Source organism: Schistocerca cancellata, chromosome 6 (genome assembly GCF_023864275.1).
Source record: "Schistocerca cancellata isolate TAMUIC-IGC-003103 chromosome 6, iqSchCanc2.1, whole genome shotgun sequence".
Taxonomy (NCBI): Eukaryota; Metazoa; Arthropoda; class Insecta; order Orthoptera; family Acrididae; genus Schistocerca; species Schistocerca cancellata.
Window position 1 is genome coordinate 163,367,513 of NC_064631.1, and position 72,089 is coordinate 163,439,601.

At 40.1% G+C, this 72,089-nt stretch overlaps 1 protein-coding gene across 1 annotated transcript; it reads right to left on the minus strand.

Moving 5' to 3' along the window:
* Nucleotides 1–13,375: 13,375 nt before the first annotated feature.
* On the minus strand, nucleotides 13,376–48,278 carry LOC126191358 (store-operated calcium entry regulator STIMATE-like). Its single transcript, XM_049932202.1, has 5 exons — nucleotides 47,947–48,278; nucleotides 19,288–19,432; nucleotides 15,182–15,303; nucleotides 14,904–15,100; nucleotides 13,376–14,799 (listed from the first exon to the last, which is right to left on the minus strand). Exons 1-5 carry the CDS (start codon nucleotides 48,068–48,070, stop codon nucleotides 14,575–14,577), a joined length of 813 nt encoding a protein of 270 aa, XP_049788159.1. The 5' UTR covers nucleotides 48,071–48,278; the 3' UTR covers nucleotides 13,376–14,574.
* Nucleotides 48,279–72,089: the final 23,811 nt, after the last annotated feature.

Below are 72,089 nucleotides of genomic sequence, written 5' to 3' on the forward strand. Positions count from 1 at the left end.
AACCCGCCAAGGTCGCTGATGTTCCACTTGTCGCAGCCATCGTGGATTTTCCGTTGCCTAATAGTGCAAAATTTGCCAGTTTACGTTACCGCGAATGACGCTTCGTCGCTAAATAGAACGCGTGCTAACAAATCTGTCATCGTCCCGTAATTTCTCTTGTGTCAGTGGCAGAACTGTACACGACGTTCAAATGATATGTTCACAAAGGTACATGTATCACATTGGAACAACCGAAATAAAATGTTCAAACGTACCTACGTTCTGTATTTTAATTTTAAAAAATCTACCTGTTACCGGCTGTTAGTCTAAAATTGTGAGCTATGTTTGTGACTATTACAACGCCATCTATCACAAAGCGAAAAAGTGGTCCAACTAAAACATTCATATTTCTTTACGTACTACACGAATATGTAATAAAAAATGGGGGTTCCTATTTTTAAAAAAACGCAGTTGATATCCGTTTGACCTATGGCAGCGCCATCTAGCGGGCCAACCATAGCGCCATCTCATTTCCCCCTTCAAGCTAGACGAGTTTCGTTCTTTGTAGTTTTTTCGTTTGATGCTTATTTCGTGAGATATTTGGCCCGGTCACTATCAATGGACCACTCTGTATAAGTTTTCCTCGAAAACTACTTTCAGACCGAAATGGCACAGCCACATCTCCTGCTGCAGCAACAGATGCTTATGGGCCAGATACATCAGACAGGCTAGAAATATTTTAGACAGGTTTCCGACTTCTTGTCTAAAACATTTATAAATTTAATTTCAGTTTATGATAAGGTACTTTTCAAATAGAAACTGAAGAGCACTTCTATATGTACTTTACAGTTACAACTAAATCTTTCCCTCTGGTAATTACTTTCCTTAAAACAGCGACTTTTTTTCGTCATTTATTGGCGGGAGATCTCCACTACCTCTTCAAATGAACAGAATGACATTCTCGGGATACTGGAATATTTAGCACTGTAATTTCTTAAATCATTACAAAGCGAGTCACATAACCCGTTAATGTCACACTATCAGCAATGAAGGGATGTGCCCAAAACTTTTTTTCTGCATTCCCTTTTTATTTCAAACTTGCACACAAAACATGTAGCTCTTCTACTGAGCGGAGACTGAAGGCATTCCTCTGGCGTCTCTGCTGGCGTTTCGTGCTGCCAGACCTGAGCGCTGCCAGCAGACCTACCGTGGTGTCATAGTGTGGTAGGGCCCTTAGCGCACACGTTCTGCAGAGAATACAACAAAGCGATACGTGCGGCTCTTGCAGCACGCTCTAGTAAACGCACTCCATATCGCAGGCGTTTCGCGTGACTCATTATTTGATTAATAGTCTGCGCAAGCAGGGTGGAACTCGTGGCTGGGACGTATTCACTACTTCGGTCTTTGGTAATACACACATCAAAAAAAAGTTTCGCATCACCTCGGTTCCGGAACCAGTACAGAAAATTGGAATAGAGATCAAAAGAAACATCATTTTCGCCCTTTTCATAGCTCATGAAAACCACACAATTCATGTTGTACCACCATACAGCGAGACCTTCAGATGTGGTGGTCCAGATTGCTGTACACACTGGTACCTCTAATACCCAGCAGCACGTCCTCTTTCATTGATGCATACCTGTATCCGTTGTGGTATACTATCCACAAGTTCATCAAGGCACTGTTGGTCCAGATTGTCCCATTCCTCAACGGCGATTCGGCATAGATCCCTCAGAGTGGTTCGTGGGTCACGTCATCCATAAACAGCCCTTTTCAATCTATCCCGGGCATTTTCGATAGGGTTCATATCTGGAGAACATGTTGGCCACTCTAGTTCAGTGATGTCGTTATCCTGAAGGAAGTCATTCACAAGATGTGCACGATGGGGCCGCGAATTGTTGTCAATGAAGACGAATGCCTCGCCAATTTGCTGCCGACATTTTTGCACTATTGGTTGGAGGATGGCATTCACATATCATACAGACATTACATCACCTTCCATGACCACCAGCGGCATAGGTAGGCCCCACATAATGCCCCCCAAAACAGTAGGGAACCTCCACCTTGCTGAACTCGCTGGACAGTGTTTCTAAGGGTTTCAGCCTGACTGGGTTGCCTCCAAATACGTCCTTGACGATTGTCTGGTTGAAGGCATCTACGACACAAGAGAACGTGATGCCAATCCTGAGCGGTCCATTCAGCATGTTGTTGGGCCCATCTGTGCTGCGCTGCATGGTGTCATGGTTGCAAAGATGGACCTCGTTATGGACGTCAGGAGTGAAGTTGCGCATCATGCAGCCTATTGCGCACAGTCTGAGTCGTAAATGACGTCATGTGGCTGCATGAAAAGCATTATTCAACACGGTGGCGTTGCTGTCATGGTTCCTCCGAGCTGTAATACATAGATAGCGGTCATCCACTGCAGTAGTAGCCCTTGGGCGGCCTGAGCGAGGCATGTCATTGACATTCCTGTCTCTCTGTATCTCCTCCATGTCCGAACAACATCGCTTTGGTTCACTCCGAGACACCTGGACACTTCCCTTGTTGAGAGCTCTTCCTGGCACAAAGTAACAATGCAGACGCGATCGAACCATGGTATTGACCGTCTAGGCATGGTTGAACTACAGACAACACGAGATGTGTACCTCCTGCCTGGTGGAATGACTGGAACTGATTGGCTGTCGGACCCCCTCCGTCTAATAGGCGCCGCTCATGCAATGTTTTTTACATCTTTAGGCGGGTTTAGTGACATCTCTGAACAGTCAAAGGGACTGTATCTGTGATACAAATCCACAGTCAATGTCTATCTTCAGGAGTTCTGGGGTGATGCAAAACTTTTTTTGATGTGTAGAGTTAACAGCGGCTTGCATTTCGGATGCATCTTTCCTACAATTTTTCCTCTATTTTTATTGCTATCGAAAAAGTGAATGTATATTGACATAAATTATTACGTGATAGGCCTCTATATTACAACGCCACTTATATAGTCAAGGAATTCGTAATATGATCGTAAAATATGACACGTTAAAGAACAAAACTCTACAGGCATAGGCACATTGATCATAGCAGCTCACTTTTCATTCTTCCCAAGCCATAACGTTCTTCCTTCCAAACCATGCCCCTCTTTTTACTGGGAAATGACACTTGAGTCAATACTGGAAAATGGTGAATTCTAATTTTGATCAGTATGGCTGTCTTTGTTCCAGTAAAAATGGAAATGAGCTTTTGGCGTCATTGGCTGGGAGGCCCCTTACGGGGCAGGTCCAGCCGCCTTGGTGCAGGTCTTATTACATTCGACGCCACATTGGGCAACCTGTGCACTTGGTTCCGGTTGATGTTTGTGATGTGGGAATCAAAGTCTATGCCAGTGCTCTATTTTTTTCGAAATTATTTAAGAATTTCCAGTTCTTTGAAATGCGTCGTTATTTTATATGAATGCTTTGAGGTATGAAATATAAAACAACTAAAATATGAGGTAAAAATAAGTCAACTTCTTGCCAATTCTGCTTTCCACAAAACCTTCTCTCTCCCTGCCCTCCCCTCCTTGTTTGTGGATACTAAGTATGGGAGTTTATTTCTTTCCTCTCCTTTTCATTTTTCAGCATTTGTTTGACAGAGAGTTGGCTCTCAAAACAGCAAAACTCCAAACCACAGTAAGACTGAAGCAACTACATCATCTGGCTTTTCCCTAAACCAACCATGACACAGTTCACTGTCTGGCAAGTGAATCAGAAATATCTGCTGTACTGGAAAAACAGCACAACTATTCCTATCATCAAGATGAATGAAATAGTACCATCAGGTCACAGACTCGGAAATGGTCATTGGTGTGACAGTTGTTTGCAGAATGTGCAAGACACTTGGTATCAGTGCTGACCACCATCAGATTGTAGCTACCTAATGCATGGAACAGTCTGTCTTTGAGGGCAAGCCAGGCAGATTTTCAATTACCATGTTAAGGTTTACATAGATGGTGTACTGTGAGTGTCTCAACTTTGGGAAAACTGCCACTGCAAGAGATGACTGTGACTGACTGGCAACAAGGAGTAGACGACATATGTCATCTACTACCACAGATTGTAACCGGGGGTAGATGAATCACAGTGAAGCAAATCATGTGTCAGTTCAACTCTGGACAACAGTAGTTGGTGAGGAGCCTTACTATTCACAACAAAATTCTCACTAAAGATACAAGACATCACTGCACCATAGGTGAATATCTGCCCACTGTGTGTAACTGAGCACAAACTCTAACTAAATTTATATAGAAAAACTGTCACTGGATGCTCAGAGCAAAAAAAAAGGTCACCTGGACTGAAAAATTGAGCGCACATTGTAGCATGCTGATGGTAGGGTATGAGTATATAGAAAACCACATGAGTTTATGTATCCCACTCATCAAAAGGAGACTGCTCTCTATATGCTCATGCTCAACTGGAACAGAAACTACACCACATTGGAAGGGGGCACTTCCGTCACCACAGCAAATGAAATAGTTCAGTATGTCATCTAACTGCAATGTTGTCACACCTTGTACTGGCTGTTGACATGATGGCAGAGTTCAGGATGGTCACTGTGTGTGATGTAAGCCCATTTAATAACTGCCATATCATCAGTGCATGATATAAGAATGTGTTCAATGTGCTTTTCATAGTAGTTTATCCACATTCCTATTTTCTTATTCAGTATTAGTTTTATTCCTACATTACCCCTAACAGTTTTGTATTTATAACCCTCTATTCACCTGACAAGAAGTCCTGCTCCTTCTACCACTGCACATTGCTGATTACCACTATGAATAGCTTCAACCTATCATTTTCCCTTTTTAAATTTTTGAACCTATTTATCTGATTAAGGTATATAACATTCCATGCTCCGACATGCAGAATGCCAGTTTTGTTTCGCCTGATGATGACACCCTCCAGAGTAGCCCCATTTGGAGATCCAAATGGTGGACCATTTTAGCTTCGAAATATTATACCCGAGAGGAGTCCATCATCATTTAACCAGACAGTAGAGCTGCATGCCTAGGGGAAAATAACAGCTGTAGTTTTCCCTTGCTTTCAGCCATTTGCAGTACCAGTGCAGCAAAGCCATGTTCACAAATACTGCAAGGTGAGGTCAAACCATGATCCAGACTGTAGCTCGTGCAACCAGTGAAAAGGCTGCTGCCCCTTTACAGGTGAATCTGGTCTCTTCACAGACACTCCTCCATTATGGTAGCATCTACGGTAGAGCTACCTCTATTGTTGAAGCATGCAAGACAGCTTTGCGATTTCTATGGTTCAGGGTGGGGAGGAACATTGCTGTAATGTTAATAAATGAATTACATAAATTATTAAATAGAGAATGTTAGTGCCTCATACAAGATCCACATGGTATGATTTTTTTTAACCTCAAATACAGGAAATCTTTTACAATACAGAAATTTTGGCAACCTGTTTAAGTGATTTCCATTAACAAGTTAAAGCAAATGCCAAGATGGTTCCAAATCCAGCTTTTGTTCTGTCTAATGAGTCCATTATTAACAGGATGTTAAACTTAACATTCCTTCCTATTTTGCATTAGCTCAGTTACAGCACTCTACGGGTGATATGCATCTTCAAAAATACAATGCACCACCCCCATCACTCTGAACAGTGTAATAATGGTTTGAGGAGCTTGTGTGGAACCCCAGATCACCTTACCTGTCATAATGAGGACATCTGGGACACAAAACAAGATGTGTGCAAACTAAACATAGCTACAGTCAATCTCTGTAAGTTATGGGTAGTAGTTGAGTGCTCATGGATCAGGATGGCTCCTCAACAGTTTTGGAGTCACATAGCATCCATGCCATGGTGTGTCACCACTGGTTTTTTATGCAGTATGTTACACCAGTGTTACAACAGATCACTGCAGACAACAAAATAGTATGTGACCAACTACAGGCTGCTAAGTAGATGTGTCTAGCTCAACTGCTTATGAGTGTATAGTGGAAGAATGCATTCTTCCATTACATGGACTGATACATATGAATATTGCAGTCACCATCATATCTACGTCATACAGTCCTAATTCTTAACGTACATTACACTCTATTATTATCACTGTTTCAACTGTAAAAGGGAGACCAACCATAATAGTTAAAATTTCTTCCATTCTACTTCAACAAGTTAATTTTATTTCATTATTTAACACATATTTGATTCGAAAAGATTAGGGCCTTCAGGCCCTCTCTAACATCTAACCAGACTTCCTCAGTCAGTAAACATTACAGTTTGTATGATATGTGAGCAATATATTAATTATACTGATAGCACAGGTAAAGCAGTAGTAGTAACAATAATGGCAATATAATGTAAGAAATGTCAGACTTATTAACATTAAGCAATTTCCTTGTTACATTCTTGCCAATGTGGGTAGTCACATCTAGCAGAACAGCAAAAATAAATGTGGAGAAGTTGGCTGGTCAGAGGAAGAGCATGAAATAGTAGGATAAGATTAGCAGTTGAGATGAAAAGAAGAAAACAGAAGCAGAAAGGGATGAGAAAAATAGAGAGGGGTGCCATGCCAATGATATGAGTTAACTTTTGATCTTCTCTTGAATGCAAAGTAGTTTTGCATAAGGTGCAAGTTACAGAGTGATTTGTTCCATAGTCATATGGCTGAAATGGAGGAGGAGTTGGAGAAAGATTGAGTGTTGTGCAAAGGTACAGCCAAGATGCTGGACATGTCTGATCTGGTATTGCAAGTGTAGAATGACAGGTATTTGATATGAGGAGAGGTATTGAGCACAAAAGTGACTAAGAAACTGATGATGAAAACAAAGCGAGTGAAAATCAAGCCACCTATCCAATCACATCCAAACTTGCTGAGTGTAGGGAGGACTTGTATGACTAATCATCAGTTTGTTCTCTGCAGCACATACTAAAATGCACAAAGCTATGGCATGAGTTATTTCCCATTTTAAATTGGAGGGATGTTTTGTCTACATTTGAAGAATTGTACACACATTCTTGACACATGTACAATGTTCACTATTACGGAACTTTGTAAGACACTTTCAAGTCAGTGTACAAATAATTACATATTATACATCTAAAGCTGATGACATATTAGTCTCACAGATAAATTAAGGAGGAAACCACATGTTTTAATGACTTCAATATCATGAGCAAGGAATGAACAGGTATACTAAAATATCGCTCTAAGAAGGTGGTGAAAAGTAAGGCTTGTAGTGTATTGTTTCACTGATGTGAATTGCCTTCAGAAACTTCCAAAATCTGCAGTAGCTAAAATTTCTAATGTCCAAGGGACATAACACAGCCATACTTGGCTTTCAGATGGTATATCACACCTGTGTCAAGAGTCACCCAAACTGTATGTGTCAATCATTGCAATAAAAAGCAAGTGGTACTTGCACTCACAGTGATCTGTAGATTACTAATTGAACTCAAATTCATTTACCAAACTGAGAGTTCAACAGTTTGAAGACATGTATCATACAGCTTTTTACGGCATTATACTGAACAGAAACTGGATGTGGTTACCATTAACTAAGGCAAGTACTCTCAATAGCAACTGCTATTAGAAAGTTGTAAAGACTGAAATAATTTCCTTATACCAGGTTTATGGAAATTAGTAAATATACAAGATGTATAGAATTTCAGACAGAACTAAACCCTGTGGCAATCCATTGTTAAGTTTGTGATATATGCTATGGGTAGGGTATGTTTGAATTTAGAAAAATCCATTACTCAGCATATCATCACAATTTATGTCTAGTGTTAATCAACTCATACTGATAAGTATAACTTCTTTAGGATAAAAGCAGCTACCTGAAAACTAACCAATACTTAAGCAGCTTTTGCACCTATGTCTTCAAGTAACTTCTTACTGACTTTAGAGGCCAGCTATGCACTGGCAAAGTTAAAAACTAATATAATATGAACATTAGTGTTAACTAGAATTTACATCCACAAGTACAAATATACTGATAAATTTTATAGGAGTGGCTAACGAGGTACTCTTTTACTTTCTTTCTGTATGTCTAGAGACTTCTGATTTCCCAGCTGACAAAACCTCTTTCTGCCTTTTTTATGTATCCACAGACCACCTACCTTGCAATAAGATATAATCCATTTTGTAGCACTTCATTTCCAAAAATGAGTGAGAAAGAACAGCTCCATCACCCCTTTGAAAAGCTATAGTTGAATAACAAAATCAGTCAACTGGTTAAATACATTACTTGTAAAGTGTCAGAGCAGCTAGTCACCTCACTGAACACTCCATTTCCAACTTCGTCACACGCAACATTGATAGCACATTTAATTAAGTGAACCATAATGTTGCAAATACAAGTGGAAAAGTTGCCTTGAATGCCTTAAGATAGTAAAAATGGTGCCAACTTGTATGGAGGAATGCACTACAGTCCTGACAGCTTAGCAATCAGGGCACCAAACACACCACTACTCTACTGCCTTCAGCACTGTTTAGCTACATTTTGCTAATGCTAGGGGATGTCGTCATTGGTTTAGACTCGTGAAGAGTCACTGTTAGTTCTTTGTGGTCTCCCCCATTCATGGTGGTAACTGATGCCAGATAGTGGTTACCTGGCTCAACAAACATTCGAAAGGAAAGTCTTTGATGCCACCATCATCCCCTTGGTCTCATTTCTGCTCAGTTTTTCACAGACCTTAGTTGAGTTATGTAGCCATCTGCAGTCGATTTTCACTGCTACCACTGCATCAACGTGTGTGTGTGTGTGTGTGTGTGTGTGTGTGTGTGTGTGTGTGTGTGTGTGTTTCACTCCTCTAACATTTTATTCAAGTTCAGGGCAGCATTTGCCCACAGCTAGGTGATAACATAAAAATAACAAACATGGTTCTGTTAGTTCACTGATATACTCTTTATTAAACTCTGTAATTAACTACTTCTGGTACTTGTTTATCAATGAAAAATCTCTTTTTATTGTGTTCAGTAATAACAGCAAGGAGGAGTTCCCACATTCTTTGCAAGACACAATCACTAAAAGTAAAATTACACGACACAAACCTCTCCTGTAACTAGGAAAAGAAAACTGCATTGCCTGTGCAAGGGATAAATTATTTAGTCACATTAATTGTGGGTGAATTAATTTCACTTGCACAGCTTCAACAGTACAACCAACTAATCAAATCGATTCCTTCTCCTCCTACCTCCACTCTACTACAATTTCACTTTAACAGTAAATTGTACATTTAATGGGAAGTGTACGTGATGTTATAAAAAGTTGTTATACATGTAGAAAGTTTAAGTTTTGCAACGAAGCAAACCAAGCATATAAAATGTGTGATATTCTGAGAGGGGCAAAGGGGAAAAAATTCCATCAGCATTTCAATTTTAACAACTTCCTTTCTATCTTATACTGTGACTATACAAAGCAATGGAATTTGGGATTTAAATAATTTCTTGTTGCTATTGCTAATAGTAATCTTAGTTTTCCCATCTTCCTCTGTGAGTGTACAGCCACAGCTAAGAGTACTTGTGATATCTTTTTACACTATGGCACTGTTTAACTAAATGCAGTCACTAGTAATTTTCCAACATACAATGTGCCAACAAACAGGTGATAAATTGGTGAGAATTTTGTGATGATAAATTTTCCGCAAGAGAACTGGTTGAGATAAATTCATTGCATTCAATCTTGTAAATTTGCAATCTGACAAATAACAACAAAATGGAAAAATACAAACAAAATAAACTATTTAAACTAATTTCCATGTATTTATTTCATGATCTGCTCGAAATGGGGAATGTGTACAAACAGACTTTACAAAGGCTCAGTAGTGTCACCTAACAGAAACCTAGAGGACAAATTTAAGGATTTAGAAGCATATTTCACTAGGGGAAAGATAGATACTGCCTACAGGAAAATTAGAGGCCTTTGGAGAAAGGAGAAGCAGTGGTGTGAATATCAAGAGCTCAGATGGAAAACTAGTCTTAAGTAAAGAAGGGAAAGCTGAAATGTGGGCGGAGTACACAGAGGGTCTATACATGTGAGACGAACTTGCAGGCAATATTATACAAATGGAAGAGGATGCATATGAAGATGAGATGGGAGACATGATACTGCAAGAAGAATCTGACCGAACACAGAAAGGCCTAAGTCAAAACAAAGTTCCTGGAGTACATAACATTACATCAGAACTACTGATAGTCTTGGGAGAGCCAGTCATGATAAAACTCTTCCATCTGGTGTGCAAGTTGTATGAGGCAGGCAAAATACCCTCAGACTTCAACTTTCAGTTTAATAAGTCATGATTTCAAAATACTGACACAAATTTTTTGCAGAAGAAGAATGAAAAATTGGTACAAGCTGGCCTCGGGGAAGATCAGTTTGGATTCTGGAGATATGTAGGAACACACATGGCAATACTGACCTTACAACTTCTCAGAAAACGGGTTATAGGAAGGCAAACCTACATTTATAGCATTTGTAGATTTCGAGAAAGCTTCTGACGATGTTGACGTAAACTCTCTTCAGAATTCTGAAGGTAACAGGGGTAAAATACAGGGAGTTAAAGGCTATTTAGAACTTGTACAGAAAGCAGATGGCAGCTATAAGAGTGGAGTGGCATGGCAAGGAAGGGAATGAGACAGGACTGTAGCCTGTGTCCATTGTTATTCAATCTCTACACTGAGGAGGGGGGGGGGGGGGGGGGAGAGGAGGAGAAGGAATTAAAGTTCAGGGAGAAGAAATAAAAACTATGATGTTTGCCAGAGACATTGTAAGTCTGTCCGAGACAACATTGAACACTAAAGAGTAGTTGAGTGGAGTGGGTAGTGTCTTGAAAGGTGAATATAAGATGAACATCAACAAAAGCAAAACAAAGATAAAGGAATGTAATCTAATTGAATCAGGTGAAGCCGAGGGAATTAGATTTGGAAACAAGATCTCAAAGTAATAGGAAATGAGATCTTAAAGTAATAGATGAGTCCTCTATTTGGGCAGTAAAATGATGGATGATGGCTGAAGTAGAGAAGATATAAAATGTAGACTCGCAATGGCAAGAAAAGCATTTCTGAAGAAGAGAAATTTGTTGACACTGGCTATAGAGTTAAATATTTGGAAGTCTTTTCGTAAGTATTTGTATGGAGTGTAACCATGTATGAAAGTGAAACATGGATGGCAAACAGTTTAGATAAGAAGAGAATAGAAGCTTTTGAAATGTGGTGCTACAGAAGAATGTTAAGGATTAGTGGGTGGATCACATAACTAATGAGGAGGTACTGAATAGAGTTGGGGAGAAAGGAAATTTGTGGCACAACCTGACTAGAAGAAGGGTTCAGTTGATAGGACACATTCTGAGACATCAAGGGATCACCAGCTTGGCATTGGAGGGAAGTGTGGGAGGGTAAAAATCTTAGAGGAGAACCAAGAGATGAATACAATGAGCAGATTCTGAAGGAAGGAAGTTGCAGTAGTCATTCAGAAATTAAAAGGCTTGCAGAGGATAGAGTAGAACAGACAGCTGCATCAAAGCAGTCTTCAGACTGAAGACCTCAATAACAGTGACAACAGAATAAGACATGAATAAAATATTTTGTTTTCAAGCCCCATCATACCTAATAAAAGTCTCAACTTTCTGGCACTTGCCCCCACTATCATTATCAGGCGTATGACTACTAACTGTATAGTGTCCCACTATACAGACAGTGAAGCAGCAGCTGCTCTGTTCCGGAGCGGGGGGGTCAAGACGACAAACTGTGCGGCTTCTAGCGGCTCCAGTTCGTTGTGGAATCATGTAACAACAGGTGGCACAAGAGCTGATGCCACATTTGAAAATGCCTTTTCCACCACTCTATAAGCATCAAGTTTCTCTCTCTGTTTTCAGTGTCCAAAGTCCTTCACCAAGCCTTTCAGAGTGGAATAACCCTAAACACAATTAAAATTATTGCAGTTTAATCTAATCATGGCCACATCATTTAATAATGGAATCGCCATATGAAGATAAATGAGAATGTTGACATTTCCTCTTGCGGAATTTTTATGAGTAATTATAAATTAAAACAGGCATTTGGGGGAAAAAAAGAGAGAGTGGGAGGGGGGGGGGGGAGAGAGAGAGAGAGAGAGAGAGAGAGAGAGAGAGAGAGAGAGAGAGAGAGAGAGAGAGGAAACAAAACTAGTATCGACGGGTCTCAAACCAGAGTCGCCTGGACGGGAGTCTCGCTCGCTTGTCATTCGGCTACTCACTCACTTGCCACAACAGTGAAACTTTTCTGTATATAAAGGGCTGCCCAAACTTTAACAGGCAATATTTCAAAAATGAGGCCGCATTGGCACCTACAATTTTTGGGTGTGATAGGTGCCTACCCACACTATAAGCAGGCGAAGTGGGAGCTCATAACTCTATGCACCTCCTAGAAGGTCCCCTCGTTAGTGAAATGCCAGAATCAATACATAGACTAATTTGACTGCTATTTAGTTATACCTACTTTCAGATACAACATTACAGGAATCTGATAATAGTGCATGAATCACTTTTTTTCCTTACTTTTACAACGGCACAAAGGGTGCGTGGAAATTATGTGCAATATTCTGTGCAATAATACTGCAGTCCATGTGTCATAGCAAGAACAAACACGATTTATGGAACATAGTACTTTATAGAGCAACAGATAAGAGATGGTGCTTAGCACGGAACACATTGACTGGACAACAGTAATACAGCGTAACGAATAGGTTGAGCACTCATTTGCAGTTGCTTAAATAATGCTGTTCCTTTGGTGCGCACCAACCCAGATGGCCTCTACAAGTGGACCTGTGAAGGTGCACACTCTGAAATTGCGTGCGTAATGAGCATGTATTGGCATAGTCACAAAAGGTATGTCATTGTAGTGGCGATGAATATAAAATCAACTAGCAAATGTGGGGAATTCTTACTCTATTCTGTTCATTACAAACTTAATACCCACAGGTGCACTATGTAAAGGTGGCCATGATACGGCTATCTTTAGCAGCAGATAATGTGCCTAATAACAGTGCACCATTTCAGTCTCCTTGTGTTTTATTTGCTGAAAAAGCATGCAACTGGTTTTTTACCTGTAATATCAAAGAATTCATTCAAAACCAGGAGTTAACATTGATTTTCATGCTACATTCCTTGCAATTTTCTCAAAATATTTCCGTCATGCAATAAACCACAGCAACTACAAAAATCATAGACAGTATTTATTTCTTTTCTGTCTACCGAAAAGAATTAACATGACACTAGAATATTATATTACACTGTCCATAAATAATTACTTGTTTAATTCAGACAGAAATAAAGATGACTTATGATCAAGGAGGTTTGTCAATTAAAATTAATGGTAAGTCAATAATAAAAGAAATTTTGGGAAAATTTTTCATGGAGAAATTACTTCACAAATATCTGTATTGGCATTGCTTCATTTATTTCCACGTAATATGTAATTTATTAAAATGATTCTTCTTGAATCACAGTTTCAACAGTATTCTCATCAGAACAAAATAACTTTCTCATCAAACACAAAATTTATAAATTTACTCTACAGCAAAATTTCCATGTACTCTTATTGCTCCACAGCTACTTTCATTTATGTCATTTTATGTTTGTTAAATATCATAACGAAATCATAAATGAAATGAATGACACCTGCAGTTAGTAAATTCATTGAGCAGACTACTCTCTACAAAACATGTCACATTTGTGCACACAAATGTGGTAGAGAATAAAACCTGCCTCAATGCATTGATACATGGACGGCTATAATATAGCACAGAATCAGTCAAATTTATCCATACTAGAATTACAGTATTACTCAGGCTTGATAAAATTTATCCAACAACAAATGTTGATCTTGAAAATAGACTGGACGGCCCACAAAAATTATTTTTATCTAGACATTTTTAGAAATCATAGAGGCAGCTGTGACAGTAGTAAACGATTCTGATGAGAGTATACACTTGCAAAATTGTAAAATTACACAATTTCAACACTCCAATAAAGCTACAAAGGAATACAGGAGGAACTTCTGTAGATAATTACACAAACTGAACATGATCTGAAATGCATTTCCAAAGACAATATATAAAAAACATATTGTATTTTGTTTGTAAATTGTACACAGATGAAACAAAGAAAAATGACTCACATACTCTGAGACTCTACACATTAGGCCTTCTCAAACAGGCCTATGTAAAATATCAATTAATGGTAATAAATAAGAAAATAAATAAGACTATAAAATGTACACAATTCATTTTCTGAGCCTGCGAAACTACAATGAACATATCACATATTATAAAGCACATATTTTATGAATCTCATAAGATCTTGCAGGACAGTATTGCTATATATTGTCATTACTACAAAACAGTTGAATGTACTGCAGACCTCATCCTCTAATGAAAGGAACATTGAAAAAATATACTGTTTAACTCATTAAAAGAGCCACCAATTTACAAAACTGGTTATTAGTATAGTTATTTGGTATAAAATATTCCATATGATTTGTCAGTCTAATACTCGCAACTCCTTCCAAAGAGAATGCGATTGTGGAATTCAGAGAATTAGTCTCATATTTTTGTTAGGAATTTCCAATCCAACACTAGGTGATTGTAGCATTTGGTAAACGTTGTTGGAGACATTCATTAGCTCCCAAGAGCTCTTCATCTGCAGACAGTAGAACATCAGATTCTGAATCATCTCGTTTTGCCCTTTTCAGTTTTCTGTATCTTATCTTGACCTTCTCAAGAAGACCCTTATCACTCTTGTAGCTTTTAAAATGAGTATGTCTCATAAGAAAATTGTCTGTGACCCAGAATATCAATGCCTGTAATGATGAGCATTTATGTACATAGTAAGTCACATGAAGCAATTTTATTAATTTCACTTGTTCATGTAATAAATACAAGAAAAAATTTGAAGAATACTTACGTTTACAAAAAAGGGAATGATAAATATAACTAAGGCCAGCTCCACCTTCGGATTTGTTATTGGTGAAAGTATGAAATCCCTTACACTGTTCCAGAAGCCAAACTGGATCAGCAAGGTAATACATGCCTTTACTATGATCATCAACAGGACATACAAGCAACACTGTGCTAACCAGGCATTAACTGATGGGGGTTTGCCTGCAAACAAAATGATGATGTTATAATGATGAAATCAGAGCTTAGAAGGTTAATCTTTAGACAAAGGATAAGTCAACTTACCATATTCACCAAAGTTAATAGCTTCCCACTTGTTTACTTTTGATAGATACTGTGACAGCCGAATGCCTATATAAATTATAAGCAGCCCAACAGAGGAGTCCAAGAGAAAATTAATTATGTACCTGAAATACAAACTCAGATTAATGCTGTCATCTTATATAGATACAATCTGTTACATTACCACTAAACAAAACTTGTATGACACTATAACTGGTAATCCTGAAAGACAAGAAGAGAATGAAAATGTGTTTAGCAAGAATGCTGAAGAGTACAAGGGCAGACTGCATAACAAATGAAGATTTACTGAACTGAGTTGTGGGAATAAGAGTTTCACAGCACAATTTGCCTAAAATATGAAATAGGTTGGTATCACACAAGCTAAGATATTATGGAATAATTAATATGCCAAGGGAAGGAAGTGGAAGGGTAAAAACTGGAGATGATAAAGGCTTGAATACAGCAGGCAGGTTCAAATAAATGTAGGTTGTATTAGATTTAAAGAGATTTAAAAAATCACAGTGCTGCATCAAACCAGTCATTGACTGAAGATGATAAAAAACAAAGCTGTTAACTAAAATTGGCAACTCATTTTCTAGTCTGAATAATATTAGAGTACTGAAGAACAAAAGAAAAAAATACTGACTTTTCAGAGAATGATCTTTTTATTTAAGTTCTTGATCTTATCACTAATATGGCACAACAACTACACCAAGCTTTGAAAGTCAAATGTACAAACTATCTATCAATAGCATTTGTTAAATAATCTGCTACAGTTGTCTTCATTTTAACAATTAGTAAACAGAAGATAGTTTTCTGTTTCTATAAACTACACTAGGCCTAAGATAATGCAGAATCAAAGGACTGAGATAATGTACCAATAGAAAAAGATTATTTTAAGGACATACATTTCCCTCTACAATACTGTGCACTTTACGTTTTCATTTGTGACTGCAGTTTAGGAATGCCTTTCATCTGTACCATGTTCATGAAAAATGTTGTCATGCCTGAATCCAATTGTCAATTCCTTAACTGTTGAAAAGACAGAATACATTCCTTATAAACTTTCAACCTTGAATAAGTTTCTATTACCAATATACAGACCAAAATACACCGGGCAGCGACATTAATGTGACCACCACATATGTTCGACGTCAATGTGCAATAACCGCTCGCAGGCACTAGCAGTGGAGGGTATATAAAGCCTGTAGGGCAGGAGGGATGCAGAAAACAGTGCATTTGTCATCATAATGGTAAACCAGAATGATTTAGCTGATGTCTAAAAGAACAATCAATAGCTTCCAAGTCAAGAGTGTAAGCAATTATGAAATTGCTAAGTTTTTAAAGTGTTTGTATGTCACTGTCATTAAAGTATACCGTGCAAGACAAAATGGCACTATCCATAACCGGCACTGGGGCAACTGTGATGCACCACAGTCCACAGATGACAGAGGTTAATGACAGCTGCAGAGACGTGTATGGGCCAACAGATGTTAAATGGTTGAGAAACTGACCACCCAGAGGAATCTGAGGGGCTACCATCAGTATCTCCTCAATGACCATTCGGTGAACATTGCTGCCTCTGCAGCAGGTGCCAGGTTCTTGACCCATGCTGATTGCTGTTCATCAGCAACAAAGACTGGAATTTGCTTGCCAATACCACAACTGACATCCACTAAGTGCTGACAGGTGGTCTTTTCAGATGAATCAAGCTTTTGCTCCAACGGACAGACGGCCTTTGGCATGTGCGGTGCGAAATGTCTGAAAGCAAACAATGAGGGAGCATTACGGTCCGGAGAATATTTTTGTGGCATTCCCTGGGTGACCTTGTTATCCTGAAAGGCACAACGGATCAACATGAGTATGCACCTATCCTTGCGGACCATGTCCACCCCCACATGTAGTCCATTTGTCCTTGGCACAATGTCATCTACCAGCAGGACAATGCAATTTGTCACACAGCTCACAGTATACATTGTGATTCAAAGAGCACAAGGATGTGTTTATTGTATTCCACTGGCCATCACATTCCCTAGATTTACATCCAATCAAGAATCTGTGAGACCACCTCAATCAGGCTTTTCTTGCCATGGATCCTCAGCCGAGAAAACCTAGTACAGCTGGCCATGGCACTGGAGCCAGCAACACTTCACATCACTGTCAGTACCTTCCAGAACCACACTGACACACTTCCTGCATGTCTCACAGAGATCTGTGCTGCAAAAGGTGGTTATTCGTGCTGCTGACAGGGGGTCACAATCTGTCTGGACAGTCTGATATCCAAAGTTTCCCACTGAAGAATCTTTAATTCTGGTCTTACTTTTGCATTAAAATCCCTCACTATTGTCTTTAGTGGAATTTGTCGTCATTTGTGTCATCAACTCTCTAGAAATCTTCAACTACTTCATCAAACTGTGTAAAAATTAGTGCACACACGTGAATAGTTTCCACACATTATCTTTGATTTATTTTTAAAACAAGTGTGATTTACCTCATATTCAGGTCCACAGTCTCAATTTCTTTAAGACGAAAACCACTTAGTCTACCACAGACTGTTTAATTTACTGGAAAAAACTGAACTTTATTTCAGTGTTTATTTTGCATCACTAGCCAGGCTTGAATAGGTGGCTGCAATGTGGTATGAAAAGTGTACACAAATAAGTACAAATTAAATCAGAACAAAATTACTGTAGTTTCACATGGAGAGCATTGTGTTCTCATAGTTCTTTTTATTGTATTTATATAAAAGGAGTTATGTATAAGAACAAATTCCTGTTCCTATAAAATATGAGTTAGTTTTAAACATTACAAGACTCCTCATGAAAATAATCTGCATCTGAAAATGACCACAGACTAAATTATGGTAGTAAAATGAAATAAACGTTAATGAAAAAGTTCAATTTGTTCCAATAAATTAAACAGCGTATGGCAGACAAAATGTTTTTGACCTTCAAAAAGGGTCTTATTAATCTGTCAGATTCCTTCCAAATCTTTAATCTTTGTAAATTATGTTGTTCAAAATTGAGCCTGTATTGAATTCCGTTGTTGCTCTGTTTCTCTGTAGCAAGACTTACTCCCTGATTACAGTTCTGAACAGTGTTTACATTTTTCACCACAAAATTGATAAATCCACTCCAGTCTCCAGTTTGTGTTATTTGATCTATTTCTGTCAATGCTCAACAGCAAGAACAGTTTTCTACACCTCCCACTGTCTTACCCACCTATTTTCACCGCCCCCTCCCTCCCACCTCTGTTACGTTCAATGCACTTAGCCTTTCACTCTTGTTAACTCACGCATGATGTTTAAGCAGTAATCTCTGTCGTGCATATTACAATTATGCTCTCAGGTTTTCAAGGCTCATCTGATGCAGCCCCCAACAATCAGTATTTCCTTCTCATCCCGTGCGGTAAGTCTCTCCCGACCAGTGGTACTGGGTGACTTTCCCGAAATCTACCCCTTTTCTTAAACTTCTCCAGTCCTTTCCCTTCATCCCTCTTCCTTCCCCTTCAACCCTTCTGCCTGAAGGAGCCACTGACTCTGAAAGCTTGCCTTATTTATTACAACCTTCTTGTGTGTGTGTGTGTGTGTGTGTGTGTGTGTGTGTGTGTGTGTTCTGACGCTGCTTGGTGTGTAAATTTTTTATCTATCCATTGTCTATCCAATTAATTTACAAATACACATTTCTCAGGGGACCTTAATATTTGTTATCTCCACCCACCACCAACTCTCCTCAATGTTGCTCACTGTTAATGAACAGCAGCTAAGAGACTCGAGCCAGAGCATAATACTGTACACGAATGCAGAAATTCACAGCCAAATACAAATCCTTTGTCCTATTGCTGTGCCATGAGCTGTTTCATTAGATCCATTGAGAACAAACTGAGCTGCTTATATGAGTTGGCTAAGTTGTTTCTTCACAACTCCGTTAGAAGTGTTAGTACTGAAAGGTACGTAAGAGAGATTGTGTGAAGTTTGGAAAGAAGGAGACAAGTACTTTCTCATGGACTGTTATTAAATCACTATAATTTAATAAAGCACATAAGCCAATAACAACTCATTGCTGTATATGAATATCCGAACATATATGCAATACTGATCCCTTACTTACCATGTGCAAGGATCACCATGGAATGTGCTTGCCAAATACACATTTGCAAGATGTATTACTAATGCTCCCATTCCTTGTTTAGAAGTATCATAGAACCAGATAAGCCATGGGCGTCTTTCATACCGTGGCTCACAAAACCGTTTCACTGTATAAACAGAAAAATAGTTTTAAGGATACAAGAAAACCCAACCACCAAAAAAGAAAATCCTCTTTTTTTTTCAAAAATTATGCTCTAAAAAGTTAAAACTAGCTAAATACCAATTAGTCTTATTTTAACAAGAAAATACATAATTTCTGTCACTACTGCTTACTAACAGTCATTGGACAAGAGTCATAGCACAAAGTTTAGTTTGAGTTCGTGAGTGACATGTAGGAAGGTGTTTCTTTGTCTCTCTTTTTCCAATTAGTAATAATATAAGAAATAACTGGGCCAACATCAGCTCAAACATTAATATTCAACTTTCAGGAGATACAACAAGGAAACTTAGCTTGCCAGGCAACAGAAAAATTCTAACAACTGTCACTCTTTGAAACCAAATCAAAGAAAAGTGATACTGTGTCTGAACTGGAAAGAACTTTGCAAATAAATGTTACATTATCACCTCCAAAATATAAACACAGAAATGACCACAATATGAAGTTGCCATTTACTTGATAAGTTACATCTGAACCTAACTTTCCACAATGCGATGCAGCAAGAAGTTTATCATTCTCAAACTGGCACTGTCATCATCTGTCCAGCTAGTTAACATATTGAAATTATCATCACGAGAATTTCAATGGGAACTGGAGCAACATTGGTGTGATAGCAGTTCACCTACTCTTAGTAGAGTTGAACATGTGAAAACAAAAAAACTACAAGTAACTGCAATTATTTTTCTGTAATCATTGTGGTGGTAGTGATGGCTTCTCCTGCTAGGTGCCTCCAAAGCATCACACTGTTGAATTATTTGACCAACCATCATTTGTGCTGAAATGTCAGTTAGGCCAGAGTGCTTCTCTTTTTCTTTTAAGTTATTTCATGTGTTTGGTGACTTGCCAGGTGCAGATGTGAAAGAACATATCAACACAAAACTTTTGTCAAAAATCATTACATGCAATCATTGGTTAAGACCCAAAAACTGGGACCAACTGACAATCAAGAGGGAGGCTGGTTTATCCCACAGCCAAAGAAAGTGAAAAAAAAATAAGAACCAACAACCTCTTCAATTTTCTGTTCAGTTCTTCTGTATATTATTGTAGTCAATTATTTACGAGGATGATATACCAGACTGAGTTATGGTCTTCGCATTTTTCTGCTCATGCTTTCTTATTCCACATTTCTGCCACCAGCAAACATGGTGACAAATCACAAGCACGAGTGTCCAGGCTTATTACTTGCTGAAATGCCATGAGAGATTTTGGCAATTATGATGGTCCCTTAATTACACATGGTCCACTCCCATTACATTAGGACAATGTTTATTGTTTACTATTCATGGAAATTTTTCAACCTCAGCCTGAAGCCTTCCTCATGGTCTTCCATATTGTGGTAAGTTCCATGAAAGAGTTTAGAGGGAGAGGTATTACTCCTATGATTAAACTTTGAGCTATTTAATCATTTGTCAATTTTTTGTCATCATGAGCTGAAAAATTAAAGTTCCTTGCTGTAGGTCAGTATTTTAATCTATAAACTGCTACCCCACTGATTCTGATAGCTGAGTCACACTCATATCACAAATGGAAAGGGTGCCCCTTAAGACTAAATATTATAAGGAAATAGGGTATAATAAAGGAAAAAACCAAGAGCCGAAGACTGATGACAAAAATCTGAAATGGAGACCCAACCACATGTAAAAAAACCCATATCCAACCATATCTATCACTAAACTCAATTTTCTGATAAGGAAATGAGTAATAGTATCTGCTTTCTTGTAGTAATTTAACACTTTGGTTTCAACAGTAGTGTAGTGGTGCCCACAGCTGGCTCTGTGATAAGGGTTGTGCCAGCAGTAACTTATACTACACAGTAAGTCTGGGTATTCAACAAGGTATCAAACCACTGTATCTGCTCCACACTGACACTTGGGCTAATCTTACTGTCAGAAGATATATTCATGTATGAACTGCACGAACTCAAATTTTGTGATTATTCACATTTGGTCAACTTGTGACCACGTGAAATAGACTATTTATGACAATCTCTTTTCTAGATTCCCAATACTACTACTTTCCTGCTCTGTTGCTATCTTCTTTCTTCTGTCCAAGACCCCCCCTCTCTTCTGTCTGTTATTCCCAACTCCAGTAGATATTTCTTAAATTCTACAAGTAATGAAATTCTGGTTTTGGATTTTTGTCAAAGATGATGATGATTTTTTGTGTCTCGTCATCCATTCTTTTTAAGTAGCAATAAAATTAATCCATCACTTTCTCATTGTATTTATCATATTTTTACACCTGTTTTTATCTCAAAAGGTTTTGATATTTCACCTAAAATTTTAAATTTGGAAGTTGTATTATTTGGTTAACGATTGCCAGTGTTTTACTGTCAGCTCCAAATTCTTCTAGGACATTGTATATGTATCTCTACTGACTAATATCATAGGGTTTTCAAAAATCAACAAAGGATGCATAAAGATTTTGGGCTCGAAGTTTCTTGTATCTGATTATTAGATTTAATACCTGCTCGACCCATGATCTTCCTCTCCTAAACTCTCATGGTATTCTCCTAATTGTTCCTCCATTGGATTTTCTAATATATTTTCCAAAACTTCAGACAGGATTTTGTGTTGGGTTAGGTTAGTGTTCAGAATGAGATTTTCACTCTGCAGCGGAGTGTGCGCTGATATGAAACTTCCTGGCAGATTAAAACTGTGTGCCCGACCGAGACTCGAACTCGGGACCTTTGCCTTTCGCGGGCAAGTGCTCTACCAACTGAGCTACCGAAGCACGACTCACGCCCGGTACTCACAGCTTTACTTCTGCCAGTACCTCGTCTCCTACCTTCCAAACTTTACAGAAGCTCTCCTGCGAACCTTGCAGAACCAGCACTCCTGAAAGAAAGGATATTGCGGAGACATGGCTTAGCCACAGCCTGGGGGATGTTTCCAGAATGAGATTTTCACTCTGCAGTGGAGTGTGCGCTGATATGAAACTTCCTGGCAGATTAAAACTGTGTGCCCGACCGAGACTCGAACTCGGGACCTTTGCCTTTCGCGGGCAAGTGCTCTACCAACTGAGCTACCGAAGCACGACTCACGCCCGGTACTCACAGCTTTACTTCTGCCAGTACCTCGTCTCCTACCTTCCAAACTTTACAGAAGCTCTCCTGCGAACCTTGCAGAACCAGCACTCCTGAAAGAAAGGATATTGCGGAGACATGGCTTAGCCACAGCCTGGGGGATGTTTCCAGAATGAGATTTTCACTCTGCAGCGGAGTGTGCGCTGATATGAAACTTCCTGGCAGATTAAAACTGTGTGCCCGACCGAGACTCGAACTCGGGACCTTTGCCTTTCGCGGGCAAGTGCTCTACCAACTGAGCTACCGAAGCACGACTCACGCCCGGTACTCACAGCTTTACTTCTGCCAGTACCTCGTCTCCTACCTTCCAAACTTTACAGAAGCTCTCCTGCGAACCTTGCAGAACTAGCACTCCTGAAAGAAGGTGCTGGACTCTTCCCTGTTCGCTCGCCGCTACTGGGGGAATCCTTGTTAGTTTCTTTTCCTCCGCTTAGTAATATGCTTAAATTCAGCGGGTAGTCTCGCCTGCTCTGAGGTCGTTGTAAAATCTGCCAGGAAGTTTCATATCAGCGCACACTCCGCTGCAGAGTGAAAATCTCATTCTGGAAACATCCCCCAGGCTGTGGCTAAGCCATGTCTCCGCAATATCCTTTCTTTCAGGAGTGCTAGTTCTGCAAGGTTCGCAGGAGAGCTTCTGTAAAGTTTGGAAGGTAGGAGACGAGGTACTGGCAGAAGTAAAGCTGTGAGTACCGGGCGTGAGTCGTGCTTCGGTAGCTCAGTTGGTAGAGCACTTGCCCGCGAAAGGCAAAGGTCCCGAGTTCGAGTCTCGGTCGGGCACACAGTTTTAATCTGCCAGGAAGTTTCATATCAGCGCACACTCCGCTGCAGAGTGAAAATCTCATTCTGGAAACATCCCCCAGGCTGTGGCTAAGCCATGTCTCCGCAATATCCTTTCTTTCAGGAGTGCTGGTTCTGCAAGGTTCGCAGGAGAGCTTCTGTAAAGTTTGGAAGGTAGGAGACGAGGTACTGGCAGAAGTAAAGCTGTGAGTACCGGGCGTGAGTCGTGCTTCGGTAGCTCAGTTGGTAGAGCACTTGCCCGCGAAAGGCAAAGGTCCCGAGTTCGAGTCTCGGTCGGGCACACAGTTTTAATCTGCCAGGAAGTTTCATATCAGCGCACACTCCGCTGCAGAGTGAAAATCTCATTCTGGAAACATCCCCCAGGCTGTGGCTAAGCCATGTCTCCGCAATATCCTTTCTTTCAGGAGTGCTGGTTCTGCAAGGTTCGCAGGAGAGCTTCTGTAAAGTTTGGAAGGTAGGAGACGAGGTACTGGCAGAAGTAAAGCTGTGAGTACCGGGCGTGAGTCGTGCTTCGGTAGCTCAGTTGGTAGAGCACTTGCCCGCGAAAGGCAAAGGTCCCGAGTTCGAGTCTCGGTCGGGCACACAGTTTTAATCTGCCAGGAAGTTTCATATCAGCGCACACTCCGCTGCAGAGTGAAAATCTCATTCTGGAAACATCCCCCAGGCTGTGGCTAAGCCATGTCTCCGCAATATCCTTTCTTTCAGGAGTGCTGGTTCTGCAAGGTTCGCAGGAGAGCTTCTGTAAAGTTTGGAAGGTAGGAGACGAGGTACTGGCAGAAGTAAAGCTGTTTTTTTTTTTTTTTTTTTTTTTTTTTTTTTTTTGTGGTTTTAGGGCGCACAACTTCAATGGTCATTAGCGCCCTGACTACTCTAAAAATGCACCGCGAGCCACAAGTTGACAACAACAACTAAAAGGAAAAACACAATAAAAGACAGACTGACAGGCATAGGATTAAAAAACTTCGTCAAATGTCCTTAGCAAGGTGTGTCAAATTGATAAAACAAAGAACACGAGCAGCTGCTCGTGGGTCATCCGCTAAAACGGCATCGAAAGTAATAGGCAGGTTAAGATCGAGGCGCAGTTGGTTAAGATCGGGACAGGACATTAAAATGTGTCTAACCGTCAGCAAGTGCCCACATGGGCAGAACGGCGCCGGCGCAGCCGTCAGCAGATGGCGATGGCTGAACCGGCAGTGTCCAATCCTTAACCTTGCTAAAACGACCTCCTCCCGCCGAGAAGGGCGTGAGGAGGACGTCCAAGCCACGGGAAGAGGTTTTAAGGCCCGAAGCTTGTTGTCGGTAAGTGCAGCCCAATCGGCGTGCCACAGCGACACAACGCGCCGACAAATGACCCTGCTAAGATCGGACGAAGGGACACAACAAGAAGCTGTCCGAGGCTGGAGGACCGCAGCCTTGGCCGCGGCATCTGCAGCTTCGTTCCCAGTGATACCGACATGGCCGGGAACCCACATAAAGCTAACCGGCGGACCGACGTCCACCAGCCGCTGAAGAGAGCGTTGGATCCGGTGTACGAAAGGGTGAACCGGGTACGGATCACTGAGGCTCTGGATGGCGCTCAGGGAATCTGAGCAGATGACATAAGCAGAATGTCGGTGGCGGCAGATGTAAAGAACAGCCTGGTAGAGGGCAAAGAGCTCAGCTGTGAAGACCGAACAATGGTCATGGAGCCGGTATTGGAAACTTTGTGCCCCGACTATAAAGGAACACCCAACCCCGTCATTGGTCTTAGAGCCATCTGTATAAATGAAAGTCATGGTGATGAACTTCGAACGAAGTTCCAAAAAACGGGAGTGGTAGACCGAACTGGGGGTGACCTCTTTTGGGAGCGAGCTGAGGTCAAGGTGAACGCGGACCTGAGCCTGGAGCCAAGGTGGCGTGTGGCTCTCGCCCACTCGAAAGGTTGCAGGGAGTGAAAAATGAAGGTGTTGAAGGAGGCGACGAAAGCGAACTCCAGGGGGTAGCAGGGCAGAGACATACAACCCGTATTGACGGTCGAGAGAGTCGTCAAAAAAGGAACGATAAGACGGATGGTCGGGCATGGACAGTAGCCGACAGGCATACCGACAAAGCAGTATATCGCGCCGGTAAGTGAGCGGCAATTCGCCAGCGTCAGCATGAAGACTCTCTATGGGACTGGTATAAAATGCTCCGATCGCAAGTCGTAAACCCCGATGTTGTATGGAGTTGAGGCGGCGTAAGATGGATGGCCGTGCAGAGGAGTATACAAAGCTCCCATAATCCAGCTTGGAGCGGACGATCGACCGATATAGACGAAGTAGGACGGTTCGATCCGCTCCCCACGACATACCACTGAGAACACGAAGGACATTTAAAGAACGGGTACAACGGGCGGCCAAATATGACACATGTGGAGACCAGCTAAGTTTCCTGTCAAAGGTAAGGCCTAAAAATTTGGTTGTCTCCACGATTGGGAGAGCAACGGGACCAAGTCGTAAGGACGGTGGGAGAAACTCTTTGTAGCGCCAGAAGTTAATACAGACCGTCTTCTCGGCAGAAAAACGGAAGCCATTGGCGACACTCCAGGAGTAAAGACGGTCAAGAGAACGCTGAAGACAGCGCTCCAGGACACGTGTACGCTGCGCGCTGCAATAGATGGTAAAATCGTCCACAAAAAGGGAGCCTGATACATCAGCTGGGAGGCAATCCATTATTGGATTGATCGCGATGGCGAACAGAGCGACGCTCAAAACTGAGCCCTGTGGCACCCCATTCTCCTGGCGAAAGGTGTCGGACAGGACAGAACCCACACGTACCCTGAACTGTCGATCCATTAAAAAGGAACGAATAAAAAGAGGGAGGCGACCGCGAAGGCCCCATGTATGCATGGTGCGGAGAATGCCCGCCCTCCAACAGGTGTCGTAAGCCTTCTCCAAATCAAAGAACACAGCCGCGGTCGGGCGCTTCCGCAAGAAGTTATTCATAATGAAGGTCGACAAGGTAACCAGATGGTCAACAGCAGAGCGGCGCCTACGAAATCCACATTGTACATTTGTAAGTAGGCGTCGAGACTCAAGCAGCCAAACCAATCGAGAGTTAACCATTCGCTCCATCACTTTACAGACACAGCTGGTAAGTGAGATAGGTCGATAACTGGAAGGCAAGTGCTTGTCCTTCCCCGGCTTAGGAATCGGGACAACAATAGACTCGCGCCAGCATGCGGGAACATGTCCCTCAATCCAGATGCGATTGTATGTACGAAGAAGAAAACCTTTACCCGCAGGAGAAAGGTTCTTCAGCATCTGAATATGAATAGAATCAGGCCCTGGAGCGGAGGACCGTGATCGGCCAAGTGCGGTTTCGAGTTCCCGCATGGTGAATGGGGCATTATAACTTTCACAATTCGAGGAGCAAAAGTCAGGTGGCCTAGCCTCCTCTGCCTGTTTGCGGGGGAGGAAGGCAGGGTGGTAATGAGCGGAGCTCGAAACCGCGGCGAAAAAGCGGCCGAAGGCATTGGAGACAGCCTCAGGGGCCACAAGGACTTCATTCGCGACCTTCAAGCCAGAAACTGGGGAGTGGACCTTAGTGCCAGATAGCCGGCGCAGGCTACCCCAGACAACAGAAGAAGGAGTAAAACTGTTGAAGGTGCTTGTGAAAGCAGCCCAGCTGGCTTTCTTGCTTTCGTTAATAATACGACGACACTGAGCACGTAATCGTTTATAATTAATACAATTCGCCACTGTAGGGTGGCGTTTAAAGGTGCGTAAAGCACGTCGACGAGCACGTAAAGCGTCTCTACATGCTGCAGTCCACCAGGGGACCGGTACGCGACGTGGAGAAGAAGTAGGGTGAGGGATGGAATATTCAGCAGCAGCGAGAATGACTTCCGTGAGGTGTGCGACCTGACGATCGCAGCTTGTGAAGGTTTGATCCTGAAAGGTCGCCCTGGAAGAAAAGAGCCCCCAGTCTGCCTTGGAGATGGTCCAACTAGAGGAGCACGGAGAGGGGGTATGCTGCAGGAGATGGATAACACACGGGAAGTGGTCGCTCGAATATGTATCAGCAAGTGCATACCACTCAAACCGGCGTGCAAGTTGGGGAGTACATATAGAGAGGTCTAAATGGGAATAGGTATGAGATGTGTCCGAAAGAAAAGTAGGGGCGCCAGTATTAAGGCAGACAAGATTGAGCTGGTTGAAAAGGTCTGCTAACAAGGAGCCCCTCGGGCAGGAGGCTGGAGAACCCCAAAGGGGATGGTGGGCATTGAAGTCTCCAGTTAACAAAAACGGTGCAGGTAGCTGAGCAATAAGTTGCATCATGTCTGCCCTGGTAACGGCAGATGACGATGGAGTGTAAACGGTACAAAAGGAAAACGTAAAGGTGGGGAGAGTAATGCGGATGGCAACTGCCTGCAGGCCGGTGTGCAACGTGATGGGATCGTAGTAAATATCATCCCGGACCAGCAACATAACCCCTCCATGAGCTGGGATACCTACCATAGGGGGTAGGTCAAAACGCACAGAGGTGTAGTGTGCCAAGGCAATGTGATCGCATGGGCGTAGCTTCGTTTCCTGGAGGGCTACGACGAGCGGACGATGCAAGCGGAGCAGCAACTTCAAGTCCTCTCGGTTGGAGCGAATGCTGCGAATATTCCAGTGAATAAGTGCCATCGTAAGAAAAGGAAGATGAGAGAAGGGGTCACCTCGAAGGCCGCTTAGGGCCTGGCTTCGAGCGAGCACTGCCGCCGCTATCAGTAGGCGGACAGTCATCGTCCATGGGGTCTATAGGGTCATCGGCCATCTCGGGAGGATGGCCGGGAGGGGGAGCTTCCTCCGCCGGTGAACGGCCAGATGTACGGCTACCGGCGGTGCGGCCAGGCGAAACGGATGACGGCCTGGGGCGGCAACCGCTGGGTGGCGCAGGAGAAGAGATGCGCCGTGGCGGGGAAGGAGAACTGTGCTTCCTATGCGCCTTTTTGGAAGGACGTTTGGTGGAAGTATCGGTCGAAGGCTGGGAGGTCGAGGGACGGAGGAAGTCTGCACGGGATGGTTCCTTCTTGAAGGACCGTGCATCTGACTTCGGTGTCTTCGACTTAGCAGAAGCTGAGGAAGTGGCTGGTGTCTGTGGTGTGATGGGAGGAAGAGGAGACGTCGACCGCGCGATCTTAGCACTGGCCGAACGGACGACCGTGGTGCTGAAGGTCAGATCGCATGTCTGGGTTGCGACCTCCCGGGTAGTCCGAGGAGAGGCGAGGACAGTACTATATTTCCCCGCTGGGAGCAGCGTGGGCTTCCTACTAGCCAATAGCTTGCGAGCAGCCGAGGTTGACACTTTCTCTTTGACACGAATTTCTTGGATGCAACGTTCGTCCTTATAGACAGGACAGTCGCGGGAGGATGCGGCATGGTCACCCTGACAGTTCACACAATGAGGAGACGGAGGTGGACAGTCACCCTCATGGGCATCCCTGCCACAAGTGACACATTTAGCCGCATTGGAACAAGACTGTCGAGTGTGATTGAAACGCTGACACTGGTAGCAGCGCGTAGGTGTCGGGACATAGGGGCGAACAGAAATAACCTCGTAGCCCGCCTTGATGCGCGATGGCAGCTTAACACTATCGAAGGTCAAGAAGAGTGTCCGGGTCGGTACAAGGTCGTTGTTGACCTTTTTCATGACCCGATGGACAGCCGTCACGCCCTGCTCAGCGAGGAAAGATTGAAGCTCCTCGTCAGTCAATCCGTCGAGGGAGCTAGTATACACTACACCACGAGACGAATTCAAAGTTCGGTGGGCCTCCACCCGGACAGGGAACGTGTACAGGAGGGTGGCCCGAAGCAGTTTTTGTGCCTGAAAGGCATTCTCAGTTTCTAGTAATAAGGTGCCGTTACGCAACCTGGTACAAGATTTGACAGATCCGGCTATGGCATCAACGCCCTTCTGAATAACAAAAGGGTTGACAGAGGAAAAATCCTTTCCGTCCTCAGTGCGAGAAACTACGAGGAACTGTGGGGCAGGCGGTAGTACTTTTGTCACTGTTGGCTGGTCACGTTTCCGTTTTTGGGTCGAAGTCGAAAGCGATGGAGTAGAATCCATTGCGGAGGAATCCCCCATGATTGCCAGCGTCTCCGATGGCGCGCTCCTTCCTTGTGGGGACCCTCTCAGAGGGCACTCCCGCCTTAGGTGAATGTTTACACCTCAGGTCACACCTCCCGAGAAACAGACGGAGGGACCAATCGGCATGGTCAGAAGGTATCAGCTCAGGCAATCACCCCTCCCCGGGCCTGGCCTTTACCAGGGGGTACGCGCGTGCCTTACATGTCTACCCAGGGCGGGGACTTACGCGTTACCCCGTCACCGGCTACGCGTGCGAACGCGTGGGTCGGCCTTCAGACACGCACAGGGAGGAAGGAAGAAGAGGAAAAAGAAGAGAGAGAGGGAGAAAGAGGACAGACTGTCTCAAACGCCGAGGCGGAGACCAGAGAGGGCAAGGAGAAGAAGGCAATGAGAAGGCAAGGAGAAGGCAAGGAGAAAAAGGCAATGAGAAGGCAAGGAGAAAAAGGCAATGAGAAGGCAAGGAGAAAAGGCAATGAGAAGGCAAGGAGAAAAAGGCAATGAGAACGCAAGGAGAAAAAGGCAATGAGAAGGCAAGGAGAAAAAGGCAATGAGAAGGCAAGGAGAAGTCAAGGGAAAGAGTAAGGAAGACAGTGAGGTGGAGAAGAGCAAAGAAAGGGACCAACAAAAGGAAGGAAGAAACGAGAAGTTTAAAACCAAAAAGACCACGATTATAGATCGTGAAGATCGTCCGTCTCCGGACGCAGGCGCTAACTACCCCCGTGTGGGGGATGGACTCCTTTTAGTCGCCTCTTACGACAGGCAGGAATACCTCGGGCCTATTCTAATCCCCGGACCCGCAGGGGGGAAGTAAAGCTGTGAGTACCGGGCGTGAGTCGTGCTTCGGTAGCTCAGTTGGTAGAGCACTTGCCCGCGAAAGGCAAAGGTCCCGAGTTCGAGTCTCGGTCGGGCACACAGTTTTAATCTGCCAGGAAGTTAGGTTAGTGTTGTTTAACGTCCCGTCGACAACGAGGTCATTAGAGACGGAGCGCTAGCTCGGGTGAGGGAAGGATGGGGAAGGAAATCGGCCGTGCCCTTTCAAAGGAACCATCCCGGCATTTGCCTGAAACGATTTAGGGAAATCACGGAAAACCTAAATCAGGATGGCTGGAGACGGGATTGAACCGTCGTCCTCCCGAATGCGAGTCCAGTGTGCTAACCACTGCGCCACCTCGCTCGGTAGGATTTTGTGTGTCACTGGGGCGGAGAGATATCTGTTGGTAACTGTTTACACTTGCTTGTTCCACTTTAGTCTAATGGCAGAATAACCAATATTCCCAATCTTATGGTATTGGTTCAGTCTCCCACATGTACTCAATTCCTTTATATAGCTGCTTCACAGTTACATTGTCCACATTTTTCTACAACAGCTTTATCTTTTCACAGAACTTTATTGTTTTTTGTTCTTTAACAATTTGTCACTTTTAATCCCTTTTACACAGAAGAAAGCACCTTAGATACATCCTTAAATTGGTTTCAGGAATTGGTAACATCAAAGGCTTTGCCTTAAAGACTGCCCTGGCTTGCCCATGCATCCCATAATTTCCAGAACGCCAATGTGATTTCATATCCAAAGCAAGTCATTGGGTGATGCTTATTCTGTACAGGTCACTTAAGAACGATTGGATGTCATGTATTAGGATGATATGGACACTACTGAGAAAGTCACTGCATACAAGAGATTCTCAGATGCCATGAATTATTATACTGATGAGAGCTTTTAGTACAAACATCAATTCTGCTGTATAAATGATAATTTCATTCAGTATAATGTGGTATTCAAAGGTACTATTATTTTTTCCTTCCCCTCTGGAGCAATCTGCATAGATCAGGCTGAACTGAGTAGATCCGAAAACGGATAAACCTGCTGCTGCATCAACGATAATGCTGTGTCAGAAATCAAATTATGCTGCAGGACAAAAGGATATGCCACAGTAGTAATTACGGTGTTAGGATAGCAGTGTGAGTGTCCTAGGTAAAAGAGATCGCTAATCAAACAGTGGCAAAATATTATATAGTTGGTCAACTTTATTTAAACAATTTCTATGTAAGTGGATGTCTGTGTTATGGAAGCAGGCTGAATAACAAGGATATTCTGGTACTCTACTTATTTTAATTTTATAATAAATTAGGAGTTGTTGGCACCATCTGTTCAAGGAAGACCTTTACAGGCCTTCGTAGAGAGATCCTGTTGCAAAACAGATTTCGCTGAATTTACAGAACATAACAAATCTAGACTGTGTGACCAAGCTGTAGGTGATACTTCCACAATCTAGATGGGTTGAGAATGATTATACACTATTATGAGAACAGTGCTATATTACAAATGCACAAATCAAAACCAGTGTCCAGTGCCGTAGACAGAGCTTGGACAAAAGGAACAAGGCATTATTGGTGAAGCTCTATTATCAAAACAACAGTAATGCTGCAGCTGCAATTCGAGAATATTGCCGGGTGAAAGGATTACAGATGGGTTCTCTTTCTCCACCTGCTGTGCGGAGTGTGATGAAGTAGTTTGAATCAACTGGAGAACTGGGTGTAGTTTCGGGAAGAGGCAGGTGACCAGTTGCAACACAGGTGGTTGATGAAATCACTGTTGCTATGGCAAACAACGCTGCATGCAATTCCCGATCGTGAGGCAGTGCGCGTGCTGTGTCATGACAGTTGAACATCACATGGTCAACTGTATGGAAGGTGCTTTGAACCATTCTCAAATGGCATCCGTACAAGATCCCTATCATACAGCAGCTTGCACCATATGATGTACAACGACGTGTTGACTTTCCTCTTCACTTTCTCGTAAGGACTGAAGTTGACAAGGGCTGGTCTTGGACTATCCTATGGACAGACAAAGCTCATTTTTCTTTGGCGGGTGAGGTGAACTCTGTGCTTGAAGTTCCTCTTTACGGGAACATGTCACCATATGGTGTGGCTTCACGGCTACAATCATCATAGGCCCATTCTTTTTTGAACAGGCTGGCACTCAAGGACCAAAGACGTGCAGCGTGACTAGCTAGGTTACTGTGATGTGCTTTGTCATCATGTTATACCCACCCCACAGAGGCACATTGATCTCAACAGTTTTCATGCAAGATGGGGCCCCACCGCACATCGCGAAGTTCACCTGCTTCTCCAAAACACATTTGGAAATGACTGAATTATGCTCCAACTGTTTTCAAATGCTTGGCCAGCATGATCACCTAAAATTGCATCCCTGTGACTGCTGGTTGTGGTGCTAGCTGAAGGATAAGGTTTACTCGGAAACATTCATTCACACATGTGCTGATCTGAAGCACAGCATATCAAGACAAGTAGCCAGCATACCTACAGACATGCTTCGTTCAGCTGTACAGAATGCAATCCTGCACTTTCAAGACTCTTCTCAACACTGATGGGTGCCATATTGAGCCTCTTTTGTAGTTGAACCAGTATGTAATGGTATGATGTACTGTAGCAGCACATTGGAAGTGTTTCAATTTAATTGAGTCTGTATTATTTCTCTTCCCCACGTCCTTGACATTAATGCTACCAAGTGTGGTACTCTTACAGTACTTAGTTTCCATTTTATAGTGTGTTGAATAGGGAAAGTTTAATTATAACTACCCAGTATTTGGTAAAGGCTTGGGGGCTGAACCGTTAACTCCTGTTATATGCAGCCAGTGCAGTTTACTATGACACACTGCTTCATGCACCAAACTGTATGATGTGGAGTGCTGTGTATGCCATAGAAACGGGTATTATGCCAGCCTGTGCGAAGAATGTGCTTGGCTCATGCATGGCAAACCGTGGGTTCCCCAAAAGCTTAGCCAGGCCAGAACAGCCTTAAAGTTTTCTTGTAAATAACACTTTAGTGAGACTGAGTTCTGGTTATAGTTTAAATATGTGGTTATAAATAATACATTAAAGGATGTTTTAAATGATACTTTCATTATGTAGAGTGTATATTGTAGCAATGTGAATAGTAGCAATGTAGTGTGTCAAATTTCGTAGAAAACAGTGGTATCTTGTTATCCGATATTCCACATATTTGGTAAAGTATGTACTTGGATATAGGATAATCTGGTGGTCTAAAGACCACTGTGGAATAGTTAGTGAATATCAGTTACCTCTCAGATTTAAGACAGACGTAAATAGTTGTGGTAAAGTGTAAATCATGTAACCGAAGTTTAATGGATTCCTTTTAGCACTCATCTGGATGGCCAACTTTTCTTTATTTAAGGTCAATTGCCAATTTTCGCACCATACAGATATCTTATCTAAATCTTTTCTCAATTTATTTTGATCTTCTGATAACTTTAAGAGGCAAGGGTTCAAGAGGCAACAGTCTCAGATGATTAGGATTTCCTGCCTTTACGTCATTAGAAACTGATCCAACACAGCAGTATGCGGAGGTACCACACTGATTTGAGTGGCTGTGATGTCATCAATTAAATCATCCAAGGTCCCTTGAGATACAGTGAACACGATAGCAGAAAATCTGCCTACATTACTCTCCACACTAGAAATTTGACATAATGGGATAATGAGTCAGACATTAAGAAAGATTATGGAGTATCAAAGCAGGTATACAAAGGGTACAGGAGGGTATCTGAAAAGCAGATGTGACCCTGTGAGTTATGTATTTACATTTTTGGTGAATTGGTGATTTCTTATGAGGTGATAGTATTACGATGATGTGCTAGGGCAATGATTACATTGTATTGTGGAGGATGATGAAGTATTATTTGTATTATTTAAGTCTTATGAAGATGAAGTTTTTGTTCGGGATTCTTAATCATGAAGATGTAATGGATTCATTGAGCCATAGTATAATAATTTTCTTACCAGTCAATACGTCTGAGACTGCAACCTTAGCAATGCTACCATAGGCTCCTTTCTTTTGTAAATAGTTTTCCTCATTTGTTATGTCATAGTGATAAGGCAACATTATAGTATGGGTAGAGATTAACACAAATGAGTTCCTGCCGGTCAAAAAGTATATACAGGGTGGTCCATTGATAGTGACCGGGCCAAATATCTCATGAAATAAGCATCAAACAAAAAAACTACAAAGAATGAAACTCGTCTAGCTTGAAGGCGGAAACCAGATGGCGCTATGGTTGGCCCGCTAGATGGTGCTGCCATAGGTCAAACGGATATCAACTGCGTTTTTCTAAATAGGAACCCCCATTTTTTATTACATATTTGTGTAGTATGTAAAGAAACATGAATGTTTTAGTTGGACCACTTATTTCGCTTTGTGACAGATGGTGCTGTAATAGCCACAAACGTATTAAGTTCGTGGTATCGCGTAACATTCTACCAGTGAGGATGGTATTTGCTTCGTGGTACATTACCCATGTTAAAATGGACCGTTTACCAATTGCGGAAAAGGTCGATATTGTGTTGATGTATGGCTATTGTGATCAAAATGCCCAACGGGTGTGTGCTGTGTATGCTGCTCGGTATCCTGGACGACGACATCCAAGTGTCAGGACTGTTCGCCGGATAGTTACATTATTTAAGGAAACAGGAAGTGGTCAGCCACATGTGAAAAGTCAACCACGACCTGCAATAAATGATGATGCCCAAGTAGGTGTTTTAGCTGCTGTCGCAGCTAATCCACACATCAGCAGCAAACAAATTGCGCGAGAATTGGGAATCTCGAAAGCGTCGGTATTGAGAATGTTACATCGATATCGACTGCACCCGTAGCATATTTATATGCACCAGGAATTGCTTGGCGATGACTTTGAATGTCGTGTACAGTTCTGCCACTGGGCACGAGAGAAATTACGGGACGATGACAGATTTTTATGCATGCGTTTTATTTAGCAACGAAGTGTCATTCACCAATAGCAGTTAACGTAAACCGGCATAATATATACTATTGGGCAACAGAAAACTCACAATGGCTGCGACAAGTGGAACATCAGCGACCTTGGCGGGTTAATGTATGGTGCGGCATTATGGGAGGAAAGATAATTGGCCCCCATTTTATCAATGGCAATCTAAATGGTGCAATGTATGCTGATTTCCTACGTAATGTTCTACCGATGTTACTACAAGATGTTACACTGCATGACAGAATGGCGATGTACTTCCAACATGATGGATGTCCGGCACATAGCTCATGTGCGGTTGAAGCGGTATTGAATAGCATATTTCATGACAGGTCGATTTGTCGTCGAAGCACCATACCATGGCCCGCACGTTCACCAGATCTGACGTCCCCGGATTTCTTTCTGTGGGGAAGTTGAAGGATATTTGCTATCGTGATCCACCGACAATGTCTGACAACATGCGTCAGCACATTGTCAATGCATGTGCGAACATTACGGAAGGCGAACTACTTGCTGTTGAGAGGAATGTCGTTACACATATTGCCAAATGCATTGAGGTTGACGGACATCATTTTGAGCATTTATTGCATTAATGTGGTATTTACAGGTAATCACGCTGCAACAGCATGTGTTCTCAGAAATGATAAGTTCACAAAGGTACATGTATCACATTGAAACAACCGACATAAAATGTTTAAACATACCTACATTCTGTATTTTAATTTAAAAAATCTACTTGTTACCAACTGTTCGTCTAAAATTGTAAGCCAAATGTTTGTGACTATTACAGCACCATATATCACAAAGTGAAATAAGTGGTCCAACTAAAACATTCATATTTATTTATGTACTACACAAATATGTAATAAAAAATGGGGGTTCCTATTTAGAAAAACGCAGCTGATATCCGTTTGACCTATGGCAGCACCATCTAGCGGGCCAACCATAGCGCCATCTGGTTTCCGCCTTCAAGCTAGACGAGTTTCATTCTTTGTAGTTTTTTTGTTTGATGCTTATTTCATGAGATATTTGGCCCGGTCACTATCAATGGACCACCCTGTATATACTTTTTGACCGGCAGGAACTCATTTGTGTTAATCTCTACCCATACTATAATGTTGCCTTATCACTATGACGTAACTAATGAGGGAAAACTATTTACAAAAGAAAGGAGCCTGGGGCAGCATTGCTAAGGTCACAGTCTCAGACTCCTCACTGGCAGAATGTTACGTGATACCACGTACTTATACGTTTGTGACTATTACAGCGCCATCTATCACAAAGCGAAAAAAGTGGTCCGACTAAAACATTCATGTTTCTTTACGTACTACACGAATATGTAATAAAAAATGGGGTTCCTGTTTAGAAAAATGCAGTTGATATCCATTTGACCTATGGCAGCGCCATCTAGCAGGCCAACCATAGCGCCATCTGGTTTCCCGCTTCAAGCTAGGCAAGTTTCGTTCTTTGTAGTTTTTTCGTTTGGCACTTATTTCGTGAGATATTTGGCCCGGTCACGATCAATGGACCACCCTGTACATAAGAGGTGTGCGATATGAGAATGTGTGAGATGTGAATTGTATCATGTGATGGGTTTATAGAGAGGCTCTGTGTCATTAATACTAATGAATTTGGGGACAAAAGTTAGCTGCATTAACATGCAAATATTAATAAGGAGACTAGTGAGTTTATCCTAACAGGATGCATCCTTGGTCCTCATTCCCTCTGATGCGGATCCCACACTGCACAGCAATACTCCAGAATAGGGTGGACAACCGTGGTGTAAGCAGTCTCTTTAGTAGACCTGTAGCACCTGTAAGTGTTCTGCCAATGAATCATAGTCTTTGGTTTGTTCTACCCACAACATTATCTATGTGATCGTTGCAGTTTAGGTTATTTGTAATTGTAATCCCTAAGTATTTAGTTGAATATACAGCCTTAAGATTTGTGTGACTTGTCACGTAATCAAAATTTAGTGGATTTCTTTTAAGTACTCATGTGAAGAACTTCACACTTTTCTTTACTCAGGGTCAACTGCCACTTTTCGCACCATACAGATATCTAAATCATTTTGCAATTCGTTTTGGTCATTTGATGACTTTACAAGACAGTACATGACAGCATCATCAGCAAACAATCTAACAGGGCTACTCAGATTGTCTCCTATTTCGTTAATATAGATCAGGAACAATAGAGGGTCTATAACACTGCCTTGGGGAACACCAGATATTACTTCTGTTTTACTCTATGACTTTCCGTCTCTAACTACGAACTGTGACCTTTGTGAAAGGAAATCACAAATCCAGTTGCACAACTGAAGCAATATTCCATAGGCACGAAGTTTGATTAGAAGATGCTTGTGAGGAAGTGTCGAAAGCCTTCTGGAATCAATTTGACATTCCCTATCGATAGCACTCATTACTTCACGAGTATAAAGAGCTAGTTGTGTTTCACGATAACAATGTTTTCTGAAGGTGAAGTAAATATTCCTGAATTCCAATCGAGAACAACTGCCAAGATGAGAAACATAGAAGTAGATATCCTCGGTGTAGCAAAGCAGCTTGAATCACTTAATAAAGGCAAGGCCTCCAGTCCAAATTGTATACCAGTCAGGTTCCTTTCAGAATATGCTAATGCAATAGCTCCATATTTAGCAATTATATACAATTGCTCTCTCACAGAAAGTTCTGTACCTGAAGGCTGGAAAATTGATCAAGTCACACCAAAACCCAAAAAGGTATGACTGTAAGCAGCTAAAGTTCTGGATTTCATTGTCATTTCATTCTTCAAGAGCTGCAAGATCAACAATGGTATCTGTTCTTTCGGACATGTCCGAAAGAACACATATCGTCTTCATATATTTACTGTGAGCGTCCAATGGCAGCATTCTGCATGCATTATAATCTACATCCTTTGATGTGTGGGGGAGTAGAAGCAGTTAACATGATAGGTGGTTCCTTCTGCAGCCCATAGGGAGGAAGTGGTTCTGGATAGTAAGACAACTCACCAACAACTGTTTAACAGCATTGAACAAAAGAGCGATTTACTAAATGGTGACCTGTCTACAAACAGCTACAATCTGCAATGATTGACGATGACCCCTGTCTACAACACGTTGGCTGTGGATGGTATCTCTAATGGCAGTAGTTTTCCTCATATTGACATTTTCTTGGTAGTTCGATAGTGGTAAATGAAAAGTCCCGAGCATTCTTGATCTCAGGGATGAACTGTCCCTTGCACCATACTCCCAAGACATGACCACAATATCTGACAGATGTTACACATATTACCCATGTTGCATGCAACTGTTATGCCACAGGCCAGGGCAAGTTCCATGGATATCCCACAGTGTGTATAAGAACATGTACCTACACACACATGAAATGTTAATTACACAATCATTTTTTGAGGTGCTAATTAAAACTTTGTGACTATCCTGACATACCAGATCTACAATAATGCCTATAAAGCAGACAACAGTAAGAAATAATTTACTGACATCTGTAGCTACAAGTTTGGTGAACGAGGCAGATAGATCACACAATGGAAATAATGATTAATCCAACAGATCTACACTATTTTGCAAATACCATATTGTTTGTGACTGAGGGTACTTCATGCATCAAAATTGTTTACTATCCTTCCGGTTCCATTTGTGGATAGCGTGCAGGGACATCAATCATTTGAGCTGCAGTTTTACCTTTATGGTCACTTTACAAGTTGCATATGCAAAGAAATAATATCTTGTTTATGCTTCTTGCAACATATCCTCTTACAATTTGCTCTACAGGGCACATTATCTCTAGTGTCCGTCACCCGAGTTGACCATATACGTGAAACACTTCTTAGTAAATGAACATACGATTGAATGGTCTGCTTTTCTTTGGATCATTTCTATGAACCTTACCAGATAAGAGCAAGAGACTAAGTAGCAATACTCAAGACTTAGTCAAATAATGGTTTCCTATGGCAGCTCCTTTGGAAGTAAATTACATTCCACTAGCACACTTATAGCAGATCTTACACTGGCACCTGTCACTTCTACAACTGGTTTTACGTGGTTGTTCCACTCTTAACAATCTCGAAAACATATTCTTAGGTATTTAATTTCCAGTTACTTACCTCCAATTGGGCAATCAAGCAATAAATAATACTTTTTGCCTGTTCATCCATAATACATTAAATGTTTGAATTTTGAGAAGTAAATCAAATTCCTTACATCAAAATTCAATCTGCTGCAATTTCCTAAAGAAATACCATACATACAGCTTCTGACTCTATGCACCAGGTTGTACATAACTCATTTTGAAAACTTATTTCCTTCCTCAGGGAGGAAAAAGTGATATCTTTTGGCATGTTTGGCAGAGTGTGTAGATCACTCAGACTCTAAGATGAGTGCAACCCATTCGTCGTGAGGATGAGTGGACATAAAGGTGAAGGAGGACGCAATAGGAGAGTGGAGATCAGAGAAAACTTATTGTTAGGGATTATGAATCATTTAAAATTCTCTAAATGAATTTGTTAATTGCCTTCTGAGGAAATTTCTGAGGACATGTGGCTCTACTGACAGTCTTAATGATGATGGCACACACTTGGGTAAAAAGTTCCAGAGATAAAATTGTTCCCCATTCGGATCACAGAGTGGAGACTAATAATCAGTAGGATCCTGTCACAAGGAAAAACAAGTTGGCATTCTACAGATCAGAATGTGGAATGTTATATACCTTCGTGTGGGACATAGAGGATTAACAACACAAAATCAAATAGGGATAATACAGGAGTAGTTCTAATAATGAATAAGGAAACAGGAGTGAACAGCATAATAAACTCATTATTACAGCCAAGACAGATACAACGCAAACATCCACCAAGCAGTTGTAGCACAACTTTATATGCCCACATGATGTGCAGATGAAGAGATTGAAAGAATGTATCACTGAAATAAAAGAAATTATTCTGCCAGCAAGGGAGTCAAAAATTTAATTGTGGTGGTGGAATGGGACTGGAATTCAATATAAAGAATTACAGACAGACGGTAAAATAGCAGAACGACAACGATGGGGAGAAATTGAGTGAAAGCAGATGCTGGTTAGAAGAATTTTAACCAGAGTACTAATTAACCGCTGCTAACATGAAAGAAGGTTGCATATGAGGATAAAACTTGGAGACATGGGATTTTTCGAGATAGATTATATAATGATGCAATAGATTCTGAAAACAGATTTTAAGCTGCGAAACAGTCTACAAGGGCAGATATCAACTCTGTCTATAATTTACTGGTTGCAAACTCAAGATTAAGAACTAGTGGAAAAGTTCGAAATTAAGGATAAGCAGGCAAAGGGAATACAGATTGACAAAGTGTGAAATTGATAAGAAGAAATGACTGGAGGAGAAATGCAAAGCTGTAAAAGCTTACACAAGTGCAGGAATAATAAATGCCACCTACAGCAAAATTAGAGAGACCTTTGGAGAAAAGAGAAGCACCTGTATGAATATTAAAAGCTCAGATGGCAAAGCAAAAACATGAAGGGCTGTAAAAAGCAAAGAAACTTTAAGACCATCTCTTAGAAATTGAAGTCGATAAATAGGATACTGTGAGCATAATTTGACCAAGTACTGAGAGACCTAAGTTGAAACAAATCCCCAGGAGTAGATGACATTTACTGACTTCTTTGGGAGAGCCAGCCATGACAAAATATCCCACCTGACATGTGAGACAGATTATATATAGCCAGACTCCAATTCCAAAGAAAGTAGTTGCTGACAGGTGTGAAAATCACTGAGCCATCAGTTCAACAACTAATGACTGTAAAATACTGACAAAAATTATTCAGACACACACGGGAAAACTGATCGAAGGTAACCACAGGAAGCTCAATTTGGTCTCTGGAGAAATGTATGACTATGCAAGACAATACAGACCTTACAACTTAATACCAATATAGTTATAGGATGTTCTTAGTGTTCAATGCAATACAAGCTCTGAAATTCTGAAGGTACCAGGACATAACACAGGGAGCAAAAGATTACCCACAACTTGTGCAACAACAAGACTGCAGTTATACGAGACTAAAGAGAAATGTAGTTGAGAACAAAGAGAGACACGGTTGCAGCTAGATCAACTGAACCTACCAATACCAAATGTTGACTTCACTCCGCGAAGTACTGATGATATGGCATGTGACATTATACACATGCAAAAAGAAGAATGGACACTGCAAAACATTTTTGTAATTTCTTGGAAACTAGGTTCTGGTGGCAGACTGATCTGTAGCATAGCCCAAGGTATAGGAAAGGACAGGTTAGATTAGATTGTTTTCATTCCATAGACCCAAATAAATGAGATGATTCTCGTGGGTGTGGAACATGTCAGAAAGTATAACAAAAACATTTGAATATAATACTTACTTCCCTGATCATTTGTCAGTAGATTGTCGAAACAGGTTAATACAACAATGCAGTAAACTGGAACAGCTAATATTTACAGAATTAACTCGCTGTCAGAATGAAACAATGTTATGCACTATTAATAAATTTATCATACACAAAATTACCAATCTTCACTGTTGTGACCAAGTGCTGTCAAAACTGAAATCTAACAGACATATTTACTTAAGTTGGTTTAACAGTCTCTTAAGATATTCATCTATAGATTAGAAGGAGTTGCCCATCAAAAAGTCTTTCGAACTCTGTTTAAACCATGCTTTATCTGAAATCAATTTTTCAATGGTTGGTGGCAATTTATTGAAAATGTGTGTTCCTGAATATTGGACCCCTTTTTTGGACCAAGGTAAATCTTTATGTAGATTGTCCTTATTCCTAGTACTGATTCTATGTAGTGAGCTATTGCTTAAAAATAGAGGTGTATTACTTGCAACAAATTTCATTAAGGAATAAATATAATGAGAAGCAGTGGTTAGAATACAAAGTTTCTTGAACATGTTTCTACATGGTGGTGTTGAATTTACACCATAAATGATTCTTATCACACACTTTTGCACCCTCAAAAGTTTTGCTCGGTTTGATGAGTTTGTTCCAGAATATGATCCCATATTACTGTAGTACATCACAGAATGAAAGTAAACAAAGTAGGCCTATGCAAGTTTTTTTATATTTATATCTCTTACACCTGACATCATTCCCACTGCAAATATAGAATTGTTTAGGCACTTAATCAATTCTGTGGTATGCCCTTCACAACTGAATTTAATATCGAGTTGTAATCCCAAAAACTTAACACTGTTAACCTCTTCGATCTGTATGTCCTCATATGTAATACACATGCTGGAAGGAAGTCTCTTACAGGTTCTGAACTGCACATAGTGGGTCTTCTCAATGTTTAATGACAGTTAAGTAATATTAAACAATTTATTAATGTAAGTGAAAATTTTATTGGCAGCTATTTCTATATCTGTACTTGACTTGCTACTTATTGCAATGTTTGTATCATCTGCAAACAAGATAAATTTAGCATCTGGCACTGTAACAGATGAGAAGTCGTTAACGTACACAAGAAAAAGCAATGGACGCAATATGGAACACCACATGTAATTAATTACCAGCTGGATGAAGGCTGACTGCTTACTGCACAAATATTTCAGAATGACAGCCTTTGTATCCTGTTAGATAAGACTCCAACCATTTCACAGCATTGCAGTGACACCATAATATTCTAATTTACTTGAGAGAATGCTGTGGTTCACACAGTTCAAGGCTTTTGACAGGTCACAGAAAATGCCAGTAGCCTCTAATTTATTACCCAACAAATTAAGTACAGTCTCACTGTAAGTGTAAACAGCTTTCTCTACATCTGAATCCTTAAGAAATCTAAACTGTGACTTGGACAATATATTACTTGCAGTCAGATGCTTAAGGAGACTGCTTGAACACATCTTCAAACATTTTTGACAAAGCCAGCGAAATTGAAATTGGTTGATAGTTTGATGGTATCTCTTTATCCACCTTCTTGCAAAGAGGCTTAACTTCAGCATATTTTATCCAGTCTGGAAGAGTCCTGCTGATACGAGATTGACTACACAAATAACTTAAGATAAAACTCTACACATACGAGTACTCTTTGATTAACTTAGCTGACTTGTTATCATACCAACTCAAATAATTATATTTTAAAGATTTTATGATGGATGCTACTTCTTTGGGAGACGTGAGTGTCATTCCCATTTTACTGAAGTTATTTTTAAAGTCTGGTCTCAGATACTCCATTGCACTGTTCACCAAACCAGATAACCCCAAGCTGTCAGTAGCACAAAAGACGTACTTGTTTAAGAGGTTTGCAACACTACATGCACTTGTTACCAAAGTCTCATTTATTTTTAGAGTTATCTGTTCCTCTTCCTTTTTGGCCCCACCTCTCTCTGTCTTCACTATATCCCATGTTGTTGTTGTTGTTGTTGTCTTCAGTCCTGAGACTGGTTTGCTGCAGCTCTCCATGCTATTTTACCCCGTGCAAGCTTCTTCATCTCCCAGTACCTACTGCAACCTACATCCTTCTGAATTTGTTTAGTGTATTCATCTCTTGGTCTCCATCTACAATTTTTACCTTCCATGCTGCCCTCCAATACTAAATTGGTGATCCCTTTGATGCCTCAGAATATGCCCTACCAACCGATCCCTTCTTCTAGTCAAGTTGTGCAACAAATTTCTCTTCTCCCCAATTCTGTTCAATACCTCCTCATTAGTTATGTGATCTACCCATCTAATCTTCAGCATTCTTCTGTAGCACCACATTTCGAAAGCTTCTATTCTCTTCTTGTCTAAACTATTTGTTGTCCACATTTCACTTCCATACATGGCTACACTCCATACAAACACTTTCAGAAACGATTTCCTGTCACTTAAATCTATACTCAATGTTAACAAATTTCTCTTCTTCAGAAACGTTTTCCTTGCCACTGCCAGTCTACATTTTATATCCTCTCTACTTCGACCACTACCAGTTATTTTACTCCCCAAACAGCAAAACTCCTTTACTACTTTAAGCATCTCATTTCCTAATCTAATTCCCACAGTATCACCCGATTTAATTTGACATTCCATTATCCTCATTTTGCTTTTGCTGATGTTCATCTTATATCCTCCTTTCAAGACATTGTCCATTCTGTTCAGCTGCTTTTCCAGGTCCTTCACTGTCTGACAGAATTACAATGTCGTCGGCAAACCTCAAAGTTTTTATTTCTTCTCCGTGGATTTTAATTCCTACTCCAAATTTTTCTTTTGTTTCCTTTACTGCTTGCTCAATATACAGATTGAATAACATCAGGGATAGGCTACAACCCTGTCTCACTCCCTTCCCAAACACTGCTTCCCTTTCATGCCCCTCGACTCTTATAACTGCCATCTGGTTTCTGTACAAATTGTAAATAGCCTTTCACTCCCTGTATTTTACCCCTGCCACCTTCAGAATATGAAAGAGTATTCCAATCAACATTTTCAAATGATTTCTCTATAGAAAAGCTAGATATGTAGGCTTGCCATTCCTTAATCTATTCTCTAAGATAAGTCATAGGGTCAGTATTGCCTCACGTGTTCCAACATTTCTATGGAATCCAAACTGATCTTCCCCGAGGTCGGCTTCTACCAGTTTTTTCATTCGTCTGTAAAGAATTCGCGTTAGTATTTTGCAGCTGTGACTTATTAAACTGATAGTTCAGTAATTTTCACATCTGTCAACACCTGCTTTCTTTGGGATTGGAATTATTATATACTTCTTGAAGTCTGAGGGCACTTCGCCTGTCTCATACATCTTGCTCACCAGATGGAAGAGTTGGCTCTCCCAAGGCCGTCAGTAGTTCCAATGGAACGTTGTCTACTCCCGAGGCCTTGTTTCGACTCAGGTCTTTCAGTGCTTTGTCAAACTCTTCACGCAGTATCATACCTCCCATTTTGTCTTCATCTGCATCATCTTCCCTTTCCATAATATTGTCCTCAAGAACATCGCCATTGTATAGACCCTCTATACACTCCTTTCACCTTTCTGCTTTCCCTTCTTTGCTTAGAACTAGGTTTCCATCTGTGCTCTTGATATTCATACAAGTGGATCCCTTTTCTCCAAAGGTCTCTCTAATTTTCCTGTAGGCAGTATCTATCTTACCCCTATTGAGATGAGCCTCTACATCCTTACATTTGTCCTCTAGCCAACCCTGCTCAGCCATTTTGCACTTCCTGTCGATCTCATTTTTGAGGCGTTTGTATTCCTTTTTGCCTGCTTCATTTACTGCGTTTTTGTATTTTCTCCTTTCATCAATTAAATTCAATATCTCTTCTGTTACCCAAGGATTTCTATTAGCCCTCGTGGTGTATTTCTTTCCCCATTCTTGTCAATCGTTCCCTAATGCCCTCCCTGAAACACTCTACAATCTCTGGTTCTTTTAATTTATCTAGGTCCCATCTCCTTAAATTCCCAACTTTTTGCAGTTTCTTTAGTTTTAATCTACAGTTCATAACCAATAGATTGTGGTCAGAGACCACATCTGCCCATGGAAATGTCTTACAATTTAAAACCTGGTTCCTAAATCTCTGTCTTACCATTATATAATCTATCTGAAACCTGTCAGTATCTCCAGGCTTCTTCCATGTATATACTATATCCCATACAGCTTTTATTTTGTTGCCTGATGTAATTATCTTTCTCATAACAAAGCTGCTTCGATTTCTGAATTACTTGCTTCAATATTTTGCTGTGTTGAATGCTAGATAAACCAACAAATGTGAATATAAAATAGTAATTGTGGTTCAATACTAATCTATAGCATATCCCAAAGACTAGATTAGATAGAAAAGTGACAGTTTGAGTTAGTGAAGCAGTATAAAAGGCTTCAGTTTATCTTTGTTGCCCAATATTATTCAACCTGTACACTGAAAAATCCCAAAAGTAAATAATGGGGAAATTTGGAAATGGAACAAATGTTCTGGGGGAAGAAATTAAATATTAGAAGTTTGATGATGACATAGTAATTGTATCACAGATGGTAAAGGACACTCAAGACCAGTTCGACAGAGTGGATAGTGTCTTGAAAAGGTTCTGCTCTCTTTGAACTGTTTATCATCCACCTTTTACTTCTGTACAAGGCTGCACTCCTGGTAAATGGCTTCAGGGAAGAGTTAGATACCAGCACTACTGAAACATTTAACTTTTCTTTAACAGCTCCAATCTTGAGGAGGGAGGTGTGTGCATTGTGGGCATGACATGGTGACCGCCCTCCTGTTAATGAGTCACATAGCCTGGCAGCTGGCCATTGTGTGGTGGTGGACAAGGTCAGCCCCAGGGCTAATGGATCAGCTCCACATACAGGAAGTTGTGTAAAGCAAGGTGATGGTGAGGCAATTAGTTTAGAAAATTAGGAACTAAATTTGGGAGTTTTGTTATTTGAACAGAAAAATACGAGACTGGTGTAAGTAGAGTGAATATAAATTACACACTGGCAATAGCAAGAAGAAAATTTTTGGCAAAACAGTAAACACTGAAAAAAAGTTAAATGTAGTAAGTCTTTCCTGAAGGCATTTATCTGGAATGTAGTCTTGTACAAAAGTAAAAGACGTGTGATAAAGAGTTTAGGCAAACTTTTTCAAATATGATGCTGCAGCAGAATTCTAAAGATTAGATGTATAGATGAGACAACTGATTTGGAGTTAGTAAATCAAACTAGTGAGAAAAATATTTATTGTACAAACTGACTACAAGAAAACATTGGTTGACAGGTCACACCCTGTGTCATCAATTTGGTAATTGGCAGAAGTGTAGGTGTAAAACCTTAGGAGACCAAGGCTTTAGAGTAAAAAGGTTCAAACTGATATAGGTTGCAGCAGGTATAAAGCGACTTGCAAAGGATAGACAAGCATGGAGATCTACATCCAGCCAGTCTTTGGACTAAGAACAAAACAACAAATATGAAAGTTGAAAATGTTTGCATGTATTCTAATGCAAGATACGGATGGAAAGAGGTACAGGGTTACATAGTGGGGAAAAAATTTGGCTCAGTATGGATTGAAGATCTGGAATTTATTTTTTAGCAGAAAGGAAACTAGAGCCATCAGGAGAAAAAACGTTCACACTATTAGAAAATAGTATAAAAATCCTAATCTAATGTGACAGCAGTACCTAACTGAACAGCAAACTGTCCTCATTAGATACTGAAAAAACATGCCTATCTCATATAGAAGTTTTTTCTTTCTTACTGTTATTCTCCATAGGAAGCGACTGCGCACAGGTTTGATTTGATGTATCTTCTATTATTTATGAGTAATGTAAGGGAGGCAAGTCTCTGCTTCAGTACCACATCTGAATATAACATTAGAGAGAAAGTCATCTCTACGACTACTGTATCTTCATTGTTATCCATCCGATATTTCAAAGTACGTTAGGCAGCTCATCTCCGTAAATGTAATACTCCCTCACAGACACGGGGTGCTAGTATCGTAATGACAACAGGTACCGCTATTAATAGTGACAAGTCAAAACATACACCTAACTGAGTCCTGAAAGATGTCATTTGTCAGTTTCGTCTTGACTATTTCTGCCTCCTCGTATAATTAAATAAGTAAATTCTAACAACTGCGAGACTGTATCCTCCACACAAAAATTAGTAAAATAAATATCTGCCACGCAAAAGCAAAGCGAACTACTGTATCACAGTTTTACATACTTACAAATAAGGCACGTAAAGGCCAAACAGGCTAACAGTATCTGTAGAAACCATCCAAGAGAATCAGTCAGAGCATTTTTTCCGCAGTGTGGGTCGTCCAGCTTCACTTCAACATTTGTTGTATTCATTTGTAAAAGTGAAAAGCACTTTTAACTTAAGAACATTATTTTATATTTAACGGATAGGAGACACAGACTGTAATTTTTACAACAGTATGAATTATAAAACTAATGTGGAGCAGGTCTCTGTGTCTCACAATATTACTGACTCCTCTTATGACGCTGCTTATTCACTGTACGCAACAACCACCATGCTATCTGCACATCAACTGACATTTAATCCAAAGATGTTTCAAGGTATTAAGCCACAAACCAAAGATTTTCATACTGCCATAGCCCACTCAACACAAAAGCCGGAGCCACAGGTTAGCATAATAACAGTCGTGACACTTCGCCTGGATTTTGTTGCCTACTGCGCCAGCAGTGCGCCAAACGGCCAGTAAGTAAAACTGTGGAGCTCGGCACGATCGTGAAAGCGAAAGCGAATGTTAATTGCTTATTTTGATTTATGTAATAGTTTTCACAACGGGATCGTCTGTAGTGTAATAAATTGCAGCAACAACAACAAGAATATACCACATGTCTTTTTTTACGTTTCTTAAGGACCCTGAGAGGTATATACTATAGTGAACTGTATCGTCAGGATTCGCTTGCAAACTACAGGTGCATTAATGATTTACTGTTTCGTTTTAGGAGCAGAATAGCTAGTGAATAGCAGACGAAAAGATCTTATGAAAAAAGATCCTATTTACCTTTATTGTTCCCTATACTTCACCAAACCAGTTTATGAATGCAAACAATAACAAACTTGTGTGGAATGCAGTACCCACACTGTTTGACATCCCAATAAGCTACCTCAACTGACGATGAAGAGGAAATTGCCATAAAGGTTTGATAATGCGTCTAAAGCTGTAAAGTAGTCCTATGGTACAGAAGCAGCCAGCTCAAATCTCCATGCCAGTGCCACATTCCTCTGAATCGTCAACACAGATCTGCTTTGACGATGAAGTGATCAGTCTAAGTGCAGTTATTTGTGTCCTGCAAAAGCGTGTGAAGTGTCAGAATGTGCAAATCACCAGACGTCGTGCAAAACTATTACAGGACAAAGAAAGTGCCTCTCATTTTAAGTATAGACAGCAACAGAAAGTGTATCAGAAGGATCAAGTAAAAAAACAACTAACTAAATTTGAAAACCATAGGATCCTCATATTTAAAAACAGATGCCCTTGATTTGTTGTTAAGTCAGATGAATATCATTGAAGGAGAAACGTGCTGCAAGATGGAAAGACGAAAATAAGCTGTTTACTTGTTGCATATCATAACCTCACTTTGAACAGTTTTGTACTGGGCTAAGCAAAGTGCCATTGAATTGATGTTCCATTTAGAGTGAACACCTTTTCATTTGAGCAGCTGCCAGAGAGTTACTTTCAGGAGCCATAAAACTGGTGTTAATGCACATGTGCAGCTACTTGGCGTTTGCTGCTTGGAATTGCAAACATACTGGTGCATCATGTGACCATGTGAAACACTGTGGCATGGTAGGTCTGTTTGAGCAGTTGCCAGAGGACTACTTTGAAGAGAAAGAAAACAGGCTTTCCTGTGCACACTCAGCTTCAGTGACATAGGAACACCGTGCTCGGTGTATGCTTCTCATCGTATTTCTGTCTGGAATTTCGTGGGTACTAAGCATCATGTGACCATGTGCAGCACTGTTGCAAGCTGTTCAGAGAGGACATAGGGAGTTACTGTACTTAGAGCAATTGTTTTATCATATCCTTTCCAGATGAGAAATAGAAAATAAGGAAGCAGTTCTTGGCATAATATTCATTTCAAAACTAGACTCTAGAGGAGAAAGTACACTAATATTTGCCCGGCTAGCCGCGTGGTGTAACACACTGCTTCCCAAGTGGGAAGGCTTGATGGTCCTTGGCATAAATCCGCCGGGCAGATTAGTGTCGAGGTCTGGTATGCTGGCCAGCCTGTGGATGGTTTTTAAGGCAGTTTTCCATCTGCCTCAGTGAATGCAGGCTGGTTCCCATTATTCCTCCTCAGTTACACTATGTCGGCGATTTCTGAAAAAACGCTGTCTCCACATATGCATACACCATAGTTACTCTACCACACAAACATTAGGGTTACACGCATCTGGTATGAGACGTTGAGACGTTCTGGAAGGGGTGGAGGAGGGTGGTCTACTGGGGGCCGAACCATACAATAACCCTGGGTTTTGTGTGGGGTGGCAGTGGGGTGAGTGGACTGTTGTAGTCTGTTGTGGAGTTGTGAACCACTGAGGGCTACAGTTGGGACAAAGACTGTCCATAGTTTTTAGGTCCCCAGTTCAATACACACACCCTAATATTTTACTGTGTGATGACTTTAAGGTAGATTTTTAATTCATACTCTGCAATACTGTTGTGTACCATTATGAAGTAGGCTTACATCTGCATAGCACTGTAAAAAGCTAGTAAGAAGGAATTCTAATTTCTTGCAAAAATAAATAAAGTTGCTTATGTAGAACAGAACTAAGGACAATAAGTTATTTCATGGCTATTTCAAACCATACAAAACTTAGTAGGGTCATCTGTGAACCCAAGAAACTGTATAACTGGGAGTTGATGTTATAAGGTAGGAATAAACAGAAAGCTATGAACAGAATTACATGTTAAATCATAGTGTGCTGCTAGTCTATAAGTTACCAAAGAATGGCGTTATGTAAATTTAAAATGAAACAACACAAATTAAGAAATAATGTCAAGTGTTGAAAAATGTCTTCGGATCGAAAAAATATCGTTTCACAGAAGGTATATTTGTAAAAGGTACCATTTATTTTGCTAAAACTGTCAGTATACATGAAACAAAATATTTTATTCAGTACTGTTGACGACATTTGCATATGTTCGTACAAATACAGCATTAAGAGATCTTAGACCGCGTAATAAAAGAAACAGGACATAAGAAAATAGTCCAAGAGCATCGTAATTTCGTAAAATACACTAAAATGTACTATTTAGCTTAAAGCTCACATTCGCATGGCCACATTCACACTGAAGTACCTGGTATTAAGCTCTTCATTGTAGTTTTTGGGTGTCAATTTGCTTCCCTGCTGTGACATAATTCCATACATGCTAGAAAATTAAAATGTGCATTTGAAACTTAACGAACAGCTGAAACTAATCAGTAGTGTAGAACAGAACACTTTACTTCGAATTAATTGACAGCCTTTGCAGAATAGAAGATAGATGATTAATAAAAGTCAAATTTCTTTAGCAAACAGACAAAAATAATTTCATTGTTCTGCAAGACAATTAATGCTTTATCTACTAATAACATGGAAATAAAATAAAATCAGAAAACTGAAGCTAATAATATATTATTTTAGTCTTCTATGATTATGCGAATATATTTAAATTCAGTTGGTAGCTGCCAGTCAGAGAAACCCGTTTTGTTTGCATTTGATATGAGAGCTGTTTTCACGAAGATAAAACAGCAAAATAATGAAACATAAACATGGGTCAAGTGTAGACAACATCACACTACAACTCAGACTGCTCAGCACATGCACGAATTTGGCAGCTTAGGTGTGACAGAAAAATTTTTCCAGGTAGCATCTACTCACTGCTCAAACAGCTAACAGCCACACTCCAAGTAGCCAGAAGCAGGAGAAGGTGCTGCAAAAATGTGAGTCTAGCTCCCAACATGTGCCTGAGCCCACAGACAATTTCTCAAACGAACCTGTTCTTACATATCATTTGTGGCAGAAATATGCCAACTGCAAGTGCCATTGGTTGTGACTTGTTGAGTATCTGTCTCTTCATGATCTTTGTGTACACTAGGAAATAAACAGCCAAATTATGTGACAAGGAAGAATATGAATGTTATTGCTCCTCATTTTACTTGCAGGAATTTAAGCTGTCCTTTTAGATTCCAGCCTTGTCACACTCTCCAAAATCATCACATATTAACTAACAGCCAAATTTTTGTGACAGGGAATTATATTAATTTTATTGCTACTCATTTCACTTGCAGCAATTTAAGCTGTCTTCTTAGGTTCCAGCCTAACTATACACACTCACAAATCACCACATATACGGAATTAAACAGTCAAATCTATCCATCGTTTTCTAATCAGACAGAAATGTAAATAACATCGAATATTGCAGAACATACATGTCTTACATTTATAAGAAAGTCCCATAATCCGTTAACAATGCTAAGATGAAAAAAATTAGCATATAGCAGTAAGTAAACCTACTTCCAATTTATGAAAATTTAAGCACTGACAAATTCGCAAAATCTCCAACATGAAAATCGAAAAGTGCTGCTGACAACAGATGTCAACAACACTAATAAACCATTAACAGTAAAAGCAGGAAGTACATCTGCAGTAGCCCCTTCCGAAATTCCTGCGGGTTTTCGGGCCTCAATTCCTTCGTTAGTGGGGAATGTATGACACAGCCTTCATCCCATCTTCCCAGACACAAGGGAACCCGACAGCATCTGGTTTTTCATTGTCATTATTTTGCTCTAGTCCCCAGACAGTGCCCAGGCAATGGTTCCAGCAACAACTGCTGCCTCCATGTGTAAAATGCTGTGTAAATGTACATTTAGATAAACATACTCTTATGCTAACAAGTGTCAATATAAAACGAATAGTTCAGCCAACAATTCAGAACAGTAAGAATATAATTGTGTGATACTTAAATGAGAGAACAACAATTACTTAATAAATGATAATAACAAAAATAAAAATAATTTCTTAATAAACTGGCATCTTAACCTCTCAGAAATTTTTAATTTCAATGAACGACTTTACAAAAAAAAGCTACAGTCCCCTTTAAGATTCATGCAGTATTACCATCTAACGCACAGACAAGCATTTGCACCAGGACTATCCTGCATACATTGTGTAATCAGGTGATGTGAACCAGCCTATAGTTCCAAATATGCATGCTTGGGTAACTACTGCATGGGTGTGCACCATAGGTGCATTGTGTAATAGAGGTTTAATACGCCCTTTACTCTAACGTATATCTCGCATGTTTCGTTGTTTGGGCACTTGCAGTGTTAGTTGACCCCTTTGATCTTTTTGTATTACTCAAATGCTTCTGATTTAGATAATGGAACACTGCAAGAAGTTCATATTTCTTTCATGCTTTGCACTATGTGATTTGAGAATTTGTTGTCATTGTCAAGTACAAATATTTACGTAAGTTTAAAATGCATTAAACCAATCTTGACCACAATAAAATATTTATTTGTAAGGATAACCAGTTTAGTCAGAATGTGATCATATTTAGACAACGATAGGTAGTGGATGTGAATGGAGAAGATGTTGTGACTTCACAAATATCAAATAATATTTTATTGTAGGCAAGACTGTTTTTAATCAGTTTTACGCATTTTAACTAGATCAGTGGTTTTGTTCAGGAGAAATGTTCCCAAAAATTATTTCAATACCATTCTGTATAGTGATTGTGTGTGTGTTGTGCCTCTCTTGCATTGCACTATGTCTTTTTGTAGTTATAAGGCTCTGTGCCATCTCCATTATGCATAAAACAACACACACAGTATGAAGTTTCACAAACAGTGTGAGGGATGGTTTGAGTGTGTGTGGTTTTCTGTGTAAGGTAGGAGCCATAGTACATTATAACCTCAAAAAGATGGCTAAAGTGCAAGAGAGGCAGAGCAACACACACCACACTAATGTAGATATTTGCTCTGGACATTGATAAATTCTTGAAACACATCACGTTAAGCATGATAAAATAATAACTTGTGCAGTATTTCATTATTTAAATAATAAATGACACAGTTGCAGGCTTTACAAAAACATCGATGATGATGAATAAAATTGAGTCAAATGTTTCCGCTTTCCACTCGTGATCGGTACCTCTTGGAGCAGCATTGATGCAAAATGTTAATTGAGAATTCTGTATTATTCTTGACGTTTACCACTTTTCTCATTAACATCCTGCTTCTTTATATATTTTGATTAGATGTTTTGGACGACAGATTGGATAGATTGTTGCAGTGGATTTGGTAACACAAATTTTGTTGCTGACTGACAATACAGAGCAATTACTTAGTAGCAATGTTAATTAACTACAATGTACTTAATGCCTTAACATTACAAATGGTAGAAATTATCTAGTTTTAAGTAAAACTATGACTGGTTTACTTGGTAGGCACTTGTTATAAATCGAGCATGCAGCTTAATTTCATCAATATATGTGTAACAATATAGTATACTTATTCCTACCTATGCCACCTCCCCTCTAAAGTGAGCCAAGTTAATGTGTACATGTCATTTATAGCAACAAGTATGGTATGTGACACACAATTATTGGACCTCGTGATCTGATCCTTGTGTGGGAGAGGGAAAATTTATTCATTTTGAAAGTGGAATTAACAGAGGACAGTAGGATCCTTTTGCTTTCAATACTCCAAGATTCATATATACTACGGATTTCTGCAGAAAAACCTCTCGAGGAATAAAATTACTCTTTGATGTATTAAATTTTCACAAGGTTTAGCTGTACTGTCCCTACAAAAGGATAGCAGGAATCTAGTAGTTATTTTCTTCAAGAAGGCTGTGAGACTAAACACAAAGAGCACTGCACATGTACATTCTTATCTCTTTGGAGCAAAGGTATTAAACACTTTGAAGCATGGAGGTATAAAATAAAAAGAGAGGCCCTGATGTCACAACTTTGAAGCCACGAAATTTAGTTGGTAGTATCTTGATCTCACCATAATACCACCTTTCTAAGCTTGTGTGCTTTGGATCGTGTCAAGTTTTTTTGAAGTATTTTGAGCTATAAAGGCAATGTGCATAGTGTTTGGGTTCATGAAGCATTCTGATTGTGACGTGAAATCTAAAGGAATAACATTTCAAGTGTAAGTTGTCTCGGTAATGTGTTATTTTGCCAGTTTTGTTGCCAACAAGCTTGTACTGCTTCTTTACTTACACTATATCATACTTTTTTCTGGTACTGTTTCACATATTTTCAAAAGAAGGAGGTCGGATAGCTGTGCTGGATGCTACTATGAGGGTAAAGAAATGGCGAATGTCTAAATGGTGCTCTATATGTTCTCAGCATTTTCAAGAAGAGGATGTCGACAAAAGCTCACTTTGAACCGTTCGTCTTAGGAAAAATGCTGTGCCATCAAATTTTCTGGCTCTCCCAAAACATTTCCAAAATGTATGTTACTTCATTTCAAGTTCATTTTTGTGTTAAAATATACAAACCACAGTTAATGGAAAAATCTTGAATGATTTTCTTTCTCAATATTCATGTTCTCATATACTAATTTTAAAAGCCAAAAGTAATTTAATAGGCCTAAAGGAGTAGTATTCAGCCTGTGTGCAATGGTGCACCATGAATGACTGCCAGGGGCACCAAGGATTTGTTTCATAGTTAACAATGAGAAGACAGTCGAGGGAAATTTCATTTCTGGTATAACCTGTGTGTTCTTGGAAAAATTCCACTTTAGATGTTGGCCAGCCTGCGTAATCAGTCATAACCTCGAATTTTGATTTGATTTATTGGTTCATCTTTAAGCATTTACCATACAACTGATCTCATTTCACTTAGATAGTGTAGGCACATAATAAGTCATACATTTCTAACATGCTGAACAATTAATATATGTGGTTTATAGTGAACACACTAAATAATCATTAAATATAAGTACATCATGCAGAAACACAAAAGGAAAAACACTATGTGTAACACAATACAAATACTGAGAAAAACATTTTAAAAAATATAAGTGAGATATGCTTTACACATGTTAATCATTAAGTATAGATGCCTTATGAAAATAAAACACAAGAGTACTATACAATAACATTTTCAGAATAGCTCAAGTAATATACTGGTCATCTCATACAGCAGCTCTAGTTGACCAGATCAATTTTATTACATATTTTAAATTCTGCTATTGTAGCGACAGTTGTTTTTGTTTAGACCAGCTTTTTGCAATATATCTGAAGACATCCAGTGATACATTGTGTGCTGTAGGTGGTTGTTGTTGTTGTGGTCTTCAGTCCAGAGACTGGTTTGATGCAGCTCTCCATGCTACTCTATCCTGTGCAAGCTTCTTCATCTCCCAGTACCTACTGCAACCTACATCCTTCTGAATCTGCTTAGTGTATTCATCTCTTGGTCTCTCTCTACGATTTTTACCCTCCACGCTGCCCTCCAATACTAAATTGGTGATCCCTTGATGCCTCATAACATGTCCTACCAACCGATCTCTTCTTCTAGTCAAGTTGTGCCACAAACTTCTATTCTCCCCAATCCTATTCAGTACTTCCTCATTAGTTATGTGATCTACCCATCTAAACTTCAGCATTCTTCTGTAGCACCACATTTCGAAAGCTTCTATTCCCTTCCTGTCCAAACCATTTATCGTCCATGTTTCACTTCCCTACATGGCTACACTCCATACAAATACTTTCAGAAACGATTTCCTGACACTTAAATCTATACTCGATGTTAACAAATTTCTCTTCTTCAGAAACGCTTTCCTTGCCATTGCCGGCCTACGTTTTATATCTTCTCTACTTCGACCATCATCAATTATTTTGCTCCCCAAATAGCAAAACTCCTTTACTACTTTAAGTGTCTCATTTCCTAATCTAATTCCCTCAGCATCACTCGACTTAATTCGACTACATTCCATTATCCTCGTTTTGCTTTTGTTGATGTTCATCTTATATCCTTCCTTCAAGACACTGTCCATTCCGTTCAACTGCTCTTCCAAGTCCTTTGGTGTCTCTGACAGAATTACGATGTCATCGGCGAACCTCAAGGTTTTTATTTCTTCTCCGTTGATTTTAATACCTACTCCGAATTTTTCTTTTGTTTCCTTCACTGCTTGCTCAATATACAGATTGAATAACATCGGGGAGAGGCTACAACCCTGTCTCACTCCCTTCCCAACCACAGCTTCCCTTTCATGCCCCTCGACTTTTATAACTGCCATCTGGTTTCTGTACAAATTGTAAATAGCCTTTCGCTCCCTGTGTTTTACCCCTGTTACCTTTAGAATTTGAAAGAGAGTATTCCAGTCAACATTGTCAAAAGCTTACTCTAAGTCTACAAATGCTAGAAACGTAGGTTTGCCCTTCCTTAATCTAGCTTCTAAGATAAGTCGTAGGGTCAGTATTGCCTCACGTGTTCCAACATTTCTATGGAATCCAAACTGATCTTCCCCGAGGTCGGCTTCTACTAGTTTTTCCATTCGTCTGTAAAGAATTCGCGTTAGTATTTTGCAGCTGTGGCTTATTAAACTGATTGTTCGGTAATTTTCACATCTGCCAACACCTGATTTTTTTGGAATTGGAATTATTATAATCTTCTTGAAGTCTGAGGGTATTTCGCCTGTTTCATACATCAGGACTGGCTCTCCCAAGGCCGTCAGTAGCTCCAATGGAATGTTGTCTACTCCGGGGGCCTTGTTTCGACTCAGGTCTTTCAGTGCTCTGTCATACTCTTCACGCAGTATCGTATCTCCTATTTCATCTTCATCTACATCCTCTTCCATTTCCATAATATTGTCCTCAAGTACATAGCGCTTGTATAGACCCTCTATATATTCCTTCCACCTTTCTGCTTTCCCTTCTTTGCTTAGAACTGGGTTTCCTTCTGAGCTCTTGATGTTCATACAAGTGGCTCTCTTTTCTCCATAGGTCTCTTTAATTTTCCTGTAGGCAGTATCTATCTTATCCCTAGTGAGATAAGCCTCTACATCCTTACATTTGTCCTCTAGCCATCCCTGCTTAGCCATTTTGCACTTCCAGTCGATCTCATTTTTGAGACGTTTGTATTCCTTTCTGCCTGCTTCATTTACTGCATTTTTATTTTTTCTCCTTTCATCAATTAACTTCAATATTTCTTCTGTTACCCTAGGATTTCTACTAGCCCTCGTCTTTTTACCTACTTGATCCTCTGCTGCCTTCACTACTTCATCCCTCAAAACTACCCATTCTTCTTCTACTGTATTTCTTCCCCCCATTCCTGACAATTGTTCCCTTATGCTCTCCCTGAAACTCTGTACAACCTCTGGTTCTTTCAGTTTATCTTGGTCTTATCTCCTTAAATTCCCACCTTTTTGCAGTTTCTTCAGTTTTAATCTACAGTTCATAACCAATAGATCGTGGTCAGAGTCCACATCTGCCCCTGGAAATGTCTTACAATTTAAAACCTGCTTCCTAAATCTCTGTCTTACCATTATATAATCTATCTGATACCTGTCAGTATCTCCAGGCTTCTTTCATGTATACAGCCTTCTTTTATGATCCTTGAACCAAGTGTTAGCTATGATTAAGTTGTGCTCTGTGCAAAATTCTACCAAGCGGCTTCCTCTTTCATTTCTTAGCCCCAATCCATATTCATCTACTACGTTTCCTTCTCTCCCTTTTCCTACTACCGAATTCCAGTCACCCATGACTATTACATTTTCGTCACCCTTCACTATCTGAATAATTTCTTTTATTTCATCATACATTTCTTCTATTTCTTCGTCATCTGCAGAGCTAGTTGGCATATAAACTTGTACTACTGTAGTAGGCATGGGCTTTGTGTCTATCTTGGCCACAATAATGCGTTCACTATGCTGTTTGTAGTAGCTTACCCGCATTCCTATTTTCCTATTCATTATTAAACCTACTCCTGCATTACCCATATTTGATTTTGTGTCTATAACCCTGTAGTCACCTGACCAGAAGTCTTGTTTCTCCTGCCACCAAACTTCACTAATTCCCACTATATCTAACTTTAACCTATCCATTTCCCTTTTTAAATTTTCTAACCTACCTGCCCGATTAAGGGATCTGACATTCCACGCTCCGATCCGTAGAACGCCAGTTTTCTTTCTCGTGATAACGACATCCTCTTGAGTAGTCCCCGCCCGGAGATCCGATTGGGGGACTATTTTACCTCCGGAATATTTTACCCAAGAGGACGCCATCATCATTTAATCATACAGTAAAGCTGCATCCCTGTAGGTGGTAACATATTAAATAATTGTACTCCGCTATAGGCGTAATGATTTTGGGTTTTTTGAAGTCTAGTAACTGGGATCTTCATCAGTTGCCTTTGATGTGTTTCATGGTTACGTGTAGACACTAGATGTTTATAACTGTCTTGATTTTCCTCAGCGTATATCAACCAGCTGAGAACAGACAGTCATGCAACTGTCCATTTTTAGAGCTCTTCAAAGTATTCTCTGCATGATACATGACTCCTTATTCCAGGATTCCACTTAATGGTCTTTTTCTGCCAAATAAAAATTCTTCTTGTTCCAGAGGAGTTGCCCGCTAACAGCATTGCATAGATGAGGTGGCCATGAAAAAAGGCGTAATAGGAATTCAGCATTAGCTTGTCAGATGCACAAGTCCTAAGTTTAATTAGCAGGTAGATGACTTGACTAACCTTTAGCGTGCATGGTTAGTATGAGTTTCCTAAGTTAATATTCGATGAAGATGAATGCCAAGAACCTTAACTGAGACACTACAGTTGTCAGTGTTACTTAGGCTGAAAAGAATATTTACAGTTTTAGAGTGTTTAATTTGTAATTTAGTTGCTCTCAATCGTGAGCTGGATGTACTGAGTTGTTCTACACTTATCTGCTAGGGTGCGTTCAAGGCACTATCAACTATAACAAAACTACTGTCGTCTGCATATAGTATGGACTTACTTGGCGTCATATTAGAAAAATAATGTATATAGTGTGTTTCTAAAAGGGTTTTTATCGAAAGAAAATATAGAGCTGGGTTTAGTGTTATTTTGTAGGGAAACACATCATGTTTTTTTACCTTAAACTAAAGATGTTGTATGTGGCTTCCATTGGTTATCCTGCACACATCCCATCAGAAGTCAATTTCTTCACAAACTCCGTAGCATTGCAGGTGTAAGTTGCTCAGTGGCGGCGTAAATTCTTGCTCTAAGTTCAGGTAGGGAAGCCAGCACAGGAGGTAGAAACGCGATATCCTTGATGATTCCTAATAAAAAAAAATCCGGTGTTGACAGGTCTGGGGAACGTGGGGGCCATACAATTGGCGCATCATGGCCAATCCATTGACCTGGAAAGCTGGCAATTCGTATGGTTTCAAATGAAACGGTTTGTCAACACACGCCAAACAGTTGTATGTGGGATTTGCAGTTCGCGAGATGTACGCCGCATCGATTTCGTAGGGCTGTTGACAAAGCGTTGTCTCACTCGCTCAATGACGTCGTCAGGTGTGCTTGGATGACCTGGTGATTTCCCATGTCTTACCGAGCACCCTGTTTCTACAAAACCTTTATGCCACTCATAAATTGCAGGCCTACTAGGAGGATCTTAAGCATACTTGGTACGGCAAATACGCTGAACTGTTGTCGCCGACTTCGATTTTTCAAACAAAAACACACATCTAGCACACTCAGGTCCACTGACGGCAGCCATCTTTAACGCATTTGCCGCTAGCGCTCCTTACGGTGCGATTCCCTACAAATTGACACTACAATCACCTCTGTAGGTACTATGAATTAATTTATATGAATTTTCAAAGTTGTAAAGTCCTTCTTGAAATACTCTGTATACATTATGAAAGGCAAGGGTCCAAGCACAGAACCTTGTGGGGCACCTCATGTCACACCTGCAGTGTTTGATTTGTTTGTGTTAAACATACAATTTTTCTTCTCTCATTCAGATAAGGTGTAATCAGAGAAAGAACTTTGCCTTTCATACCATAAGAGTAGAGTTCTTTTAATAGAATTCTGCGACTGACAGAACTGAAAGCAGTACTACAGGTGTGGCACTTACAGAAAGTTCGGATTCAAATGCAGACAAAGGGAAGTAAAAGATATTTTGCACTGCTTTCACAGCTGATAAGCCATATCTGAATCCGTATTGAGAGTTACTAAGAATGTTATTGGCAGATGGATGGTTATGGATTTGCCATTGCATGCAGTCCTCTGTTACCTTCGAATTATCACACGTAACACTTAGCATCAACAGTGTTAGTTGCATTTTGAACCAGCTTTTATTATAGTGTGGTTTTATTATAAAATTAATAAAGGTGATAAAGAATGGAAAAATTTTTAAATTGGTCAATTTAGAGCAAAAAGTGTGAACTTGCTGAACACAGCAAGGAAAGTGATAACAAAGACTTGACACACAAGTATAGAAAATACGACGATAGCTACTTAGATTTTGGTTTCACGTGCATTGTTGTGACCAATGACGAGAGTCCCCCCTGTGTTTTATGGTTGCAAGTACTTCCTGTTGCCTATATATTACCTAGTAAATTAAAATGTCATATAGGAAGGCTTCATGAGAATACCATGTTCAGACCAAGAGAAATGTTTTTTTTTAGAAAATTAGGTCAAATGAAAGAACAAAAACTATCATTTTCTAATCAGGTGACATCTCGACTAAAATATTTCCAGCGTCCTACAATGCAGCTTACTAAGTAGCTAATTATAAGAAAGCTCATACGATTGCAGGATAACTTATTCTACTGTGTGCTGTTGTTGTGCTATCCATTGTACTTGGAGAGTCCACGACAAAACAGCTTTTCCGCATTTCTTTCTGTGGCACTACAATTAGTCATCAAATTCAAGATTTAGGAGAGGATATTCATGAACAAATTACAGAACAAATTAGATGGAGTTGTAGGGAAGCAGCATACTCATGCCTTATAAAATTCACATCAGTCTTTCCATTGTGTGTCAGCCTAGTCTGCTGTAACTAGCTCTGACGTCATAAATGTTGCGCAATACTTTAAAAATCAAGTAAATAACCTGAAACGTTTCTAGCATGTCAGGAGTAGTACTAAATCAATATGTGTTGAATATCAGTTCAATAATTTTAACCATTTTCGAAATTTGGACGTTTTTCTGTAAAAATCAGTGGCGCAACAGAAAAGAGATAGAAACTTAAAAATTTATATTTAGATTCCTTTTGCATAACAATATAATAGAAACAGTATTCTGGATCTCACAAATTAAAAATTTAATAGAAATTCATGATTTTCTGGTTTTGTCTTAGAAATTAAGGAAGCAAGATAGGTTAAGTAGGCGAATAAATAAAGCTAGGATGTTTAAATTTAAGTAGAAGGGAGATCCGCTATAATCATAAAAATGTAAGAAGTTTCAACAGAATAACTATAAAACTATAGCTATAGCTGTTATAACCAGGAATAACACAATAACCTCTTCAGTCTGGTTTATTAAATCACAAATCACTTTTTAACAATTATATTAGCCAAGCGTCTACCCAGACTCACACTCAGAAGTAATGCATAATTAAATTTTGGTTATATCAATGTCCAAATGTGCATGGCGGGGTGCACGTACCGTAATTATTCCCAAGTCCAGTAAAGTTCAGTCTCTCTGAGTGAAGTCGCAAGATTTGCGCCGAGCAGCCAGGTAACCTCGAGTGGGCGGCGAGTCATCCACAAGCAGCTGGAACACGGCGTACTGCACTTCCCGATGAGAACTGTCGTTTGCGGCGGCGGCCGGGTTTATATAAGGCTTGCTAGTTAATGGAGCCATCGGTTGGGGTCACTGTTTTCCAGGGAAAACCAATCGCAATGTTTCCTGGTGTAGCCAATTGCTGTGTGCTGACAAACGCGCGCGCGCGAAGGCGGCCAGCGATGGTAGCCGCGAGCCGTCCAGAGAAGTGCGGCCAGCGATGTACTTCTCGCCCACGTAAGGGAGGTGCGTGTGAAGACAGACAGCGAATGAAGCAGTGGGCCGCCCAGAGAAGTGCGGCCAGCGATGTATTTGGCGGCCGCGTACTGGAGCGCGTTGTTCGGTGTTTGTTAGAAGTGATATATACCACAATAGCGTATCTCCAAAGTGCAAGTTCAGAGCTCGTCTACTGCGTGTAGAGTAATTAAATTAATTCTCTCGCCCAAAATATTTGACTTAGCCACGTCAGACTTTTATTATGATTGCTTACTTGTGTGCTGATTGCACAATTAAATTGAAAGTTTCATCGGCCATCAGCAAAGGAAGCAATGATTTATTCGATAACTTAAAGTGGTGCATTACTAGCCCAGCGGCTAGTCGGGAGAGCAGATTTGATCAGGCGTTCCCTTAGCCGTCCGCACCGAGGCTTTATATGTAAGAACACTGCGCGAGAAAAGGAAGGCCCCAGTTCTCTCCAGACACCGATTAGCGCACCACCTGTGCTGGGAGTCACGTCGCGTTGGGATCATTGCTATAAACAGCCTCAGATGTAGTAATACGTTACTCGGGATACGCGTAACCATGAAATCGTTTTCGAGCGAAGTGTTAATTCTGGGATAACTTTAATGATCTATCTTCAGGTTGCGTATGTCGTATTTTCACGTGCCGCCGCAGGACAGACATTCTACCATTATTTCGTGTGGCGTTTGATGAACATTATCATCAAATTATGGCGAGCATTCACTTAAACATTGAATTTGAACAGTTACAGTTGTATCAGCGCATTAGACTCCGAACTGCTCTGGTAGTTGGATTGTGTGGATGCTTTTTGGTCTGTGACTTTCAGAATATAGTGAACATTTTAGAGAGAATGGTTTTTGATTATGAATCCCAGACAATCTCCTAATTCCTCAGAGCTATAAGCTGTAGCTATAAATATATTTCTCAGATGAAGTGGGCACTAGGAATTCTAATTACATGCTTCACGTTTTGCTAATCACTTTCTGGTTGCCAATATTGTAGTTAGAGAGCCATTGTTGAGAATGGCAAACAGCATAAATACAAAACATTTATACAATTATTCAACCCGCTGCCCCACATATGCTGCCAATCGGCCTGGAAAGGAACTAAGTTAAGTGAAAAGCTGTTAAAATTTTTACTAACCTGCACTAAAAGACTGTCGGCGATGGAACCGCCAGAAGAAACTGATTTTAAACTTAAATCAGAACCTATGTCTGTTGAGGGAACTGTAAATCCAGACTACGGTTCAAGTGTAAATATGCATGAAAATAGTAATGTTAAAGTGAAATATGAAGTATTGTCTCCTGACAATAGTGTGAAAAGGGGCAATGATTCAATAATAGAGACCTCTGTAGTAAAGCAGAAATCAGAAATTGTTAATTTATTGGATGATAGTTTATCTGATGAGTTAAAAACGAAACAGTCATCAGAGATGATAGAGTTTAAAAAGGATAAATTAGATATGACTGATCAATGAGATGTTTCATTTCGTTTTGATGATTCTGGTATTGGAGCTAGTTTTTCGTCACCTGAGTGTGATAAAAAACCAGCTAGTGAGCAACCCTAAGATACTGGGGCTATTAATTTAAATGTTATATTATAAGCAATTGCTACCAGTAATGCTAAAATGACAGCCGAATTAAAGTCTGAAATAACTGAGGTCAAAAGCAGTAATGCCGAATTAAAGTATGAGATTGTGGCCAACCAAACTAATTTTAATAAACGATTGGAGGTAATGGACAATACCTTCAAGGCTGGTTGCAATAAGTTGAAAGAGGATCTGGACAGTTTGAATTATAAAATTGGTTACAATTATGAGGATATTAAGAAAAAGGTTGCTCAACAATTTTGCCAGCCGGAGTGGCCGAGCGGTTAAAGGCGCTACAGTCTTGAACCGCTACGGTCGCAGGTTCGAATCCTGCCTTGGGCATGGATGTGTGTGATGTCCTTAAGTTAGTTAGGTTTAAGTAGTTCTAAGTTCTAGGGGGCTTGTGACCACAGCAGTTGAGTCCCATAGTGCTCAGAGCCATTTGAACCATTTTTTTCGCTCAACAATTTTCTGAAATGTATAAAACAGTAAAATCCGAAGTTGCTGAGGTTCGCAAAGACTTCCAAATGGAAGATGCGAAGCTGGAGCACAAGTTAACAGAAAAGATCGAGGCGGAATCTGAACTGTGCTCAGATAGGTTTAAAGATGTTAATATAGAGGTAAACATATGTCAAGCAGAAGTAGATGCAATCAAAACTGATACTACTCATATTGTGCAAAGAGTAGATAATGTTGAAATGAGAGTAGAAAATATTAGTACTAACGTTGCTAACATTGAGAGTAAAGTAGCTTCAGTAATGTCTGGTAATGGTAGTATACAACAAGTTGTAGCTGCAAACGCAGCATTTATCGGATGTCGGCAGTTATTGTTGTTCGATCCAGATAAAAATATCTGGAACAATTTTACAGATGTGATTCCACCAACTTGGTCTGAACGAGAGAGAATCTCATTTATTAGAAGTCATTTTGCAGGTGACGCCATGCGTTGGTCAGCTGATGTTATGTTGAAGTGTAAAACATTAGCGGAATTTAAAACAGCTTTCATTAATGACTATTGGTCTAGCAATAAGCAAAATGAAGTGTTGAGAGAATTTTGGAGTGGAAAACGCTTCAATGCAGGCAAGGAATCTATTAAAGAGTTTGCTAGGTTATGGATTTCACGTTTGTCACATTTGGCGGAAAAGCTGAAACCTGAAATGATAATACTAGGTCTTGAAGCCAAACTGCCATGGTATTGACAAACTAGAATTATATCTGCCCCTAGAGACAATCTTGATCGTTTCATTGAGTATTTGGGACGTGTAGAGCGTGTTGCTGCCAATGAGGAGCAAGCACGTAATAACAGAAATGGTAATAACACTAGTAGTAATTTTAAGAAAGAGCATAATGGCAATGTAAACATCAGAACAGTAGGTGTTCGCCATCATAAGAGAGGTAGGAATTGGAGAAATAATTATGAGAACCAACAATGGCATCCAAATGATAGTAATTTTGTTCCGAACAAAATTATGCAGGTAAACAACAGTGCAGAAAGCAATGCTGTCCCAGTTAACTATAATGGAAATAAAGGAAACAGTAGTAGGCCGAGGCAGGAAAACTAGTTCCCGTCTATGAGGACACTGGCGCTCACCAGGTGGTTACTTTTCCTAAGCCAGTAATTACAGTAATTGGTGAGACAGAACAGAATACTCAGACTGAACATGTGGATGAGGGGTCGGTAGCATCTAAGGATACAGCAGAAATATTAGATCACTCACAGTATTTAATAGATACCATGTTAGAGACGCTTTCTAAGTGGGAAAAGAAAGAGAAGGCGCAGCAGTGTAACAGTAGGGAAGAGCTACAAAATACTGAATTGTCAGGTGAAGAAGCAGGAGAAATTCATGTTTATATTTCGATAAGGATGATGTGCTCTTATCTAAAGTGCCTGTGCAGGATATTGAGACTGTACTAATAGATTTAGGACAGGATGAAAGTGAGAATGTAGAGGATAGCCTGTAGTGGGTCGATGAACCCAGTAGCTGTGACCAGTTGTCACTTGAGAAGGAGCCCGACGATAATAGTGAAAGTGGTTTAGCTGTAACTAGTGTTATGCCCGGTCTGGAGGCGCAGAATCGCTCAGACTACAGTAATTTGGGTCATGTTCAGCAAACTAAATGTAATGAAGTCGTGCGGTGTTTCGATTTAAAATTAATAGACCGACTGGAAAAGGCAGCTGAAAATGTAATTCAGGAAACCCCTACACACTTTGACCTAAATGTAATGAAGACAGATGTCGATCACTTTAGTGGGATGAGTTTGAGGAACCACCTGTACAACCTAGAATAAGCCACCCTATAATAATAGTGAATATGTTGGGTATCAATGTACGTTGTCTCTTAGACAGTGGAAGTGAGGTGAGTGCGATATCTCAGTCCTTCTTTGATGCATTACCTAGTAAAGACAAGCTTACCGTAATGAGGGTATCAGGACTAAGAATAATTGGTGCTACTGGCAAGGTGTCAAAAATGGTAAAACAAGAAGCTTTGCTGCCCTTTAACATTAATGGTAATTTAATTGATCATCCATGCTTAATTGTAAATAATCTCAGTATTGAGGTTTTAATTGGCATAGGTTTCTTGTCAAAATATCAGAGTGTTCTTGACTTTGAAAGAAGCCAGTTAAAAATGGTCTTGCCGATATCCGGAGTAATGACGGTACCTTTTATTTATAAACATGTAGTAACTAATCATGAAACTTGGGAGCTGCCTATACGAGTTCTTAAAAATAGGAGATATTGGGACGAAGGTGTTAATCTTAGCAAAAGTAAGCTAAACACAGAAGAAGAAGCTATTAGTTTGGACAAGATAGAAGATAAATTGCAGGAAATCGATAAAATTTCAGCTAATCAGAAGGAAGAGCTGAGACAGGTGTTAAAAAGGCATCATAAAGTATTTTCAAATTGACCTGGCGTGGTCAAACGTTATGAATGTCAATTAAAGGTGAAACCTGGCCAAGTGTTTTTCAGGAAGCTATACCAAATACATGTAGCTAGGAAAGAGGTGGTTCGAAGGGAGATACAGAGAATGCTAGAGTGGGGTGTGATTGAAAAAGCGGTCAGTGAGTACAATAATCCTCTTGTTGTTGTACCAAAAAGAGACGGGAGTGTCAGATTGGTCTTAGACGCTCGTTGGTTGAATGAAATAGTGGTTAGGGAAAGTGATAGACCGCAGAACATGGACGAGTTATTGCAAAAGTTCCGGGGAGTAAAATTCTTAACTTCTATGGACATCACGTGTGGATATTGGAATTTGCCACTGGCGGAAATTTCAAGGAAGTACACAGCTTTCTTGTATGAAGGAGTTTGTTACTAATACCGTGTGGTACCTTTCGGACTTGATATCTCTGTTTGTGCCCTCGTACATGTGATGTGCCATGTTTTAGGACCAGCCTTAATTAATAAAATCACAGACTACATAGATGATCTGTTAATAGCAACTCCTACCTGCGAAGAACACATAGTTGTATTAGAGGAAGTGTTAGAGGCTATTGAGAGAGCTGGCATGAAACTAAAGATTGAAAAGACAGAGTGCGTTAAAGAGGAAATAGGTTTCTTGGGATATATGACAAGTGGAAAAGGTATTCTGCCTGACCCAGGCAAGCTAGCAGTCATTGAAAAATTTGAGGCTCCCAGAAACAAAAATCAGTTGAGATCGATGTTCGGTCTTTTCGGCTTCTATAGGCGTTTTGTTAGTGATCAGGCTTTTAATGCGCTCCATCTTCACCTCCTGCTGATAAAGAATACCCCTTGGGTTTGGACAGCAGAATGCCAACAGGCGTTCAAGGTGCTTAAGCAATCTTTAATTAATAGTCCTATTTTACATCATCCTGATTTTGAAAAACCATTCTGTATGTCTGTTGATGCTAATGGCTATGGTATAGCTGTGGAGATATTCCAAGTAGAAATAGAGAACGAACAAGAAGTGCACAAGACTATAACTTTCGCAAGTCGATCTTTACAGGCAGCAGAGAGAAATTATGGCATCTCAGAACTGGAAGCATTGGCAATTGTATTTGGGGTACAGAAATTTGAGCAGTATCTATTAAGTCACAAGATAATTGTTTACAGTGACCATAAGGCGTTGACCTTTTTAAAGACCTATAAGTTGAGGAATGCTCGTTTGGGAAGATGGTCATTGTATCTCCAGCAGTTTGACCTTGAGGTTAGATATATTGAAGGGAAAGACAATTTGGTAGCTGATGGGTTATCTAGAAGTGCGGAGCTATGTGATGACGCGGGAATTATAGCAACTGACCTAAGTGAAGTACGAATGTTTGCATTGCACGAAGTAAAGGAAGAAACTGCATTAAAGAGGGTGATTAAGAAATTGAGACGTGAGCAGAATGCAGATGACCAGCTGAAATTAGTGAAGAGTTATTTAGGAAATGCGAACTATCCCAAGGTTTCGCAATACTATTTTCTGCATAAAGGTGTTCGATAGAAGGAAAAATGTAGGAGTTTCAGAGTGGAAGCTGTGCTTTCCCTTACAACATGCAGACTTACTAATCGACTATGTACACCTGAGGTATGGGCACTACGGTGCAAAGAAGTGCATTGCCAAATTAAAAGAGAAGGTTGTGTTTGACAACATGTACCGCCGTGTTGCCAAGCGTCTAGCATCTTGTGTAGTGTGCCAGAAAGTCCGTGCTGCTAACACAGGAATACAAGGGGATATGCATTCAGTAGAGCCAACTGAAACCCTAGAATTACTGGCTTGTGATTTGTTTGGCCCTCTTTCTGCTTCGAGAGGTGGGTGCACCCATGTTTTTGTTGTTGTGGATGGATTTAGTAAATATGTTAAGCTATACCCAATTAAAAGAGCAAATGCAAAAACGTTGGTAGAAAAATTGGAAAAAGATTTCTTCATGAACGTTGGCGTTCTGAAGAATTTGCTGTCAGACAGTGGGCCTCAATTTACTTCTGATAGATTTAAAGAATATCTGGATAAGACCGGAGTGAAACATCTGAAAATATCTGCGTATTTCCTCCAAGGAAATATGAGTGAACGTATTATGAGAGAATTGAATAGGCTTTGCAGGGCTTATTGTGCTAGGAAACACTCAAGTTGGGCAGAGCACATGAAGTATTTTGAGAATGTAATTAACAACTTAAGGCATGATGCAACTGGTTTTGCGCCTTGCGAATTGATGTTTGGCCAAGAACCACACAATGTGATTGCAGATATGGTAGAATTCCCTATTCTAACGCAAATATCCACAGATGAAAAGAAGTTAAGAGCTAGGGCAAATATAAGGAAAAGAACATTAGAAAGAAAGAAGTGTCATGACGCAAAAGCTGTACCCACCAGTTTTGAAATAGGTCAGTTAGTTCTTGTCAAAACGAAGGAAACATCAAAGAAAATAAATGCAGAAACAAAGAAATTCATGTTCGTATACCAAGGACCTTTCAGGATCATAGGAAAACCACATGCCAATGCATATTGCCTAGAGTACCCTAAGAGTAAAAAGCTATTTGGTCCCAGGAACGTGATCGACCTAAAGATGTTCATAGGTAGTGAATGATTTCTGTAGGGAGGAGGTTGTTCTGTAACCTCTACACAGGGTGGCAGCTGTGCAGTCCCAGCTGTGTGAGATATTCTTTCCCATTTCAGGTCTCACTCTATCTTCATCTTTCCTATCCACCAAAGTTTCGACTCCTTCTTTGCATTACAAATATTTTCCGTCATGGCTATCAAGCCATGAGTTCTGTAACCATTCTATCTGCCGATTAGTGAAGAAAATACCTAATGTGACAAACCTAACAATGACATAGACAACAGAGAAGTATGATGTAATTAAGATACAAAGGTATTTGAGTAACAAGTATGTATAGAATCCTGGTAATATTATAAGTACAAAGTTGTTGTTTTATTGGAAATGGTCCACCAACAGTAATTTAAAAAAATATACAAATTCGTGTACAAGCAGGATCTGAAGTAGCAGTGAAACCTATTGTATGCTGTAGAGCTAACTAATTAATAGTAAAAGAGATTGCTTAGTGTTATGAAAAATATGCAGATAAGTTGTAAGAATGAACTCATCTTGTGTAGCAAGGAATGGCAATGTAATAGAATTGAACAGTGTTTGTGGTTGAGACGTGAAGGACACGTCCTTGAAATATTTATAAGGTTAGAGCTGGCCGTTATTTGATGTAGTGTGTGGCAGGACACACCTACACGTATTGAGGTTATGAGTTGGAAGCGTGAATGCGACCATAGGTACTCTTATGTTAGATGAGACAGAGCAGCTCATGGTGTCCTATAGGTTTAAGCAATTTAGCTTTATGCTCGGCCATAATTACTTAATGCACTTTAGTGGTAGGTCGAGAGAGACTACCTGTGGTTTCAGCATCCAATCAAGTGGAAATGGATTGCAACATGAGCAAACTGATCAGCTGCAATACACTATAGATATGAAATAAATGTGCTATCCTATGCTTTAAATTTTAATGGAGTGAGTATTACTTAAGTTCATACACTAGCAAAGTAAGTAAGTACATAATTGCAGATGTGGAACTGACACAGCAGCGGAAGACCAATAAGTGGATTTAGTAGTCAACTAAACGTAGTGTGTTTTGAACACTCAGAACTGTACTATTACTACAAGTTACTCACTTGTACAAAGAAGCTGAGAAGACAACTACTAATCAAATATACTCATACTATCTCTAAGAATAAGGTAATCGAAGATGAGTCAGCTAAGTAAATAAAATACAAATGTATCAAGAATGTACTGAGCATTGGTTCAGTGTTGTGGCCCAGAAATAATAAATTGAGATTAAATAGGATTTATGATTGTATGCCTTGAGCATAAATTTTCTCTAGTACGTGACTAACGGCGTTTTGAACCATTTGTTTACCGATTTTATGACAGTTAAGTAACCACGAGAGTAAAATTGAAAAAGTTCTGTTAACTTTGTTCCAGCAACATATTGAAAGATAAAATGTATATATATCCCCATTTCATTATGATCCACCCTTAGATTTTAAGTGAACAGAGTCTGAGGCACTCTTTTTGTTTGTTCTACAGGACAAACCAGACAATGGCAGCCTGGTAGCTGCGTGAAAGCATGGAGTGACTTGGACACAACTCACAGTGACCCCTGCCCTTTCCCCATGTAATTTAGAGTGAATGTGAAGGGCGCACACCATAGCAACTTCCCCTACTCTACCCTTGTGAATGGAAGTGTAGAACGCCAGCTAAAGTGGCTACAACCACATGTGTAAAAATGAAATTGTCATGATTTGTGAAATTTTCTTTCAGGTTTAGAAAAGACTGCTAAGATATAATTATCTGTTTATGTATCATGAATAACTGTGTTATTTTCTTTGAGTTTGTGTATGTAAAAATATTTACAGACAATTTAATGGATTTAAGATTTTCATAATTTTACATATTTTATGTGTTTGTCTGTCTAAGGCAATATGTATGCCAAAGTGTTTCATTGATTTTGCTTAAATTTTGAGTGATAATGTTGCTTAAGAGGCAGTGAACATGCCAGCAATTTAAATAATTGAAGTAGTTAATAAGTTTTTTCTTAATATTTCTATATGTTTACATTTCACTTTTAATTTTTCATAGGGAGTTAAGCTGTACTCTTGCTTCCCTTTTTGTAATTAATTTTTTTCATTTACATTCAAAAAAATTAAGTAGAGGGTGATGTAGGGAAGCAGCATACTCACGCCTTCTAAAATTCACATCAGTCTCTCCATTGTGTGCCAGCCTAGTCCGCTGTAACTAGCTGTGACGTCATAAATGTTGTGCAATACTTTAAATATCAAGTAAATAACCTGAA

Excerpts from the sequence above, each read along its gene's own strand:
- LOC126191358 (XM_049932202.1), bottom strand. The coding sequence starts at position 48,070 with ATGAATACAACAAATGTTGAAGTGAAGCTGGACGACCCACACTGCGGA. Across the intron at positions 15,101-15,181 it reads TATTAACTTTGGTGAATATG|GCAAACCCCCATCAGTTAAT; the intron begins GTAAGTTGACTT and ends TTTTGTTTGCAG. Across the intron at positions 14,800-14,903 it reads TCATTCCCTTTTTTGTAAAC|GCATTGATATTCTGGGTCAC; the intron begins GTAAGTATTCTT and ends TCATCATTACAG.